The sequence below is a fragment of the Cibotium barometz genome, chromosome 9 (assembly GCF_041138505.1).
Source record: "Cibotium barometz isolate CiBa-2024 chromosome 9, ASM4113850v1, whole genome shotgun sequence".
Taxonomy (NCBI): domain Eukaryota; kingdom Viridiplantae; phylum Streptophyta; class Polypodiopsida; order Cyatheales; family Cibotiaceae; genus Cibotium; species Cibotium barometz.
Window position 1 is genome coordinate 6,740,901 of NC_141054.1, and position 61,384 is coordinate 6,802,284.

General features: G+C 42.5%; 1 protein-coding gene across 4 annotated transcripts; it reads right to left on the minus strand.

The window, feature by feature from the left end:
* Positions 1-20,490: 20,490 nt before the first annotated feature.
* Positions 20,491-59,147, minus strand: LOC147635202 (glutaminyl-peptide cyclotransferase-like). 4 transcript variants are annotated; one of them, XR_015266613.1, is made up of 13 exons: positions 58,728-59,141; positions 58,570-58,650; positions 58,416-58,472; positions 56,675-56,710; positions 55,279-55,343; positions 55,065-55,128; positions 45,194-45,311; positions 44,931-45,028; positions 44,772-44,842; positions 44,659-44,686; positions 21,981-22,096; positions 20,856-20,907; positions 20,660-20,745 (listed from the first exon to the last, which is right to left on the minus strand). XR_015266613.1 is itself a non-coding variant. In XM_086802414.1 (12 exons), the coding sequence occupies exons 1-12, from the start codon at positions 58,968-58,970 to the stop codon at positions 20,642-20,644; spliced, it is 1,017 nt and encodes a 338-aa protein (XP_086658540.1). In that variant the 5' UTR covers positions 58,971-59,139; the 3' UTR covers positions 20,491-20,641. The 4 variants fall into 4 exon arrangements, 2 of the variants coding, with proteins under 2 accessions (XP_086658540.1, XP_086658539.1); XM_086802414.1 differs by lacking the exon at positions 21,981-22,096 and having other exon boundaries at positions 20,491-20,745; positions 58,728-59,139; XR_015266614.1 differs by lacking the exon at positions 20,660-20,745 and having other exon boundaries at positions 20,892-20,907; positions 21,981-22,106; positions 58,728-59,137.
* Between the last annotated feature and the right edge of the window lie 2,237 nt (positions 59,148-61,384).

Genomic DNA, 61,384 nt, shown 5'->3' on the forward strand with positions numbered 1-61,384 from the left:
ATTAATATTATCCATGGGCATAGCCCATTGGCCTTGGGCCCATTATTTATAAGCTACCACACTTTGTTACATGTTTGGGCCTCAAACGAGATAGAACTTTAAGGTACAAAAAGTTGGGCGAGAACCATGAAGTTAGACTAGTCGGTGGAAATCTTAAAAAATACTCATTATTCATGTAACATCTCAAAATTTATCGCCCAAATATTTTAATAAGTTCTCGCTAAAGCTTGTTTCAGTTCTCATTACCCATGAGTGATTAAATCACACTCTTTTGTGAGATAGAAGCTTCGACAAAGTGGGTTTTGTTTGTTGTTCAATGGGATTCACTTGTTTTCTAATTGATTATTAACTAGAGTGCTTTACATATACCATTTATGAGAAGATAGCATGATTAATATCCATTTCTTTTTTTTTCATGAGAAGCATATAAAGTATCTTGTGCTCTTGTGCATTTTATCTGGCTTGAATCCTCCCTTCTATGAAACTCTATGAAAAGAAACTTCAACAAAGATGAGCCTTGCCTCATAAAGATGGGTTCTTCAAGAGCTACATTGGTGTGTTTACATGGCTTTCCTATTGATTACTAATTTGTTGATAGAGTGAATGTTTTACATTGAACGTGCTTAAGAAGTTAGCATGATTAAATCTCTTTCTTTCAAAAGAAGCTTGTACATTAGGTTCCATATATGAAAGTATTCCTTGAGATTGGATCAATCCCTGTTGTTGTGAAGCTTGCTAACCTTGTGTGAATGGAAGATTAGGGAGGGTTAAATCCTTTCATCCTTGAAAGCTCGTTTTATCCCCATAAAGCAATGATTAGTCTAATAAATGGTGTGATCTAAGTGGGTTTTATGGTTGATTGCTTCCCTCATTTAATAGAAGCATACATTTCTTAAAGCTTCATGGTTTAAAAAGGGTTGTTGAGTTAAGTGATATTAATCCAATTATAGGATTAGCTACCGCCATTATCTTACATCAAGGAGTCACGATAGATACACCAAAGGGTCATAGATATCAAGCAATAGTGTCCAAAGCTACAACTTGGACGAGCGCCCGTAATGGTGTGATGGAGTATTTATGGCGATTCCCGCTTCAAGAGCATGTGGAAGCAAGTTAGGATGAAGTCCTAAGTGATGTACTTCATGGATATATTATGAGAGTAGTCATTGTAATAGCATTAGGCCTCTTATGTGCCTAAAGTGCCCGGCGGACCACAGTTTAAGTGAGTGTGAACACTTATGGCCATGTATACAAGTGAATTTCTCTCATAATACAATATACTCTCCCATTGTGCAATTGAGTCTTGCTCTTGCTAATCTCTCTCCCTAATGCATGCTATTGAGTGTGTGTGAGTGAAGTGAGGTGAGAGGAGGGACGAGGACCCGTAGTGCAACGTGGCGGTTTGATAACGCTCGCGGAAGATGCGATGGAATTGCTTCTCAAGGAAGGTGTAGAGCTTGGAGACCTTGAGGGTTACGAGCTCGGCCATTGGAAAGATCCTCACGAGACAGTTGCGGTTCACAAGGTAATCTCTTTTTGGATGTGTTTCAAGGAGGGTTAGGGTGAGCCATAACATTTTTGGCGCTGCTGCCCGGCGCGGCCGAGGAGCCATCCCTTGGCTTTTTCCATCGTTTTATCTCTAATGTACGCATAACCCATTGCCCATTATCTTTATTAATGGTTTTCCATGAAAAAGATGTGGATTTGATGGTGATTTGTGTGAGATTTGGTGTAGAATAACTCTCTTTTTTATTTTTGAAAAGAATATTTTTTAACTTAATTTTTAGATTAATTTATTTTTTAATTATTATTTTTATGGTTTTTCATGTTCTTAGGGCTTGCAAATAGTTTGTACTAGGTTTAGTATGCATCCATTGCATTAAACAATGCAAGAGAATGCATTTCTTAGTGAATGTTAGCCCTCTTTAGTCTAAACATAGATCTAAGATCATTAATTCTAGTTTAATTGTGAGTTTTTTGTTGAAATTGTTTGGATTAGAGTGTTAGCAAGCATTAGGAGTAGCTTAATCTTTCAAAAAATTTCTTAAAACCATAAAAAAACCCTTGAATTTGACTAATTTCTCTTAATGGACTGGTTTTTGTCATTAAGAGTGATTAATCTTATTCAATGAGGCTAAAAATTTAGAAAATGTGTTAATTGGGGTCTAAATTGATCATATGAGTAGTCGAAATTGGAGTTTTTCAGTGTTTTGAGAGCATCTAGATGCATGAAAACACCTAATCACATCAAATTTTTGAACAATTGGAGAAATTTGACTTTCTTTGCTTAATTTTACCTTAAAAATAAAACTATAATTAAGAGTCTAATTAATCTCCTAATTTAGATTAATTTATACAATTGCTGATGCACATAGATTAGTTTTTCCTTGCTCTATCCAATGGTGTGCTCAATTGTGTGAATTAATTAGGGATTAGTGGTTAATTAGAGCTCTTGATTAGAGCCCTTGATTAGTGTGTAAAAGAGAAAAAGATTAGTGATATGATTAATCTTGGATTAATCCTTAATCACCTTTTTATACAACTCATTAAGGCTAATGAGCATTCAATGAGAAGATGCTCATGAGTTGTCAATTTGTCCATTTTGGGGGTCATTTATGAAGGGTGTAAGGTGTGTCATTAAGGGTTGACTTTTTTGACTCCACTTACCTTTTTTGGGAAAATGCCCATATCCCTTTCATTCTAAATTCAAAAAATGTTCCCCCCAAAAAGGGAAATTCGTATTTCCTAGACTCCACACAAAAAAAAAGGAAATCCCACGTGAATGGAAATCTCATGTGAACGGAAAAATCACGAATGGAAATCTCACGTGAACAGAAAAATCACGTGAACGGAAAAATCACGTGAACGGAAAAATGACATGAAAGGAAATCCGACGCAACAGAAAAAAAAAGAAGTCTGGAAACCACCCCTGTGAGGCCCATATCTCCTAAACCATATATCCGAGATGAAGGCGCTCTAGGGCTCATCGGAAAGCTGACATCGAGCTCTTCGACTTTGGACATGGTCGTCCAAAGTAAAAATCGATCAGTTTGGCCTTCGACCAACAGCCTCAACATTTGACCCAAAAATCAAGGCCAGAAACAGCCCAAAAACCACGAAAAATCATAAAAAACAGTGCGAAAATGACGAGGAGCCATATTCGGGCTACTTTTTGAGGGTCTAGACGACAAAATCATGGACGACCTAAGGAAACAAAGTTGCAACTCCCTCATACAGAGTTTTTCAAAATTCCTTTTGGAACACCCTCTAATAACCATTTTCAATCCGGCTATGAACTTCCGCTTTTGTTCCTTTGATTGCACTCTCTCGATGGCCTAAAGTTAGATAAGTGTTTGCCAAAATTTATCCACATACATCTGCATAGTTTCTTTATCAAGTTGGCATAACATATCCCATTGTTGACGTGCCCTGGCTTTGTATTGAGGTGGAAGAAAATTTTGTTTGATGAGCTTTCGAAATCCCTTCCACGTCCTTTGTTTATTTTGTCCTTGCTTGACGGCGTTTCACCATAGAGATGCACTTTCAACCAAATGGGGCAGCACATTTGACTTTGTCTTTCTCCGAAAATTGCTCACTAGAAAAATAGTTGTCAAGTTGACTAAGCCATGACAATACAATCTTTGGTTCCTTCTTACTATCAAAATTCTAAAACGTGAAAGCTTTGCGACTAATCTTACTTTCCTCCTTCCTTGCCTGTGCTTGAAGAGTAGCATGTATTACCTTGCATATGCCATGCCCCTTAGAATCTAAAGAATCGGATCTGAAAGACGACCTTCTTCTTTTCTTGCGTGAAATTATTCTCTCAAGTTCTTCTCTTTGGCTATGCTCACTAACAAGTTAAGCTTGAAGTGCATTTAATTGATCTTGGATAGTTGGCTATGCTCAATAACAAGTTAAGCTTGAAGTGCATTTAATTGATCTTGGATAGTTGGCGGTAGAGGATAGGTTGCCATTGTAGAAGAAGTAAGCAAAATAATATCGTAGTGCAAAAATAAAATAGGAAAATAACAAGCTTATTCGATTCCCATGTATTTGAAAGAAGGCTTGTTGAAGCGCTCGAAGTCGATGGTGAATAATAATGCAATGTTACCTTGATGTCGACAATTCAAAAAGAAGTTCTCGAACACTTGCTAGATTTTCCACCTCAAACAATTTGCAAAAATTATGTTATGAGGATTTTTTTCTTCCAAAATCTGAAATTTTTGTTGCTGAGATTTGGAGCCCACAAAGTGCACTTGTAATCCCTCTTGATGATATGTATAAGCTTTATTTTAAAGCTTTTATAGCATTTGTGTTAAGGCTTAAAGAGATAAAAGCCTTAACTTTTAAAGCTTTAAAACTAAGCTTTAGTCAAAGCTTAGTAAATCGCTTATTCAAAATTGTAAAAAACTTCTCAAAATGAACGGCCAATGGCCATGCAGAATTATAGATGTGAATGTGGATGTGGATGTGGATGTATGAATGTAGATATGGATGTGGATGTATGAATGTAGATATGGATGTGTATGTATGCAGACTGTGCAAAGACAAAAACTTGCCTCGGCATGCGTAGCGCGAATTGGAGAAAAATAAGAAGCTTAAAAGGGCTTCTGCGTGCCACATCACTATGAACTAGAGGGAGAGGTGAGAAGGAATAATAAGAAATAAAGTAAAATTTTGGCTTTAATTCTCCCAGGCCGTGCTTCAGCCGAACGATTAGTAATTGAAGAAGAGAAAATAGAAAATTAGGAGCCCTCCACACCATCCATTATACATCTCTGATGTGCTCACTGGTTTGGCAAACCTGCTATGGAGCGCAATCACCATTCCCTTGCAGATTCCATCCATATAGACATACGGATTCACAAGAAGCCAAAGAAATCATAAAATCGTTTTTTCATGAAGAGGGGTGGATTTACAGAGTGGTTTTCCACCCTTCTTTGTCCTTTGGTCATTAACCACATGTAATTTTCTTGTCCTTTGGATTAAAAAATGTAATTTTTCATACCTTAGTGCCTCTTCTTCAATTTTAGAGCTTTTGGTAGATTCTCCACTTCCCATGCAAGTATTCTAAATTTGTAGAAAAGCCTTTAAATTTGCTCAAAGCCAATAACCTTTGAGAAAAAATCAATTTCTTAATTTTTCTTCTTCAAGTCTCCATGACCTAAATTTAACATTTGAATTTGTCGTGCTCTGATACCACTGTTACATGAACTTTGGTACATGGAGATTTGAATATCCATAAATTGAATAATAAAGAAAATAAACCATAGACAATACCATAGCACAACTCAAGAGCATGAAGATCAAAGAACACAAGATTGGGTGCAATCCTTCCCCCCGACGTGTGTGGCCCCACTTCCACACACGGTATTTAAATCATATTTCATAAATTTAGCCCTTGGAGCCATAAACAGCATAGCTTTTCCAAATTTAGGCTTTTACAAAATTGAACCATAGTCCAATGCTTTTAAATGATCTCATAAAAAATAAACCTTGCCCAACATATGTATAATGGGCCAAACCATATAAAATTAATTATTTTGCACACATGTGCACGGCTAGATAATTCTATCTAATGTCCACCTTCGTTGTCCCAAACTTATGATCTATACTCAATGACAGTCCACAATGTTAGATCACAATTGGCTCACTCAAAAAAAATAATATGACAAGTGGAAATCATTATCTAAATTCACTACCATGCTTCACACATAAACCATGCATCACACATAATTAATTGGATTCACTCCCGCACTGGATTCACTCACAATGTCTTCACATAATTAATTGGATCCACTTACAATGTCACATGTATTCACAGAGTTGATTCACTCACAATCAAACTCACACCACACGTCTCACACGTCTTCACACGCATCACACGTATTCATAGAGGTTGATCAGATTCACTCACAATCAACTTAGCCCAAGATATTCTTTTTACTTGTTGGGTCACCCAACAATCAATAAATTAATTATCATAAACAATAACCTCTTGCCCATCCTATACTTATATTATGTGTGTTCTCATATGATTATGCTTCTCATTTAGCCTAATCTAAGTGTCTTATGCTTTCTCCATTAGCTCTAATCTTGCTTAGTTCACATAGATTGAGTGTGTTTTATCCTATATGAACATGACCCATCACTTGAGTGATCTAAGCTCATCATTATTGCTTAGTGAGCTTCATTTTTTAATAATTTACACATGCGCATACACACACATGTATGTGTGTGTGTGTGTGTATAGTATATATATACATATATATATATATATATGTGTGTGTGTGTGTGTATTATACACACACATAGATGTGTGTGTGTTCATACATACATACATACATATGTACACACACACACACACACACACACACACATATGTGTGTGTGTGTGTGTGTGTGTGTGTGTGTATATATATATATATATATATATATATATATATATACATATGTATGTATGTATGTACATACACATGTATGTGTGTGTGTGCATATACTATACACACACACACATAACATGTGTGTGTGTATATATATATATAATAAATACATACATATATATATGTATGTATATATATATGTATGTATGTATGTATGTATGTATATATACACATACATATGTATATATACATATATATGTGTATATATTCATACGTATATATATGTATGAATATATACACATATATATGTATATATACATATGTATGTGTATATATACATACATACATACATACATATGAATATATACATAGACATATATATGTATATATTCCAAATCTTCCAAGGTTTGATGTAGGATTTAAGGCCTTTGGAAGAATCAACTCAATTTAAGACCAACTTTATCCATGGCGTGAACATGATCTCATCACTCTTGGACTATGGGAGTTAGTAGGTCAACTTGTAATAAAACCTTATCCTCAGTGGATTACTTTCATTCAAAACATGAAAATGCTATGTATGGGTACTTTGAACATACAATGTACTACAAACCTCCTTAAGTGTAAGATCTTTGTGGTTGAGTTTGTGTTGGAAGCAGACTTAGTTCTCAGATGGGAATGGATTATTTTACAACTAGTGCAAAACCATGCTTTAGGATTAAACAAACACCTTTAAGGTTCACAACATAGAGATGGTGATACCATTTTATGATGGAGAGAATTTGACGTTGAGGGATTTGTATGATGCTGCACATAGGCTAACCCCGTAAGTGTAAGAACTTTGTGGTTGAGTTTGTGTTGGAAGCAAAGTTAGTTCTGAGATGAGAATGGATTATTACACTAGTGTAATAATTACACTAGTGTAAGACCATACTTCAAGAGAAATACAAACACCTTTTAAGGTTCACAACATGGAGGTGGTGATACCATTTTGTGATGGAGAGAATTGAAGGATTTTTATGATGCTACATGTAGAAGGCTACAAGGTTTTTCCCAAAAAGTTCCTCAACATGAAATCCTATCTTCTCCATCAGAGTCCCTTCCCAACAAAACCTCTATTCTTTCAACTCTAACCTCACCACCATCAAAGGAAACAAGAATTTCACCCTTAACTTCACAACCTCATAGTCGACAGCCACTCTAGAACATGTCCCTTCTTATGCCTTTTGGCACCAACATCATAGCTTGAACCTTACTCTAGCAAGGATAACTCTCCATAACCTTTGACATCAATAGCTCCTATGCTCGAGCAAGTAACCTCTCCATTGATAATAAAGACCTACCCTCTATATATATGTTACAGGACCAAGGTACATGGAGAATTGATTAATCCATAGATTTATAAATAACAAAAATAAACCATAGATACCATAACATAACTCAAGAGCATAAAATCAAAGAACACAAGATTGAGTGCAAACTCCCCCCTCATGCATGTAGCTCCACTTCCATGACATGAGTATTTTGAGATTTGTATTTAATAAATAGCCCAAGGAGCTATTAATAGTTATGCATACAAAATTGGGCTTTGCTTTTCCACTTTTTACAAAAATTGCTCAAGCACTAGAGCTTGTTCACACACTAAGTATAAATAATCAAAACTCTTCTAGCATAGGTGCTAGGAATATAGCAACGCCATACACAAGCATGCATAAATAATTGGTAGAAACATTTGGCACACATGGCCAAAAAAAATAATTCATAAAATAACCTTGTGCTCATTCACACATTCCATTAAGCTGATTTTTGCACACATTAAATCAAGCATATTTTTTTACGATCATTATGCATCAAAAATATGATAAAATATATACATGTAAGAATCCTCCCATTTGAGGAAGTAACTGTCCTCAGTTGTGTAGAAAAAAATGCTACAACAACAACATCATGTTCGTAGCTATCGATGCCATAACCTGCAATGTAAACTTAGAGATCCGAACATGGCTCTCAGAGGCTGATGATTGTTATGGCTCACCCTAACCCTCCTTGAAACACATCCAAAAGAAGATTACCTGGTGAACTGCAACTATCGTGAGGATCTTTCCAATGGCTGAGCTCGTAACCCTTGAGGTCTCCAAGCTCTACAACTCCTTGAGAAGTAATTCCACTGCGTCTCCCATGAGTGTTGTCACACCGTCGTGTTGCACTACGGGTCCTCGTCCCTCCTCTCACCTCACTTCACTCACACACACTCACTAGCATGCATTAGGGGGAGAGAGATTAGCAAGATCAAGACTCAATTGCACAATGGGAGAGTATGTTGTATTATGAGAGAAATTCACTTATATACATGACCATAAGTGTTCACACTCACTTAAATTGTGGCCAGCCGAGCACTTTAGGATCATAAGAGGCCTAATGATATTATAATGACTACTCTCATAATATATCCATGAAGTACATCACTTTTAGGACTTCATCCTACCTTGCTACCATATGCTCTTGAAGCAGGAATCACCAAATAAATACTCCGTCACACCATTACGGGCACCCGTCCAAGTTGTAGCTTTGGACACTATTGCTTCATATCATGAATGTATGACCTTTTGGTGTATCTACCTTGACTTCTTGATGTAAGATAATGGTAGTATCTCTTGTTAACCCTAGGAATGGGTTAACATTCCCCCTTTCTTGATGGCGATTGCATCCTCACGATCGCATTGAAGACTTTTGTGTGGGGAGAATTGACAAGCTTGTAGATGGCTATAATGTTGAGTGAGGGAATGATTGCATTTTTATATTTGTGTGAGCCTTTTTTTGGGGGGGGGCTCAATTTGTTTTTGGCAATCATCGGCAAGGTTACATGTGATTTTTGTTAGTGGGGACACTAAGAGATGTTAATAATGGGAGAGAAGAGAGAGAAGGATCCGGAGGAACCTAGACTTAATCATCAGAACTAGATGGTGATTCTTAGTTCCTCATTTGATTCATTGAAGTGACATTCATCATTTGAAGTAATTGGCTTGTGATGATGTCCCTTTGTGTGGTAGGATTCTTGTCAAATGTTGCTGAGTAGGACTTGATCCTGTCTTCTTCTGTCCATGTGCTTTTTATGTTTTTATGCATATTTAAGTACTCTTAGAAGAAGCAGATTTTCACGATGTACAAGAATTGAGTCATATAGACTCTTATTGAACTGCTCTGTGTGTTGAAGTAGCCACTTGTTGGTGAGGATTGAAAGAATTACGTCGACTTGCGAGGCTAATATAGAGATCTTCACTAGGGATTGAAAATCATTGAGTTGTGAAGATTGTGGCGTCGTTTGGAGAGGTTTGTAATTTGAAAGAAAATTCTAGGCGATGGGTTATACCATTGACCAGGCTTTCGCCCACCATGCCCCCCCCATCTAGAGATGTACCTGGAAGTTGTCGATGATGGTGAGGCCTTGGTGCAAATGTTCTCCAGCGCATGAGTATGGATATGCACTCATGGAGTAGCTGCTACATTAATTTAGCCAAAAGAATAGTAAGCAATAAGAAATAAATATAGTGGCTATTGCGTGATATGGCTTAATCCGTGAGATGGGGCTTAAATCATGAAAGTGCAGGTTCTTAAGCCGTGGAACTCCTTGATTTTGCAGATTTTGACCCTTTTTTTTAAGGTCATGATTTGCAAACAACAGCTTCTTGTGCGCTCATTTCTCATTCCCAAAGGAGTGACAAGAGCATTGTTATTTTGTTCTTGATGTGCTATGGAGTCTCTGTATTTGATCTTGAATTTGTTGCTGAAATGATGTCGAGGCAGTAGAGAAAACTGTTGATTGTTTGCTTGAACAGACAAGATCTTGTGTTGGTGTTGAATGCACGAGAGTGGTTGAGTGATTTTCTTGCTGTTGCTTGGGCCTCCATCTGTTGGGGTTGAGGTCGGTGGTGAGGTTTTCTTCACATTGTTTAATTTTGGCAACCATATGATGGAATTACCATCATAGTATCCTTGTTGTTGAAGTACATGCACATGCACCCATCTTTGATGAATACTGTAGTTTGGTTTGCCGATGTGCTTGGTGTTGAGGCTTACTTCTTTGTGCAAGCTTAGGGGACTTTGTGATGCGCTTGGGGACCCAAGCTTTGGTATTTCTTTGGTAGTATCCTTGTGCTTGCAGCAATGTTTTTGGTACCCACACTTGTTGCATTGGTGGAGTTCTTTGAGGAACTTGCATAGGCTCTTGGGACGGTGTTGTGTGGAGTACTCTTCTTCTTCCTTGGCTTTCAAGTGCTTTGTTTGAGGAAGAGTTTTTGACTGTCGAGGCACCCAAATTTGATTGGCACCTTCATAGTAGCCTTGAGCTACAAGTAGCTGCTTCTCCACCCATATTTTGATACTATTAAGATATCGTGATTGTGGGAATCTTGGTGGAGTTTTCTTTTGGGTTGGTGTGGAAGGCTTAGGGCCCTCCTAGACTTGGGTTAACGCTGAGGTTGCAGGTTTGAGACTCATTGGCATTGTTGATGATGAGGTTAGAGTCTCTTGTGGAGTGGTTGTCGATGAACGAGGCCTTTGAGCATGTGGTTGTCTCCTTTGGTGAGGTTTGTTGATGAAGATGCATAGGAGCCGGGGCCTTTCCTTTGAGTTCTCCGTTAGAGTTAGATGGTTGGGGTCTGGGAACTTCTTCAGGAATAGCTATGCTGATTGTGAGGTTTTGGCATAACTTCGTAGGTGAGGATGGGGTTGGTTGTTGACGCAGATTGTAGGTCATTGTTGACGCAGATTGTAGGTCATTGTATAGAGGGGCTTTTGTGGAAGAGGCTTGTATCCTTTTGCATTCAGCATCATAGATATCCATTGTGTAGAGGGGCTTTTGTGGAAGAGGCTTGTATCCTTTTGCATTCAGCATTATAGATATCCATTAAAGTTGGATCCTCTTCCTGGCAGTATGGTATTGTCAACTTTTTGTCGTTGATCGACATGATGACTCTATCGCTAGCAAAGCACAATGGTGCTTGGGCATCAACATTCCATTTATGCCCCAAGATCAAATCTGCTTCAACTACAAAAAACTTGCAAGTGAGGGGGTTAGTCTCAATATACATTGTATGTTCAAAGTACCCCAGACATGGCATACTTAAGTCTTGTGTAAAGGTAATCCTTTCAGGATGATGTGCCGTGAGTGTTGGTTGACCTAACAAATCCCATAGCTCGAGGGTCATGAGATTGTGTTCTCATGTTGGATAAAGCTGTGCTTGAGATGTGGTGATTTTATTTGCAATCTCCAATCCAACCAAAATCCTAGGGATCTTTTCAGCAATAAGATATGTTGGAAGTTCTAGCTCCTGCATGGTTTCTTTCTCCCATAATAACAATTGTACATTACATGCAGGAGTGTTCAAGGTGACTGTTTGCATGGATTCATCTAGTGAATACAACGATTCACTTATCCAAGGTCCCCCCAATGATGGCATCATATTCAAGGGAATCTAGGGTGACATGAAATGTAAATTCCATATCGCCATCGATTGTTCGAGTAGTGTATCTAAAGTAACCTGGAACTTCAATGTTTTTGGTTCCTTTTGCAAGACTATTGCTTGTTAGGGTGATCTTAGGTTATCCCAATGACACCCGTGTCTATTGTCATGATGTTATGACTAATCAATGCGCATTTGCGTTGAACACCATTGCTAGTAGGGAAATCCAACCATACCATGATAGAATCTTCCAAAGGAACCATGGGTGTTTCGGTTAGTGTTTTTGCTTCATATCCCGTGTCTGCTTCATATTCCCATTCACTTTCATCCTCTATTTGGGTCTCAGCTTTTTCAAGAGTACCCAATGCGTACAATGGCACACTTGGCCCTCTGACAATTCTTAATGAGGGTTGTTTGGAAACTTGCGAATCCTGACATTCTTGTTTTATGTACTTCGTTATGTCCTTGTATAACTCAGGTTGTGAGCCATTAAAGCTGCAAGTGTTGATGTGATGATGGCTTTATCTCATGAGAGAAGAGCATTCCTTCGAATGAGATTTTGAGAGACCGTTTTAATCTTGTAAGGGAATGATCGAATTCCTCACGTGCTTTCTCAAGCCTATAGTTCATACAGTCTGTTTCAAGTGACTCTTCTGTAGTAGAGAGTATGTCTTCCTCTTGAAAGGAAAAGCGGTACTCCTCTAGGCTTTGTATCTTGGTTGCTATTTTAGGTTTGGCATTATGAAGTTCAATCAAAACCGGTGACCCTGTAAGACATTCAACCAAGCTAAGCATGCTCTCCTGAGCTTGTTTTTGCATTCCACGTATGTCATGTGATCATTGTTATTCATTTGGGGTGGTTGGGTGGGTTCTAGTTTCTTGCTTGGTCTATGTAATGCATTGAGCGAAGAGTAAGAACTTGTTTCATCCTCACTTAGTTGATGTACTAGAACTTGTTTCATTCTCTGACTTTCTTTGGTTTGTCAGTTTTTCATTATGTTTACCCATGCGACGAGATCGAATTTTCTTTTGGGTTTTTGTATCTTGTGTTATACATATGGGTGTTGAGGTTTGTGCGAAAACCTATTTTCCATCACTGTCTAAAGACGAAAATTTTTCATGTTTTGCAGCACATTTTTGAGGGTGCTCCAAAAGGAATTTTGAAAAACTATGTACGAGAGAGTTGTAGTATTTTTGGAGTACTATAACTTTGTTCCCCTGAGTTGTCCTTGGTTTTGTCGTTTAGACCCTCAAAAAGTAGCCTGAATATGGATCGTTGTTGTTTTTGCGCGGATTTTTACGATTTTTCGTGGTTTTTGGTTGTTTTTCGCCTCGATTTCCAGGTAGAATTTTGAGGCTGCTGGTCGGAGGCCAAAATGATCGATTTTGACTTCGGACGACCATGTCCAAACTCGAAGAGCTCGATGTCAGCTTTTCGATGAGCCCTAGAGCGCCTTCATTAGATATACGGTTTAGGAGATACGGGCCTCCAAACATGGGTGTTTTCCAGAGTCTTTTTTTTTCCTGCGTGAACTGCTGTTTCACGCCGTGAAACGATTTTCACGCGTGAGCCGCGGACTTCACTTGATTTTTGCATAAACTGCACTTTCACGCTGTGAAACAGTTTTCACGTGTGAACTGAACTTCACGTGGAAATTAAATTTAAATTTTTTTTTTCGCGTTAACTGTTGTTTTACGCCGTGAAACGATTTTCACGCATTATTTTTAGTTTTACCGCGTGAACTGCTGTTTCATGCCATGAAACGGTTTTCACGCGTGAATCGGACTTCACGTGGAAATTATATATATATATATATATATATATATATATATATATATATTTGGAGTCTAGTGAAAAATACGATTTTTTTTGTGGGAGGAATATTTTTTGAATTTAAAATGAAAGGGATATGGGCATTTTTCCAAAAAAGGTAAGTGGAATAAAAAAAGTCAACCTTTTAATGACACCCCTTACACCCTTCATAAATGACCCCCAAAATGGACAAATTGACAACTCATGAGCATCTTCTCATTGAATGGTAATTAGTCTTAAATAATGAGTTATCTAAAAAATTAATTAAGAATTGATCTAAGATGAATTCTTTCACTAATCTTTTTGTTTTTTATACTAATTAAGGACTCTAATTAACCATTAATCTCTAATTAATTCACACAATTAATTAACCATTAATCCCTAATTAATTCACACAATTGAGCACATCATTGGATAGAGCAAGGGAATGCTAATCTTCATGCATCAACAATTGTGTAAATTAATCTAGTTTAGGAGATTAATTAAATTCTTAATTATAGTCTCCTCTTTAAGGTAAAATTAAGAAAAGAGAGTCAAATTTCTCCAATTGATCAAAAAATTGATGTGATTAGATGTTTTGATGCATCTAGATGCTCTCAAAACACTCAAACACTCCAATTTTGACTACTCATATGATCAATTTAGACCCCAACTAGCACATTTTCTAAATTTTTAGCTTCTTGAACAAGATTAATCACCCTTAATGACAAAAACCAGTCCATTAAGAGAAATTAGTCAAATTCATGGTTTTAAGATTTTTTTTGAAAGATTAAGCTACTCCTAATGCTTACTAACACTGTAATCCAAACAATTTCAACAAAAAAAAACACACAATTAAACTCAAATTAATGATCTTAGATCTATGCTTAAACTAAAGAGAGCTAACATTCACTAAGAATTGCATTCTCTTGCATTGTTTGATGCAATGGATGCAAACTAAGCCTAATACAAACTATGTGCAAGCCCTAAGAACATGAAAAACCACAAAACCAACAACAAAAACAACAAATTAATCTGAAAATTAAGCAAAAAATATTCTTTTCAAAAACAAAAAAGAGAACTATTCTACACCAAATCTCACACAAATCCACATCTTTTTCATGAAAAACCATTAATCAAGATGATTGGGCAATGGGTTATGGATAGATTCGAGGCAAAACGATGGAAAAAGCCAAGGGATGGCTCCCCGACAGCGGTGCCAAAAATGTTATGGCTCACCCTAACCCTCTTTGAAACACATCCAAAAAGAGATTACCTGGTGAACCGCAACTGTCGTGAGGATCTTTCCAATGGCCGAGCTCATAACCCTTGAGGTCTCCAAGCTCTACAACTCCTTGAGAAGCAATTCCACCGCGTCTCCCATGAGCGTTGTCACACCGCCATGTTGCACTACGGGTCCTCGTCCCTCCTCTCACCTCACTTCACTCACACACACTCACTAGCATGCATTAGGGAGAGAGATTAGCAAGATCAAGACTCAATTGCACAATGGGAGAGTATGTTGTATTATGAGAGAAATTCACTTATATACATGGCCATAAGTGTTCACACTCACTTAAACTGTGGCCGGCTGGGCACTTTAGGCTTGTTCACACTCACTTAAACTGTGGGGCCGGTAACTGTAGCCGGGGCTTTAGGCTCATAAGAGGCCTAATGCTATTACAATGACTACTTTCATAATATATCCATGAATTACATCACTTAGGACTTAATCCTATCTTGCTACCATACACTCTTGAAGTGGGAATCGTCATAAATACTCCGTCACACCATTATGGGCGCCCGTCCAAGTTGTAGCTTTGGACACTATTGCTTCATATCATGAATGCATGACCCTTTGGTGTATCTACCGTGACTCCTTGATGTAAGATAATGGTGGTAGCTCTTGTTAATCCTAGAATTGGATTAACAATGATGCATGGCTCAGAGGTTCTTATGGACATGGAATACCACAAATAGACTTAGAGGAGGTTCATTGACCGAATATGGCTCAGAGGCACAAAGGCATGGCTCAGAGGCTTGGGTGAACATGGACTGCAACAACAAAACTCGTGCGACACCTAAATTGGTGACTCTCACACTCATCATCAAATCACAAATAATATGATATAGACAAGAGATATAGACAAGATCCCTTGTGTGCGACACACGCACTGCTCATCACCTATTTCTATAAACATATCCCAATTAATTAACCTTCTCTACAATTAATCCCAATATGAAACGTTAATAGACACAAACACAACATATATTCACCACTTGTTTCACTATGATGAGAGTGTCATTATACACATCATTTAGCATGGTGTGAGTTACCACTTGTTACACTCCAATGAGCATGGCACATTAGTTGCATAAACCACTTGTTTCACTTTGACCGTGTGGAGCTGTTTAGCATAGTCCACTTGTTTCACTTTGACCACAATACAGTTGTCAAGCATGGCAGTACTTGATACACCTCAACAACATACACCCGTCAAGCATGGTCTTAAGCTATGACAATACCACTAGATAACCAATATTTAATGTGGAGTCACCCACGATACCAATTCACTAGGATGGCACACTAGCGTCCGGGTGTCCCCGTACAACTAAAGGGTGGACACTATGTAATGTCCCTCTTGCTTGGATAAGCAACTGACCTCGGATGCCTGTTTGCTTATTGCGAGCAAAGGAGATCAATTGTCGTATACTATATAAATTCAAGTATCTTTTCTAATTATAACAAAAAGACATTGTATCAAGGACTTTTATGTGTAATAAATTCTAGTGTCCCACACCACTAGAAGTTATCCCACACAGATCTAGAGATAAGTATGTATTGGAATCCTTCACACAAGATTAATCTTGTGTCCCGTACCACAAGACTAATACATAGTGAAAAATTCATTAAGTATAGTTCATGAATTTCCCTTGAGTTGTATCCCTGGTTTGCAATGCTTGAATCCCTTTGAAGTGAAGCTTTTATAGGCTTGTGAAGCTTTTTAATATTAAGCCTTTTAGCTTTAAATTTTTAAAGATTTTAAATAGAAGCTTCAATTAAAGCTTTGCTAAGCTTTGAACCAAAACTATAAGCTTTGTAAGCTTCACAAGGAAACGTCACTTTTCTCTTCTTCTCAGCAAAGTAGTCGGCCGCACACAAAAGAAGAAGAAGAAGAATAATAAACTTATGGCGGCTGCTTGAATTGAAGAGAAAGGGAGAGAAGAAGATTCGTGCTGCTGCCGCGTCGAGTGGAAGGAAGAGAGAAGCACTGATGATTTGCCACCCATCTCGCCGAATTGAGGAGGGAGAGGGAAATTTTAATTGGAAAACATATATATATATATATAAGATTTTCTTTACTCTTAAAAAAAAGAAACCACCAATGTAGCGTAGATTATTGGAGAAGGAAGAAGTAAATTTGAGAGCCCTCCATTATGCAAATTGACCACAAAGCAAGCTTAGCAATTTTGAGATGAGACTCATGACCATAAGGATGGATTATGGAGGATTAAAATTGAGGAAGGTGGTTTTGGGGGAAGAAGGGTGGTTTTTGGAAATCCATGGATGGTTTTCTTCAAAAGGTAGCTTTCTTTGTAGCTTGATCTTTAATCACATCCAATGGTGCACAAAATTCTCATAACCATGCCTCCTTTTGCCCAAAGGTCTTCCATACCTTCTCTTCCTTTATATGTTGGATTTTTGAATGAACTCTGTCTTTGTCCAAAGTCTTTGTATCCTTGCTGCAGGCTTTTTGTAGATTTCCTCTTCCTGTACAAGTATTTTGAATTTGTCAAAAATTTTCTCCAAGCCAATAACCTTTGGTAAAAAATCAATTTCTTGATTTTTCTTCTTCAAGTCTCCATGACCCAAATTCAATACATGAATTTGCCGTGCTCTGATACCACTGTTTTACAAGACCAAGGTACATGGAGAATTGATTAATCCACAAATTTATGAATAAAAAAAATAAACCATAGATACCATAACATAACTCAAGAGCATAAAATCAAAGAACATAAGATTGGGTGTAATCTCCCCCCTCATGCGTATAGCTCCACTTCCACTACATGAGTATTTTGAGATTTCTATTCAATAAATAGCCCAAGGAGCTATTAATAGTTGTGCATACAAAATTGGGCTTCTCTTTTCCACTTTTTACAAATAGCTCAAGCACTAGAGCTTATTCACACACTAAGTGTAGATAATCAAAACTCTTATAACAAATTTTCTTCTACTTCTTTTAGATTAGTTGGATTCTCTTTCCCAACCATCTAGAATTGTGTTGTTGTGCTAGCACTATTCAAGTTAGAATCTATGCACCCTTTTGCTAAAAAGTTAGAAGATTACATATATTTCATTTGCAACCATAGTGTAAAGTTGTGTAACAAAGTGAAAGGGACTTAAGTCAATTTGGGCGCCCAAGGCCAAGGGATGAAGGAGATGTGAAAGGGGCCAAGGGTTAAGGACTAGGGTTGGACATGCCCATGGACACTTTTAAGTGTAGTGTGAAAGGGTGGCCTAGTATATAAGTGAATATGGGTCCTAATCTCTTATGAACTTTATAATCACTTGAATATAAGAAATGAATTGGAGATTATAGTAGCTATCTTTTTAATCCTGGTGGCTACTTGTGCTTGAGGAGGTTTGACCGTTGGTCTCTCAGGTTACCTTTTGATCCAGGAGGTTAAAGCTTTCGATAGGTTATCCTTCAACTACCTTTGAGGATTCAATGGGTGCATAAAAACAGTGATTATGGGTTGCTGTAATTTTTGAAAATCACTGCTTGGACAACCCTATACCTTTAGTTTTGGCTCCAAAATACATGGCTCATGGATGAGCATGCTATTTGACATGAGTCCTTGATGGTATTTTCCATCCATGCGAGTTTGTACCACTTGTCATGATGCTTGGTAGTATTTAGTGTTTTGACACGATCGATAAAGCTTACGCTTGGTTGTGAGAGATTAGCCGTTTGGTTGTTACTAAAGGATTGCAAAGGATAAAGTCTTTGATATATCTTTGAGTTTTGATGTTTGCGAGTTACATTGTGTACCTTCGACATACTTGAGTGGAATTTTGTACCTTGATATTATTAGACGCAAAATAAATATCATGGTAATCATTCATTGCTTACCTATGTGAAGTAAAGACCTTGTAGAGGCCACTTGTGTGATTGCGGGTGAGTAATTATGTCCTAATAGCTCTTGTATTGACTGTGGGAATATTTTTAAGAAGAACCTCAAACTCTAGAGCACCACTGTATTTGAGGGTAAATGCAACTACAATGGAGGAATTTAAACCTCTTATCTTGAGCCGTCTCCATAGCTTCAATTCTAACTAAATACATAGATAGCAAACCACCACATATGGTGCAATGGAGAGACCCATGACAAAATTTTGTGGTTTGCAATGACCATTGACAAACCTTAGGTCTCATAGGTTTATTTAAGGACGGAGAGTCTTCGTTCTAATAATATGGTTAAGTCTATTTACTTCTTTAAAGACTTATGGACTCCATTTTGTTACTTTCTTACTTGTGAGCTTTCTAGTTATTCCAATGATGTGGTTAAGTCTATTTTCTTGGTTAAAGCCTTATGGACCACATTTTATTGCACTACTACTCTTTTGGATTGATCATTCTTGTATAGATTATAATTTACCATTCCCACTTGGAGCTAGTAAACTTCCAAAGGCAAGAGCTTATATTGTTGGTTTACATTAGATTGAATTCATTGTGATGAGTATAATTTACATGTGTATTATTTATACTCAATTTTAAGGCTTATTGCATGCTTGGCTTTATGTTTTAGATAAGTGAACATAGGCAAGCAATGAAACCTTTGGATGCAAAACAACATGGAGAAAATGTATATGTTATTGAAATTGACATACACAATCATGAGCTAATAAGACTATCGAGCAAAGCTCAAAAGCAGAGAAGATCTGGTAGTTTGGTTTCCTACAAGAAGGAATAATGATCATTTCATTAAACCTACAAGCCATTCTTTACCTTTGAATGATGTCTACTTAGATGATGACTATACTCATGGAACACATCATTTTTTAAACTGTTGATATGCGTTTGACATGTTCAAATAATAATATCTATTAATCTATACATGTCTAAAATTTTGAACTAGAATATATATTACATTTAGAGTAACAAGTTTGCATTCAATTATGAATGTGAAGAAAAGTTTGGTATTTAAACTATGATCTAATGATAATGATGATAAAGCTATTAACCTTTACTTAATGGGCATAAATCTTCTTTTCTCTCTCCCCCCCTCCCTCCCCACACACACACACACACACACAAGCAAGCATGTGTGCGTGTTCAGTTTATCTAGTAAACAATTCATTAAATGTTCAGATTTATCATCAAGCTAATCGGCAAGGATGTGCAGCCATGGCACATGCAGCTTGGCAAATCAACTGCAAGCAGTCGCATGTCATTCAGTAAAATTGTCGCGAGTGCAGAGCTGCGTCAGATCTCTTTGCACTGCTCATGGCAACTCTCTCTGATTAGCAGAGCAATAATAGCACGTCATCTCTTCGATCATTTAAGAATAAACCAGAAGTAACCTTATTATTTAAGATCAATAACCTTATCGTATGCTTTTGCCAAACAGCGAGATGAATTCCTGTCGCTTCATTTTTTCTATTCAATGAATCAATTTTCATTAGCTCTACTCAAAGGTGAATAAGAAAGGACTATTTGGGCTCAAGAAGGGAGATGGCGATAATTTATATGTGCACTTTGAGAAACTAAGATCTCCTAAGAGTGAACAAGCTTGAACTTGCAGGATTATGCAGACATAGGAGTAGAAGAAAAGGGTTCAATGTCCTGCAGATGAAATAATGGATTATTTTCAATTTCATCAGTAACTTACATAGAAGCAATGGATGCAGCTTTTGGATTACTTATCATGCCAAAGGTCAAACTAAGAAGAGTTTTTTGATGTTTGAATTTTCCAAATATAAATAAATACATATAAAACAATCTACATGACACGGCACCTCCTCCAAACATCTTTGCGATCCTTGAGGTTTTTTGAATGTGGGTGAACCTTGATCTCATATAATTTTGGCCAATACTTACCTGTGACTGCACAGAGCACACATTCAAATGGATGGGCTTAGCGTAAGCGCACGCCCCTCTTGCTCCTACCCTCACCAAAAAAAAGTATCACTAAATAAAGCCAAGCAAAAACTCACCATATATCCTGTTTTTATCCTGATCCCAAGCTATGCCATTTAAGACATTGGGCTACACAAAAATTGTATTCTTAGAAAATTATTTGGCAAAAATTTCTTGCTACATCTCTCCAAAAGCTGTGTATGAATGCGTCCCTATGTAGGTGAACAATACCTATGTATCATGCATGTTTGTGTATGCATTTGTATGTATGCATGTATGTGTACCACACACACACACACACACACACACACACACACACACACACACACACACACACACATTGGACTTTAAATGCTTGTTTAGATGTCTAGATTTGTCTACTAATATTGCAAAATTGACCATCATAAGGCTAGGTTGAGTTTTTGTGATTTAAGGTGTATTTCTATCATATGTGGGCTTTTTCTCCTGATTGAAATCAATCAAAGGGGGGCAGTAAAGACACCAAGAAGGGGTGTAAGATATGGGCTGTAGCCAAGCATTCAAGTATTGAAATGCAATTTGTTGATGGTTTATTATATTCTCAATCATATGCACCTTTGCAGTTTCCTGCTGAATTCATTGTGAAGAGTAAGAAGGTAAAGTTCTTATTATGAAGAGGATGTGGCAAGATTGGGCGATGATCGTGAATGGTTTAAGGTCCCAAAAGCTACAAGTTAAAAGGTTCAGTCTTACGCACCGCTGAGCCCTACCCAGATTAAAGAAGCTTTTACTTGCTATAACCACTCAATCAACTCTAAAGCACCAGCAATGGTAGGTTCAATGTCTGATGCTGCATCGCCTTTGATGTCCTTTTTCTTGGTCTCCAATGTTACCACAGCCCCTATCCCTTCTCATAGTCGAAGAGATAATACAGCATTCTCTAAACACTCTTACACGAAAACAGAAACTACTGATGTCTATGGAACCGAAGCGGCCTAAAACTAGGAGATGGCAGGTCTTTATTTGTAAAATTGAATAGAGCTGAGGTGAAAAGTCCAGAGAAATGTGGAGTGGATCATAATTTGGAGGAAATGGCAAGGAAATTTCTGAAAAATCAAAACTTGGAAGGAAAATTTGCAAGGGTAGTCTTGTGAGGAGATTAGGAAACAAAAACAACCGTGCATTCATGTTTGGTAAGGAAAGCTACATGGGTCCCACGTTACCTTGGTCTCTGTTTGGACCGATCTTCTACATCTCAACAGAGCGCCACAGCAGCAGCATGGCATAAGTGGAGAGGGCACCTATTGCTCTTTCTTGTGAAAAGAATCATCTTAGATCTCTGAATCACACTACATCCATTAAAAAATAGAAGTTAAAGTACTACAATGAAATTACAGCTAGTAACAAACATGCCCGAACTTCATTTGCTTTGATGGTCAGAATCTGGGTTCTTTTTTGCTTTGTAATATCCATATAGAGGCTTCTTCCATGATTCGTGTTACGACCCTGTGTTTTTCCCTCTGGACAACAAGCAGGTGGGCACGGGCACGGAAACGGGATGGACAGTGTGAACAGGCATCAGTTTGGATATGAAAAGGAAACCCATATGTGTGGCCAGCCCAAGTGTGAAAGGGGACAAAAGGGAGTTTTGAGTTTATAAGGTTTTTAAACCTTTGAAGGCTTAAAATAATAATATTATTTTTATTGGCATGCGTTTTTGATATCTACTTTTGTTTTTTTGGAGAAAGCGAATCGCATGGTTATAAAGGGAGAAGGGTGGCGGATTCTGGAGCAGGTCGCTGGGTGGTCATCGTGTGATAGCGTGTGGTACAGGCGGGCGCTGCTGCGCGCAGGGGCTACAGCCAGGCGGCTGCGCATATGGGCTGCAGCTGGCAATGAGCACCAGGCAGGCTGCGTAGGGCTGCGAGCGCCAGGCGGCTGCACTTATGGAAACAGCCAGCAACCGGCTGCGCATATGGAAACAGCCAGGCGGGCTGCGTAGGGCTGAGGGCGCCAGATGGGCTGTGTAGGGCTGCGAGCGCCAGGAGGGCTGCGTATGTGGAAGCAGTAAAGCGGGCGACCTTCGGCAGAGTGGAGCAGTCCACATGCACGTGGTGGCTGCCTGTGGGAAAGTAGCCAGGCAAAGCGAGGGTCTGTGGTGGTGGTGCAGGTGGAGCAACGGTCTCAGGTGGTGGCGGAGGTGGGGCGCAGGTGGATAAGGATGGCATGGCCTATGAAACAAGTCTGGGCGAGAAGATGTACAGCAGCTCCGACGCGATGGGTGTCCGGGATGAGCTCCTGCAGGGCATCTACGCCTACGGCTTAGAGAGGCCCTCGGCCATTCAGTAGCGCGCTAACCGTTCCATCATCTAGAACCATGACGTTATTGTCCAGGCCCAGTTCGGCACCAACAAGACCTCCATGATTGCTCTCGCCGTCTACCAGATCATCGACACCTCCGTCAAAGAGTTCTTTATTCGTGGATTGCAGGCCTTTTTTTACGAGATTGGGATACAGAGGATTTAGTTAAGATGCACAGGATGATGTTCTTGGAAGAGATGTGTTGTTGCTCTTCGTCTTGGACTTATGTATTCAGGGATTCCTTGACACATCCTCTATCTTTCTCTCTCTAGGTTTTGGCAACCGTGATTTGATGGTATATCTGTCATGGAAATAGGACATTGGTTTTTTTCGAGAGGAAACAGGACTTTGGTATCGAGAAAACAGGTCTTTGGTTTATCAGATACAGGTCTTTGGTTTCATGTGGAAAACATGTCTCTGGATTCATGTGAACAGGTGGTAGTTTTCGCGAGGTTACATGCAAGCTGTGACTATAGGGAAGGACATATGGTTTGCTACAGCCCTACTGCTGTTTGGGAAAGGGTTTGAGAGATCCATGGTAAAAATGGAGAAGACCTTTTCAAGCAGGGAGGTGTTGTGCAGGTGTGCCTTCTCTATGGAATGCTTTGCTGTAATAGCGAGAGTTCTTATTTGGAAGTCCTGGGTGAAACTTCGAGGGATCCTATTGGTAGAGGATTCTACAGTCGTACCTTGTACTCAAATTTTTGATCAAGTAAAGAAATACCGCAAGGGGCGCCACTACGTTTTGGGACCAATCGGTGTCCTTGTACTATTTGTAGGAGCACTCTAGCTCCCCCTGTTTGTTTCCTTTTTCAGGTCCCCATGGGAGATAAAGTGTTTTGTGTGCGAGTGTTTGTTTCACCGCCCGTTAGATTTCTGAAGGCTCGTTTCATGGTTCCATCACCGGGATATCGTCGACTTTCTCAAGGAGGCGAGCCCGTGGTTGTCACATCAAAAGCTTCAACATGTGGAAAGTGAAAAGGAAGTACAGGAGACAGTGCAGGACTATGTGTCTTTGCCTATATGAGGTGAAGAGCAAAAGTTGAGGATGAAGCTCAGGAGAAAAGACACCAAGGATAGGAAGTAGTCAGCCAGGAACAAGAAGCAGTTGAAGTGTTATGGTGCAAGACATGGGTTAAAGGCTATGGCTTTTGACATTTTGTCACCAGTGGTATCGTCACGGAGGCTTCATGGGGTTTGGAAGGCAACTTCTTTCTATGTTTAGCAGTGGTGATCTACTATGCTTCATTGGGATTTGTGCTTACCACTTGGGTGGAGTGCAAGCAGGTTTTGGGTGCCTGTGGATGTATCAAATGAGGCTCAGATGGAAGTGGAGGAACTTGATGAGGTTCTTATTCCCGAGCAGATACTGGCACATAAGGAAAGAAAGGTACAAGGTAAAGTTTCCAGTCGCTATCTTGTGAAGTTTAAAGAACTATTCACCGATGGATGCAAAGAGGATGGAGGAGGGTGACTTAGTAGATTCACTCAAGGTATTGCAGCTTTATCTTGATGCCTTTGAGTTGGAGCCGTGTAACTTGGTTGAACACAATGCTAATCAATACACTTAAATACACTAAGATTTGATGGACACTTGCTCAAATACAAGAAGTAAATTGCTGAATTGACAAGAGACACACAATGAGCCGGAACGGCCGACCCCTCCCTCAAATAAAGTATATTGATCTTGGGAGAATCAAGTACATAGTGTCATGGGCATTTCTGACCAGATTTCCATACCAATGCATATGAATACAGTATTGCAAACAAGTGGTTGTCGATGTAGACTTGCAACCCACACTACCCTCTCAAGTGCCCATGTTCCCTACCATCTGCTCTCTATTGTTCCACCAACACATGGTAGCAACAATCTGCAAGAGAGCACGTAGGACAAGAGAACACTACACAGGGTATGTGATCTTGTAATCCGGTTTCTCCCTCCTGCTACTTGCTCCCATATTTAAGCATAAAAGCTTACCAATAGCAAGTAGAGTCGATGATAGCGAAAGTCTTCACGATGGAAGTCCTTGGAGTGTTGAGATCTTTGATTTGTCGCCTTTCTTCGCGACAAAAGTCTTCAAGAGGATGAAGGGAACCTTGGGAAAGCTTCCCCTATGGTTCAACTTGAGAAAGGAAGGCTGAAATTAGGGTTTTCAGCAAAAAGACCAAAAATTACAGCAAAAATGAGAGCTGTTTTGCTGAATTTCAGTCATTGGGAGTGAGTAGGAGAGTGATTAGCACTTGGAAACACTCTTGGAAGCTTGGAAAACACCCTAGCAAGTTGGGTATGGTTATGGAGAGCTTGGAAATGGAGAGAAATGGTGGAAAAACAGAGTTTTCAGCCTCCAAAAATCTTCATGAAGAGAAAACACGAATTTTCTCTTAATAAGTAAGTGAATTGGGGTCCAATCAGGTGAAGGGATATGGGGAGATGCCCATTTATGAGTAAAAGGGGAGGATCAGGTCGTCCTGGACATTGATTCTTGTCCGCCTCGGGACTTCAGTGAGTGTGAACTTGGAAGCGGTCATAATTTATAAGTGACTTTTGGGCGCCCAAACTTTAATGAAGTGGGAACGCACTCACTTATAAATATTGGCCAAGTCCTAAGGACTATTTGAGCCTAGATTGGGTAATACTTACCACCTGTTCACATGCCACACAACCATGTCAGCAGACAGTTTCACACGCACGGTTCACGGGCGGGCGTCCCCTTACCCAGAACTACACATTGGTCAAGCAAGCATGAAAACAGCATGCAATTTCAATTGCAAGCAAGCATAAAAGATGCTATGCAATGCAGCATTGGTATGGACAATCCCCGTTCATGAGACTACCAAAATAGACATGCTCCAGGCAAGTACACGAGGTACCAGACCCAATGGAACACCAATCCATCAAGCATTTCCGGGCATGTACACGGAGGCAGAAGTCCCAACGCAAAGCCAAGTCTACAGTATCACATGAGTGGCATCAATCCCCTGCATAAACAACTGCCATGGACACCAGTCCAATGTACATACATAATAAGAAAGCACGGGTGGACCAATTGGGTGGCCAAATGGTGACATCCCCCCCGGCTTCTAAACAGTTGTCCGCAACTGAAAAGCATCCACATATGTCTGAAGCACATGCGGGCAATCTCTGAAGAACTCTTCATCTACCCATTTAGTATCAATGGAAAGATAGTTCCTAAACTTCACAAGGTAACACCTCACAACTTTGCCTGCAGCAAGCTTGCGTTCCTTGTGATACACAATCTACTTTGGCTGCAAGATCTCCTCAAGCTCATCCACTTCTGGTGGATCCTCAATGACCATTTCACTGGGCTCCGGCCCTACATACTTGCGAAGGAGACTCACATGAAAAGCATTGTGTATGTGCCAATGACTACGTAATGCCAATCTGAAAGCCACTTCATTGATCTTCTCGATCACTCGAAAAGGCCCATAGTACCTGGTTGCAAGCTTCGGATATGCACCCTCTTTGCCAGGCCTCTTTGCAAGTCTTGCTTTCTCAAATTTCAGCAATACCCAATCATTCTCTTTAACATCCAATTGCCTTCTATGCTTGTCGGCAGCCTTTTTATGCTTGTCTTGTGACCTTGCAATGGCTGTCTGCACCTGAGCAAAAGCAATATCCAAGTCTCTTACATACTCATCAGCTGCAAATATCTCATCCTTTGTGCAAAGGATGGGTGGCAAAACCACCTTACCATAAACAATCTCAAACGGGACCTTTCCCGTAGATGCATGCACCGTGTTGTTATATGCCAATTCCACAAGCGGTAAGTACTTCTCCCAGGAAGACTTCTGATCCGCCACATAACATTTCAAGAGATCCAACACAGCTGAATTTGCAGCCTCACTTTGCCCATCCGTTTGAGGGCGATAAGCTGATGAGAAGTCCAATTTGGTGTCCATATTATCAAATAAGGCCCGCCAAAAGAGACTTGTAGTCCTGGGATCTCTATCCCCCACAATGGACTTCGGCATTCCATGATGTTTGAACACTTGTGCAAGATATATTTTAACCATATGCTCAGCTTTGATGGTCTTTTTGACCAGCAAGAAATGAGCTTGCTTGCTAAACCTATCCACAATTGTCCAAATTGCATCATTACCCTGTTGGGTACGTGGCAAGTCCATAATGAAATCCATTGTAATACTTTCCCATGGCTGCATGGGAATAGACAATGGCTGAAGTAAACCTGGTGCCTTTTGCCTATCAAATTTGACTTTTTGACAGGTGATACATGCACGTACATGTGCCTCAAAGTCCTTCCGCATACCTGGCCAAAAGAAATACCACTCAATCATGTGCATAGTAGGCATTATGCCTCTATGACCAGCATATGGAGGAGCATGGCACTCATCCAAAACCTTTTGCCTCATATCAGACACCACACATAGGCAATTATCTTTCATGAGATAACCCTCTTTGATCACATATAAGGCATGTGCATGACCAACCATCAAATGAGCCCAAATAGTGGCAAAATCAGCATCCGTATGATACAAATCATGCATGGTAGACAAGTCCCCATGAGAGGCAACCGAGATAGCTGCTACATATGGCTTTCATGACAATGCATCGGCCACTACATTCTTCTTTCCCGGGGTGTGCAAGATCTGAAAATGAAACATAGAGAGGAAATTGGCCATCCTCATATGCTTCTCTGACAACTTAGTTTGAGTAAGAAAATACCTCAAACCCTGGTGATCTGTCTTCACACTGAAATCAGCCCCAAGAAGGTAATGTTCCCATATAGTAAGTGCATGAATTACAGCCAAGAGCTCTTTCTCATAAATGCCAAGAGATAGCTCTGCATCATGCAATCTACGACTCTCATAAGCCACGGCATGTCCCTCTTGATTAAGGACAGCTTCTATGCAATTTCCAGATGCATCACATTCCACACAAAAAGGCTTTTGCAAATCCGGAATGATCAACACTGGACCATGAGTAGTTGCATCTTTCAATTTGAGGAATGCATCTCTCTCTACATTAGTCCATTTGAACACGGCCTTCTTCTTTGTCAAATCATGTAAAGGAGAAGCAATCCATACAAAGTGCCGAATGAACCTGCGGTAGTAAGAGCATAATCCAAGAAAACTACGGATCTCATGTACCGAACTCAATTCGGGCCAATTCCGAATTGCATCAATCTTTGCAGGATCCATCCGCACTCCATCTTTGGATACAATATGCCCAAGATAATGTATCTCTGACAAGAAGAACTCACTCTTCTTTGCATTTATGAAGAGTTTATGCTTATGGAGCTCTTCAAGAACAATAGCCAAATGAGCTTTATGCTCTTCTTCGGTCTTCGAGGAGACTAGGATGTCATCAAAGAAGACACCTGTAAATTTCCTGTACCAACGGAATATGCGATCCATCATTCTGTTGAATGTAGCCGGGGCATTTGTAAGACCAAAAGACATAACAAGATACTCATAAAGCCCAAATGCTGTCCTGAAAGCAGTTTTGTGTACATCCTTAGGCACTACACGCACTTAATGATATCCACTCTTGAGATCAATTCGGCTAAAGCATGCCGATCCATCCAACTTGTCAAGGATGTCGTCTATGCGTGGAATCGGAAACCGATTCTTGATGGTAAGCTTATTCAAAGCTCTATAATCCACACACATACGAAAGGATCTATCCTTATTTTGAACCAAGAGGACGGGTGAACAATATGGGGAAGAGCTTGGCTGAACCAAACCCTTCTCAAGAAGCTCATTCACTTACTTCATGATCTCCTCTTTTTGGGATGCACTTACACGATAGGCTGGCCTATTAGGTGGTGAGCTACCCGGCACAAGATCAATGCGATGATCTTCCGGTCGTACGGGTGGTAACTCATTTGGTAACTCATCAGCAAAACAATCATTGTGCTCTTGCAAAAATTTCAGCCTATCATTACTAAGAGTGTTTACATGTACATTATTTTCCTCAACATGATCTCGTACAAAAATCAAGTACGCAAAAACACTCTTTTTCATTACTTTCTTAATTTATACATGAGATACAAGGGAAATGGTATCACCCTCTTCACCAGCATCAATTACATGTTCTCGGCCTTTATGCATGAAGGTGATCCTGTTAGTCTTGTAAGCCTTGCACGGATCAGTACGTGTATGCCAAGGCTTTCCAAGCAATACATCACAGCCATTCAAAGGCGCCACAAGAAAATCCTCATGATCCACATAGCCTTGAATGTGTATGCGCAACTTGCTAAAAATAGGCATGACCTGCACTTCTCTACCAACAAAGGTAGCCCCTGCTTCAATTTGAGGACCCATGTCCTTCACTTCAATACCCAAAGCAGCTGCCATCTGAGTGGATATGAAATTTTCAGATGCACAATCATCAAACATGAACAAAGCGGGCTGATCTTTGAGCTGTCCCCAAGCTTTACATACAACCCTATCTTTGCTATCATGTGAAGTGTTGCCTTGTACATCCGGAACCATATGCACATTAGGCTTTGATGCATTTGCATTATCACGCTTTTTCTTGTTTGAGCATGCCTTTGCAATATGCTCGGTGCTACCACAAGTAAAGCATTTCCCCTAACTCATATATTGCTTTTTCTGCTCCGAAGTGAGACCATAAGGGTTTAGCCTTATTGGATCGACTCAATTTGAGTTCCAATTGTTCGGTGGCGGTGGTGGCTGCGATTAATTGGTGTAAGGTATGACCAGGATACATTTGTAGTCCCGCTTTGTACACGGTTGCAATCCTGATTGAAACCTTCTCTTCCTTTCCGCCTCGGTGACATGCATAAATGTAGACACCTCCAAGAACACTTTCCAAAACTTTTGTACATATGCATTTACCGATTCCCCCTCATTTTGCTTTACCCAATCCCACTTCATTGTTATCTCATTCAATGCATTGGGAGGCAAGAATTGAGCATAGAACCTCTCCTTGAACTCTTCCCATGATCTAACAGGATTCGGTGAGAGCTTCTCCGTGAGCCACCAATGGGCAGCAGTGCCTTTCATGAACATGCTTACATCCCGGATCATGGATTTCTGAGTGAAATCTTCATCACTGAAAGCAATATCAAACTGGGCAATAAAAGCAAGTGCCTTGGATGCATCATATTTCCCATGATATGTGTCAAACTTCACAGATTTGTCTCCGGCTTTGAAGTCACGAGACTTTGATGCATGTGTGTGCATCTCAACATGTTTTCCCCCATTTTTGTCCTTTGGGATAGCCCCTGTGACTCGCATCATTTTTGGACCAAAAGGTGATGCATAAGGCATAGATACATGTGCCCTGTCGTTGAAGCTTCCGCTCCCTCCCTGCTCGCGCTACAGCCTGCACGCTCACCCCCCTCTCCACCCTCGCGTATGCTCCCCCCGCCTGCCCCGTCCTCTCCACCCTCGCATCTGCTCCCCCCCCTCCCGCCTGGCCCCCACCCCTTCTCTTTCGCGCCCGCCCCCCCTCCCCCCTCTCCGTCTCCTTCGCGCCCCTGCTCTCTCCCCTTCCTCCGTGACCCGCACCCTCTGCCTGCCTCTGCCTCCTTCCCCCACCTCTTCGCGTTTCCTCCGCCCCCCCCCCCCCCCCCCCCCCCCCCCCCGCCCTTTCGCCGCCTCTGCCTTAAGCCTCTCCCCCTCTTTTTTCCTCCTTCCTTTTTTCTGCCCCCCTCTGGTTTTCCCCCCCCCCCCCTCTGTCTTCCGCCTTTCCCCCTCTGCCCCCTCCCCGCTCCGCCTTTTGTGCAGCTCGGTTCTTGCAGGACACTCCGTTTTCGCTTCGCCTTCGACTAGGCTTTAGACACTGATGGAGTTTCCTCCCGCCCCGCCTCAGAGGGACTCTTCCGCAGCCCCCTCGCCCGCCCCTGAGGATATCCCCATCAGGCTTTCTCTTTCGCCAGAAGAGGAAGCGAGCCTCGCCGCAGAGAGGGAACGCCTCCAGGCACATTCCACCATCTGCCGTATAGTCGGCACTCGCCCCAGCAGAGGGGAGATCCGGGATCTTCTCCAGGCCCGCCTTCTTGCAGATGTGGGCAATATCGACGTTCAATTACTGGGCCGCGGACACTACCAGATTGAGTTCGAGTCAGCCCAGAGCGTGGCCCAGGTCCTAGCCATGAGCCCCCTAGACATCAGGGGCGCTCGGGCCTTCTTCAGACCTTGGCAGCATGGCTTCGACCCAGCAGCGGCCGAGCAGGGAGAGCGCCTCTTCCATGTCACAGTTTGCTTCCCTGGACTCTGCCGCGAGTACCTTCCGCTCCTTTCTAGGTTAGGAGCATTGGTGGGCTCGGTGCTTGAGACTGGCCCCACAGCAGCTTCAGTGGTGGCTAGAGCAGCGCTTGCCTTCGGTCAGGGTTTTGGTTCCTGACATCTCCTCCCTTCCGAAGGTCATTCAGCTACCTAGGATAGGGGAGGGATGGATCGATCAGAGAGTGGAGTTTTCGGGGCTCCCGAATCAGTGTTTTATATGCAGGCAGGTCGGCCACCTGGCCAAGGCCTGCCCTCGCAGGAGACCCCGACCTTCACCGCAGCAGCAGGCCCCCGATGGCCCGCCCACATATGCGGCTCGGCAAGTAGCCTCTGGGACACCTGCTCAGCCCACAGAGACCTCAGATTGGCAGCCTGGACAGGGGCGCCGTAGAGGGAGACAGCCACAGCAGCATGCCCAGAGACTGATGCAGCAGCAGTCACAGTCTCAGCATTACTGGGTTCCAGTGAGGAACAACTTTGCTCCCCTCTAGGAGGAGACCCCAGCGCAGACGGAGGATCAGGAGATGCCAGCACCCCCTCCTTCACCCCAGTCCCCCCCTCCCGCCTCGCTTTCACCTTCACCTCCTCCCGTTCCCGCTCCTGTTTTGGCAGCGGCTCCTTCCCAACCCCCTTCTCCCCCCCCCTCCTCCCCCTCCGCTCGCCTCAGCTCCTCGGGAGGCCTTGGCAGTACCCTGGCGCTCACCTACAGTCCGGCGGGCACTAAGCACCGACCTTGCTCGAGCTCCGCCGAGGAGACCTACTATGCCGATTCGGGCTTCACGGATATCCTCTATCCGCAGTCGGCTGAGTAGTCTTGACACTCGACAGCGCTTGGAGCCTTTTGACTACTCCTTCACACGGCTTTTTGGAGCGGAGGGCCCCCATGAGCCAGCACCCATCAGAGTTCATGTGGTGAAACCTCCGGCCCGAGGGGAGGAGGCACTTGATTCAGCGGTGGCCTTCTCCTTATCTCTCTGTGGCACTAGCGACCGGGAGTGGACTCTGGATCTTGCTCTTAGCATTTTGAAGACTTAGGCAGTTGAGTTTTCTCACCATGTGAGCGATCTAGAGATGACAGACGTGATAGGCCGACTCTGGGAGCTGGCTCATTTCTTTGATACTGGGAGTGCGGATGCCTCCGGGATTCGACATTTGGTGGTTCGCATAGTGGCAGACCTAGCACGCGACCGTGGTTATGTATGCATACACGAGGTTGCTCTCTCTGAGCGAGAGGCAGTCGCCATGGGACACAGCCACTGGCGCCTGATCCGAGATTCTTGCAGCACACCGGGTGGGCAGATTCGTAGCCGCTTGGATGGGGACTATTCTCCATCCAAGCTGCTTGCGAAGACACGCCGTATGGCTGAGACAGCCTCCACCTCAGCAGGTCATCCATGAGGATCACCTCATGGAATGTACAGGGCCTTGGCGGCGCACACTATGTACGTTACCGAGGTTGCTTGAGGCAGCAGCTTCAGAGATGCCTGGTTGGGGGCAGTATTGATATTCTGATGATGCAGGAACACCATTTGAGTGAGAGCAGGATTCGGAGATATGGTTCGGTGATGCCTGGTAGATGGGACACATTTTGGTTTGCAGGATTTGGCCCCTTGGGTGGGTAGGGAGGAGTATGTATGGTCATTGCGGATGTATGGCGGCATGCCATTGTGGATCGCGGGGTCATTGTGCCTGGTAGAGCACATTATGTTATTCTGAGGATGCACAATGAGCGCTTTGGCGTGCTCAATGTCTATGCGCCCAACCATGCTAGTGCCAGAGCAGAGTTCTGGACCCTTGTTACAGATGCATTGCCCGAGGCCGCACATTGGTGTGTAGGGGGAGACTTCAACATGCTTGAGGACCCGGCCGATAGGGTGGGAGGCAGTCATGTTACAGTGCATGGCACGGAGCTTGCAGCTTGGGAGCGATTTTGCATGACACTGCGGATCACTGATGCATGGCAGCATGAGGCTTTCTCCCGCTCTCAGGACAGTCTTAGTTTCTCTCGGTCGGATCGCCGGCAGGGAGGGACGAATCTATCACGGATTGATCGCTTCTATGTGGGCGACAGGTTCGGGGAGCGAGGGGGCTCCGTTGGCATTCTCGCTGGCACCTCTTTTTCAGACCATGCGCTAGTTATTTTGACACTTGAGGAGAGGACACGGAAGACCAGCTTGCAGTTGAGGATCCCAGAGAGGATACTTACAGATCCCAGTCTTTCTGAGGACATTGAGAGGATATGGCATGATAGCCAGAGCTCTGACCTGGATGCAGCAAGCCAGTGTGCCCAGGGACTCATCGAGCTCAGCTCTTTTTTACACATTGTAGCCTTGACACGGCTGGGAGAGACACGAGAGCGGGAGCGTCGCTTGAGACGTAGCCTTGCTTCGCTCCAGCGCCTTCAGGAGCAGCAACCTACATGTGAGTGGGTCAGTGGACGCAGCTTGGTGATAGAGTGACTGGGGAGTTCTTTGAGATTACCGGACCCCGCCATGCTCGAGCAGGAGTACGCCAGCTCAGGAGGCAGGACGGATCTTTAGCCACTGAGCCCGGGGAGATTAGAGCCATTGCCACTGAGTTCTATAGAGACCTGCTTTCAGCGGAGCCAGCCACGGAGGCACGTGATGCTTGCAAACAGACTGTGTGGGCCCATGTGCAGAGGAGGGTCACAGATCGTATGCGCACAGTTCTGGGTGAGCCTCTTTTAGAGGATGAGCTTGTTGAGGCTTTGAGGGTCCTTCCGCGCCATAGCTGCCCTCGGGAGGATGGATTGACGCCTGCCTTTTTATGCGCTATTGGGACCTTCTGGGGCCAAGCCTCCGTAGGGGCTTTCAATATGTTTTGGACACTGGGGTGATGCCACAGAGCTTTTCCGAGGGCTTGATCTTTCTTATCCCCAAGGGGGAGGGAGTGTCAGATGATATTCGGCATTGGAGACCTATTATCCAACCCTTCCTTGGGGAACTGATTCATGCTACCCAGACAGGATTCGTCAAGAAGCGCAGTATCCTTGACAACATTTTCACCTTCTGGGAGGCGATGGCCCGAGCTAGATTTCTCGGTGAGGACCTAGTCGTGATGCTTCTCGATTTTGAGAAGGCATATGATAGAGTCGATTGGGGTTTCTTAGAGGGCACTATGCTTCGCCTGGGTTTTGAGCCAGTTTGGATTCGAGGAGTGGCGGCTCTATATTCCACAGCTCGTAGCCAGGTGCTGATGGCAGGAGGACGGGGGCCGAGTTTTGAGTTGACCAGATCAGTCCGTCAGGGGTGCCCTCTCGCCCCGTTTCTTTTTCTCTTCTTTGCTGAGGCTATGAGCATGTATCTGATAGCAGAGGAGGTTGGTTTGAGAGGACTCCAGCTCCCAGTCCGGGGTGAGGACCTGCTCGATTCTGAGTTTGCTGATGACACGGGATTGTTTTTGCATGGCCAGGAGGCCAATCTTCAGAGGGCAGAGCAGTCGCTACAGGTTTTTGTGCAGCTTCGGGAGCATTGATCAATTGGCGCAAGACAGTGGCCTTTTGGATCAGTAGCGCTCCCGCTCCGGCATGGAGCCCAGACCCGCGTTTTAGATGGATTCCTCCTGGCACAGCAGTGCGGTATTTGGGATGCCAGATTGGACTTGATTTGTCACCTGAGCAGCAGATTGCCCCGCTTCTTCTGAGCATTCGAAAGAAGCTTTTGTATTGGAGTACAGCTCGGCTATCCTTGCCTGAGAGGGTGGTGGTGACAAATCAGGTGCTTTTAGCGACCATGCGGTACATCACGTCTTGCTGGATCTTCTCGAGCTCTTGCATCAGCCAGGTACAGAGGCTAATCAGGAACTTTCTTTGGTCTGGGCGGGATGGTCAGCCAGCCCGGGCTAAGGTTGCTTGGGCAGTTATTACTCTACCGCTGGCCCAGGGGGGCTTGGGCATTATAGATCCAGTTGATCAGAGTAGAGCCTTATTGGGGAAGCTTATTGTTCGGGGGCTGCTTCCAGGCGCTGAGCCTTGGAAGGAGCTTCTTTTTCAACAACTGCAGGCTAGGGCTCCCCCAGCAGGGGACACTTGGGCACCAGAGATACGATGGATCTTCATAGAGATGAGGAGGACATGCCTCAGTAGAGGATGGGAGGACAGATTTGCCTTGAGCATCCTGCGAGCTTGGGAGCTGCTGAGACCGGGGCTTTCTCAGAGACCTCCTACTTGTGATGAGGAGCGGGCCAGACAGCCGCTCATCTGGAGCCCCGCGGTACGCACAGAGCAGGGTCATATGCTGGGTTCTCGGCCTTGTCTAGCCTGGGGACCATTGGCGGCAAGCCCAGCACGCAGTTTTGGAGACTGGCAGGCCTTCTGCAGTCTCCCAGAGGAGATCCAGGTGGAGAGGCTGAGCCACTTCAGAGGGGGGCTGATTATGAGGGATGACATTCAGGAGGCACTCACTGAGGAGTGGTTCACGCCTTTCGAGCCAGCGGCCCCACGGTGGATGGGAGCCTTTACACAGTTGGAGATCCTGATTGCTGTCAGAGCTTGCACTGAGGATGGTAGATGCCTTTACTATGAGATCCAAGATGAGGGCAGACTTCAGAGAGTGGAGGCGGAGTCGCCTTTGGTAGCAGAGTGCATCTTTCAGAGGATACGGGTAGTAGCCGCCGCTGCCCGGAAGTGGCATATTGATCCAGACCCTGCAGATGTGGACTCTGATTGGCGCATATGGGCTTATGCTGCACGCCCCTTGGCCCGGCTCCAGTGGGACCCTGGCGAGTACGAGTGGCATGATCCTTATGCGTCCCCCGAGGCCACAGAGATCACCTTTTTCCAGTACACTGTTCGGTTGGGGAGGCATATTTTGACTGCGAGGAGGATGGTCTCTCTAGCTGCATCGGAGCATTGGCGGCTACAGGGACTCTCACAAGAGTTCCTCGAGGATTTTTGGACCAAGCTCTGTGCTAGTCGACAAGCACGCAGGATCTCGACTTTCCAGTGGCTGGTTGCCCGCATCCGGGGCGACTCGGATGCGGCGATCTTGCGGCGCCAGGCCTTTCACACCACTTGCTTGGCGCAGCGGCCCCTTCTATACCCTCTACGCGGGTACCCCCCCGCTGGCATTACAGGCCACCTGTTTGGATTTTCCCCCCTCCTATTGTATGATATAGCCTCTCAGTTATTGGTACTTTTTTGCACCTAGGGAGAGTCTCCCTAGCTGCCTTGATTGGATCTCTGCTCTGCCCTCTTATGAGCAGGAGAGGTTTTGTAGCCCAGCGGGCGTTTTTTAGAACTAATGAAAGGATCTTTTCTCGGAAAAAAAACAGATACATGTGCCCCGTAAGCATGAGGCATGGCTGGCCCCTCAACATGCATTGATACATTTTCAGCCATAACTTCTCCCTCACGAGCACACTCGAAGGCATGAGTGGCATGAGAGATACGCGGAATACCTACACCAACAGAAAATTGCAGCCCATGTTGCATGTGTTGTGCATGCACATTTTCAGCCGGCAATGGCATTTGACATACATTTTGACCACTGCCATAAACATTGTATCCTTCACGGGCTACATAAGGTGTTCCTACATGGCGTGAAGTCACTGATTGTTCCTCTCCCATCGCATGGAGATTCATCCTCTTAGACATAAGTTCTTGTTCGGGCACTTGTGGGGATTCCAAGACATGTGGGATGGTTGCCTTTTCTGCATAGGCATCCTCGGTACAAGCCAAGTATGCACGCGTTGCATCCCTCGGTTGCATGTGCAACTCTTGAGCAATCATTGCCATTGCATGATCCATATAAGATTCAGCTTTCTTGGCCTTCAAACGGTCATGTACCAATGGATCCTCGCGGCGGTAGAGATTCAATTCTTCTTGTTGTGCATGGAGAAGAGCCTGCATACGAGTAAGTTCAGCCCTCAAGACTATGGACTCTTCTTCCTGCATCTTCTCTTTGCCACGGGACGGTGTCCCACATATTCATGTTCCCTATTGTACACCACATGAGTTTGCCTGCTACTTGCTCCCATATTTAAGCATAAAAGCTTACCAATAGCAAGTAGAGTCGATGACAGCGGAAGTCTTCGCGATGGAAGTCCTTGGGGTGTTGAGATCTTTGATTTGTCGCCTTTCTTCGCGACAAAAGTCTTCAAGAGGATGAAGGGAACCTTGGGAAAGCTTCCCCTATGGTTCAACTTGAGAAAGGAAGGCTAAAATTAGGGTTTTCAGCAAAAAGACCAGAAATTACAGAAAAAATGAGAGCTGTTTTACTGAATTTCAGTCATTGGGAGTGAGCAGGAGAGTGATTAGCACTCGAAAACACTCTTGGATTGGAAATGGAGAGAAATGGTGAAAAAACAGAGTTTTCAGCCTCCAAAAATCTTCATGAAGAGAAAACACGAATTTTCTCTTAATAAGTGAATGGGGTTCGATCAGGTGAAGGGATATGGGGAGATGCCCATTTATGAGTAAAAGGGGAGGATCAGGTCCTGGACATTGATTCTTGTCCACCTCGGGACTTCAGTGAGTGTGAACTTGGAAGCGGTCATAATTTATAAGTGACTTTTGGGCGCCCAAACTTTAATGAAGTGGGAACGCACTCACTTATAAATATTGGCTAAGTCCTAAGGGCTATTTGAGCCTGGATTGGGTAATACTTACCACCTGTTCACATGCCACACAACCATGTCAGCAGACAGTTTCACACGCACGGTTCACGGGTGGGCGTCCCCTTACCCGGAACTACACATTGGTCAAGCAAGCATGAAAACAGCATGCAATTTCAATGGTAGGCAAGCACATAAAGATGCTATGCAATACAGCATTGGTATGGACAATCCCCATTCATGAGACTATACCAAAATAGACATGCTCCAGGCAAGTACATGAGGTACCAGACCCAATGGAACACCAATCCACCAAGCATTTCCGGGCATGTACACGGAGGCACAAGTCCCAACGGAAAGCCAAGTCTACAATATCACATGAGTGGCATCAATCCCCGGCATAAACAACTGCCATGGACACCAGTCCAATGTACATACATGATAAGAAGGCACGGGTGGACCAATTGGGTGGCCAAATGCTGACAAGCCAACTCTTGCGACAGCTCATTCAGGTTCAACAGAGCATGGGTCTGGAGCATTGCCTGATGCTCAAGAGGGTGGTAGCACCTTCACTCCCTTGTTATAGACAGGCTCAGTTTTTCATCTAGGAGTCGCTTGGTGACATCTTTGTATTCACACGAAGGTACTGAGGCTGACAGTACATCTGCTTATGGGACTTCTATGATATTGTGTACTAGTCACATGAGATGGTAAAGTTGGGTATGGTTCACAGTCGACCGCACCTTGAACTATAACTGCAACTATGGATGGTTTTTGCCTTTGGAACTAAAAGTATGACTGAGGAAGATTGGGATATTGATCTTTGTCATATGGTTCTGGCTGTTCTTGACCACAGGATTGGTCAATTGGATATTGAGATGATGCTATTTGTGGAGTTGGTCTCCTTTGGAATGGCATGGTTTGGTTGAGCTCAAATGCTGCGGCAACCTGAGCTAACACTTCAAGACTCTATGGAGGGCATAAGTCTTGCGAGCAGTCCTAGAGATGGTTTGGTTCATGGATATATGGATCGAACTCTATTTGTGCATGTATTCATACATGGTTTGGTTCATGGATATATGGATCGAACTCCATTTGTGTATGTATTCATACACTTCCTGAGGTATTATTGTATTCTGGTGCCATTAGATCCTGGTACCCTTGGGAATACATGGGTAATACTCTGGATGTGTCAGGATGAGATGCATGTATGTTGGTATGATACATCAAGTACTTTATTATGTTCATGGATGCATCACTGAGTGTGGCTCCTGCGGGATAGCCATGAAACATATGTGGGAAGTACTTAGTGGATGTACTGTTTGGATGCATTGAGTGCTTTTATATGCTCATGTTGCACCTCCAGTCGTGGGTCCTACAGGGATATCCATGGGTGTAAGGCTTGCGAGCAACCTTGAGACTGTTATTTTGAAGTGGGTAGAGCATCTTGAGGAGCATATTGTTTGCGAATGCATATATGTGTCATGCATATGTTTGTCATATGTTGAATGATGCATGGTTTTGTTTTTGGCTAACACAAGTTACGTGTTTCCACTTGGTTTTAGACTTTTGCTGCAGGTTCTGAAGAAACAAGCAAGAGTTGTTTGTCACTTTGACGTGACAGTGTGGCCTTATTGTCCAGGATGATTGTTTTCATACACTAGAGGGGCATTGCTTTTGTCATATGGGGAATCTTTGCTCATGCGATGCCTTGCTGTGTTATTGAGTGCAATCGAGGACGCTTGCTATTTTTCAAGAGGAGGGTATGTTACGACCTTGTGTTTTTCCCTCTGGACAACAAGCAGGTGGGCAAGGCACGGGATGGACAGTGTGAACAGGCATTAGTTTGGATATGAAAAGGAAACCCATATGTGTGGCCAGCCCAAGTGTGAAAGGGGACAAAAGGGAGTTTTGAGTTTATAAGGTTTTTAAACCTTTGAAGGCTTAAAATAATATTATTATTTTTATGGGCATGCGTTTTTGATATCTGCTTTTGCTTTTTTGGAGAAAGCGAATCGCATGGTTATAAAGGGAGAAGGGTGGTGGATTCTGGAGCAGGTCCCCAGGTAGCCTGTGGGAAAGTAGCCCGGCAAAGCGATGGTCTGAGGTGGTGGTGCAGGCGGAGCAACGGTCTCAGGTGGTGGCAGAGGTGGGGCGCAGGTGGATAAGGATGGCATGGCCTATGAGACAAGTCCGGGCGAGAAGATGTACAGCAGCTCCGACGCAATGGGTGTTCGGGATGAGCTCCTGTAGGGCATCTACGCCTACGGCTTAGAGAGGCCCTCGGCCATTCAGTAGTGCACTAACCATTCCATCATCTAGAACCATGACGTTATCATCCAGACCCAATTCGGCACCAACAAGACCTCCATGATCGCTCTCGCCGTCTACCAGATCATTGACACCTCTGTCAAAGAGTTCTTTATTTGTGGATTGCAAGCCTTGTTTTACGAGATTGGGATACAGAGGATCTAGTTAAGATGCACAGGATGATGTTCTTGGAAGAGATCTGTTGTTGCTCTTCGTCTTGGACTTATTTATTCAAGGATTGCTTGACACATCCTCTTATCTTTCTCTCTCTAGGTTTTGGCAACCGTGATTTGATGGTATATCTGTCATGGAAACAGGACATTGGTTTTTTTCGAGAGGAAACAAGACTTTGGTATCGAGAAAACAGGTCTTTGGTTTATCGGATACAGGTCTTTGGTTTCATGTGGAAAACATGTCTCTGGATTCATGTGAATAGGTTGTAGTTTTCTCGAGGTTACATGCAAGCTGTGACTTAGGGAAGGACATATGGTTTGGTAAAGCCCTACTGCTGTGTTTGGGAAAGGGTTTGAGAGATCCATGGTAAAGATGGAGAAGACCTTTTCAAGCAGGGAGGTGTTGTGCAGGTGTGCCTTCTCTATGGAATGCTTTGCTATAATAACGAGAGTTCTTATTTGGAATTCCTGGGTGAAACTTCGAGGGATCCTATTGGTAGAGGATTCTATGAGTAGTACTTTGTACTCAAATTTTTGATCAAGTAAAGAAATGCCGCAAGGAGCGCCACTGCGTAATTGGTGTCCTTGTACTATTTGTAGGAGCACTCTAGCTCCCCCTGTTTGTTTCCTTTTCCAGGTCCCCATGGGAGATGAAGTGTTTTGTGTGCGAGTGTTTGTTTCACCGCCCGTCAGATTTCTGAAGGCCGGTTTCAATTCGCTTTTGGTCATGCCTTTTAATGGTAGGGATAGGATACTTATTCTTGACAGTGACTTGATTTAGTCCTCGATAATCTATGCAGAGGCGGAGAGTTCCGTCTGTGGAACTATCAAGGGATGAAACTCAAATTCGAAAAATCACAAGTTGAATTTCAAACTAAACTAGTACATACAATATGCGTGTTTAAATGCACCCATGTGCACGCACACCCACAGAGAGAAAGGAAGGAAGATAGATTTTATCAACGTCTACAAAAGACCCAATGGGTCTATGAGACCATGCGTGGGACCAAAGGATCCCGTGAGCGCATAGTCGCAAAAAAACGCGTTTTGTCATTATGAAACCTCTGAAATGTTTCCAAGTGAGAAAACCTCGAAACTTCTTGGCCAGTGACGTTTCAAAAAAAAATTCAAATTTTTTTTTTTCCCTTGAGTATATCCTTATGTAGTAGCAACTTGAGTGCCCATGGACCCGCTCCTCTTTTGTTCTCCTCCTCTTCCTCTCCTTCCTTCCCCTCTTCTTATCCTACTCCCTTCTTCCACTTCATCTCCTTTTCCCCTGTTTCTTTTTCTTAGTCTTCTCCTCCTCCTTTTCTTCTTTTCTTTTCACCTCTTCTTCTCCCATCTCTTTTTCTTCCTAATCTCAATTCCATATCTACTTCATCTCCTTAATCCCAAATTTTACAATGCCTCGCGGCAACAAAAAATGACAATACTTGGAATGTGTGGGATGACATGCATATATATATATATGTGTGTGTGTGTGTGTGTGTGTACAAATATATATATATATATATGTATATATGTATATATACATATATGTATATATATATGTATATATATATGTATATATACATATATGTATATATATATGTATATATACATATATGTATACATATATGTATATATACATATATATATATATTAATATGTATACATATATGTATATATACATATATATATATATTAATATGTATACATATATATATATATATATATATATATATATATATATATATATATATATATATATATATATATATGTATATATATATATGTATATATACATATGTATATATACATATATGTATACATACATGTATATATACATATATATATACATATATGTATATATACATGTATATATATATATATATATACATGTATATATACATATATATATATATATATATATGTATATATACATATATGTATATATATATATATATATATATATGTAATGTATATATACATATATATATAGATATATGTATATATACATACATATATATATAGATATATGTATATATACATATATATATATACATATATGTATATATGTATATATACATATATATATATATGTATATATACATATATATATATATGTATATATACATATATATATATATGTATATATACATATATATATATATGTATATATACATATATATATATATGTGTGTGTGTGTGTGTGTGTGTGTACATACGTATATACATGTATGTACATATACATACATATATATATATATATTTGTACACACACACACACACACACACACACACACATATATGCATATATATATACATACATATATATGTATGTATACATACATACATATGTATATACATACATATGTATATACATACATATATATGTGTATATATATATACATACATACGTATGTATGTATACATACATATATTTGTATATGTATATATAGGTATATATATATATATATATACTATATATATGTGTGTGTGTTGCATGGCCTGCGACCTGCCTGCCATCTTCGCTAGAGCCATGTCTGCTGTCTTCGCCATCATCTTGCCTGCCTTGTGCTTGTGTGTGTGTGTGTGCGCACACGCACACTCAAGTGCTCAACCTGCTATCTTCGTTTCTTACAGCCTTCTGCACTTCCGTTTATGTTTTTCTCCTCCGCTACCTTCTGCCTTCTCTGCTGTTCGTTTCTGTCCTGTTTATAAACTCAATTCAAAGTCTCGGTTCCTTCAGCCTACAAGCTCCAAAGCCTGTACGTATTTGTTTGGTCTGTGTCTATGTTTTTCTTTTCCTTCGTTCATGGTGTAGTCTCTGGCTACTTATCATAGAAGGGATTTGTCTATTGAGCCCAAACGCAGGCAATTGCAATTTGACTTGCAGCCTCTTCATTGTGACAATCCAGAACTCCGGCAGTTTTGCGACACTCTTGAGGAAGGATTTGCGGACATTCGACAAGCATGGGATGCGCCTATGCCTGATTTTTGTTTGAAAATCCCAGGCCTGTTCTCTTTGATCCTGTAACCCAACTGCCACACAAAGCAGTCGGGGTTTACTCTGCAGCGCGAGGTTTTATGAGGTAATTCTCAATGAATCAAAGTACAAACAAATGCTATCGGAAAAGTTGCCTTTGTTCTTTGGACAGCAAATGGTGCATGTTTACCCTTGGTCTCCCACCAAAGATTATCAGAATTTTATCACGCACAGGTGCCCCTCTGTGGGTGGAAGTGGTGGATCTCTCCAGTTTATATATGCCCTGCATTGCCTTTTTGGGCTGAATGACTGGGTAAGGTTGTATGCCCTCCCGAATCTTCTTGTCGCAGTGTTAACAGATTCTATATCCTATGGGATACAGATAAACAAACCCCTGGCAGGGTAGCAATGGATGTTGAAATTCAAGGAATCCCAACACAAGAAGTTTTCTTTAGGCTCAAATGGGAAAATTTTGCAGGATCTTGTTTAACTTGTAAAAAGTTTGGACTGCAATCGGAATGTCTGTCGCTTTTACTGCGCCCGCCTGTTGCGGCCACACCCCCTGCTCAAGCTGCTCCTGCCCCTAATGTGCAGACTCAAAAGGGGAAGAATGTAACTCCCTCACAGAATGCAGGCCTGTATAAAGTTCCAAGCAAAAGTTCCCAGCTTTCATGCAGTAAATGCAAAAGACAAAGATAGACTTAGATGCATGGCAGACTCCCAAAAAGACTCCTCCTAGACAAAGGCCTGTGGTCTCTCACAATTGGACAGAGGGAGCTTCTACATTTGGATCGAGTAGGTCTCACCAGCTCTCCAGAGTTTCTCGATCTCACGTACAGTGATCCAGCTGCATGCATGTTCCCGTCAAAGGTGAAGCCGTGTGTTCTCCGCTCCTACCACCCATTTTGTGGCGCTGAGCCCACAGGAGGCTTGGCAATGAAGCAAGTGGTGTTGGGGAAACCGGCAGGTGTGGATTCGTGAATGATGGGGGATAGTTGTGAAGTGAGGGTGGAGATGGGCAAGGTGTGATCAAGGTCAGAAATGAGGGGGGAGAGATGATCCTCATACACGAAGTCACGGTCATGGTGGAAATGAGTGTGAGTGAAGGTGGATATGAGAGAGAGAGAGAGGTATTTATAAATATATGTGCATGAGTGCATTCACACAGGTGGGTGGGTGTGTGATTTATCTCATTCACAAGGCATGAATTGAAGCTACAAACACTCCAAACCAACAAACAGATTAAAAGAAGGAAGAATCTGAAACATAAAAGCACACCTTGTTTCCTCGGGCAAGTAGGTCCCCTCTGGAGAAAAATAAATAACCACACTTCAGTCACTCAAAGACTTCGATATAGAAGCGAAACGTGAGAAACTCTGCAACACATTTACCGCAAGTTGTGTAGAAGAATCCAGCCAAGTACTTGGCCATCTTTCGGTGAGATCCTGACAATGCAATCTTTCTGCAAATTTTTTGTTATTAAACTATGAAGTTGAGAGAGTTTTGCATTAAAGTGAGAGATGTAATATGGTTGGAATAACAGGCATTACCATCCAAACATTGGCCCACAATTCACCATCAATATACTCCAGCTCATTGAGAGAGGTGATCTCTTTCTCCCCATCCTTCACCATAAATCTCCGTTCTTCTGTAAAATAAGCCCAGCACGCAGGTGATATGGGGGATTCCTTAGAAGTGAGCCCTGTGGGTCTAGATTGTGATTGAATCAAAAGGACAACCGGAAACGCAGACGCAGAAATGCAGTCTAGAATGTGACTGAGTCTATTGGAGCTGAAAGGTGCTTGGAGATGACCTGCAAAAGTGGAAGGCTGCATGACGTAAACTGTTGATGTACCATCGCTTCCATATAACACCTTTCCATCTGTGGCCAATCCCCATCCATCTTGCATCGGATGTTTGAAACTGTCCAACTAATCCAAAGCCCACAAAGCCTTAATTCTCCTACCCAGAACGCCTGAATCGATCAGCAATGATACCATGTTCAATTTTTCAAAAAGAATTATCCATATGAGGAATATGAAAAGCACCAGAGGATTTTGTATAACCAAGAAGCAAGCTATTGTTGAAAGCACACAAATGCCTGAATGTATTCAACACAAAAAAATGTTCATATATGTTTGTTTTGCCTGCATGCATGCATGCAACATTAGGCAGGCCAGTGGCAGGCGAGCAGGTGTGTGTGCACACACACCCGCAGCAGTGGGCAGATGGGTGGACGTGTGCATGCATGTGGCAGCCTGTGGGTAGACCCGTGTGTGCGTGTGTTGCAGCAAAAAGTGCATACATGAAACACAGTTAATCTACCTACTCCCATACATGCTGCCTACACTGAAAAGAGACTTGACAGGGCAGGTATGCTGGGGGTGTGTGTATAAGCATGCATGCATGCAATAGTATGAGGGTGGGCGTGTGCATATGTATTTACCTGCATGCCTCCCTGCCACTGTATGCGTATGTATGTTAGGATTACACATACCTAGAACCCTCCAAGTTAAGACAACCCACTTGCGATCTTGCAACGATGATCACAATAGATTCCAGCTAGTGGCTCACCTCCCACCCGTAGCTTCCAATTTGGAACCACCCTTGAGCCTAAGGTCTAGATTGCCCTAAGTCAGCCTTTGCCTTGGCAGCAAGCTTTGGCGTCCCCCCTGCTCGAAGCTCCTCTGGCCCTTGCCCTGGCCCTGAGGTCCCATGCTCTTGGCAAAACGTGCTACCTAAGGATTCCTTCATGATTAATAAACAAGCCCTAGGTTCACACTTTTATAGAACAGCCTTGGTTATCATAGACAATCATTAGCACTCAGCCCTATACTTGATCTTTTTTCCCTTTTCAGCCACTAGTTTGCTTTCAATGTGACTCAAGTCAATCCAAATCTCATCCTTGCTGGCCCTAGCCTCACCTCAAAGGTCCAACCTAGTTGGCTTTTGTAATGAAGGGGTACACATTAATTGGGCAATTAGCCATGGGCGCTCGGACATGTAAATAAATAATGGACCGTAAGGCCATGTGAACACACCATGGGCCTATATAAGTGAATTAGGGAAGATGGACAATTACTCTTTTTACAAACTTAATACAAATCTTAAGCCCAAGCTCTTGGCTATGGTGGTACTCCCATTGAGTGCATATGTGTGGTACTCCACTTGAGTGCATTTTCTTTCCTTACCTTAATCTCTTTCTTGCATTGGTATTAGAGCCTAGCCTTTGATCCATCTTCTTCTTCTTGCCAAACAAATTTCAAAAAATATGTATGGTTCTTGGTTTTCTTGATCTTCCCCAACATTTTCTTGACAAACTTGGTGCAAGCATGGGAAATGTTTTTAGTGGATGCTAGGAACCATGGCTATGGAGATCTAGAAAGCAAACTGGACATCAAATAGGTGAGATTGGAGACAAGTTTGAATGGTTTTGGTCAAATTTTCATCAAATGGGAGCCCTAGACTTGAAGAAAAATGTGTGGGGAGTCGTTTGACCAAGTGATGTAAAAAAGGATTAAAAAAAAAGTGGGTGAAGAACGTAGATATAGCTGCCGCTTGCCTGCGCTTGCGTTTTTTCTAGGGTTTTGTTTGCAAGAAAGAGATTAGGGTATGGAAGGAAGATGTACTCAAGTGGAGTACCACACATATGCACTCAATGGGAGTACCACCATAGCCCGGAGCTTGGGCTCAAGTTTTTGTGAAAAGGTAATTGTCCATCTTCCCTAATTCACTTATATAGGCCCATAGTGTGTTTACATGGCTTTATGGTCCATTATTTATTTACATGTCCGAGCGTCAAAAATTGGTCCTATTTGCTTCAAAATGAGACCAAATCATGTCCTAATGGCATGGCCACCACTCAAGATCACTATTGCCATGGTTCTAGTATCAAACTTGAAGTATTTTCCATGCTTGCACCAAAATTCCCAAGAAAATGTTGTGAAAGATCAAGAAAATCGAGAACTATACATGCCAATTCACATGTGTACGTTGCCCATAACTATCATCAATCCATGCATCACAAAGCCAAGTGTGAAGAGTCTTCAAGAAAGGTGAAAGAGGCTCGTCCAGACAACCCTTAATGAGCTGTGAATTTCCAACCATCATGAAGCTCATCATTGGCTCACAATAGACCACCACATCAACACATGTGAAAGTTTCCATCATAGGAAAAATATCTATGTACGTCAAAATATCATCAACACACGAGACAATGTCCAAAACCTTATGCACTTGAGTGTATGGCTTCCGATTCACTGGCTTTCTAGAAATTTCAGCAAGTGTATTGCTCCCGTGGATATCCACAATGAACTCACAAAGGCCCGCATAATCATAATCAATGCAATGACCATAAGATTGAGTAAGTAGGTCACCTCTTTTGTCCATTTTGACACCCAAATCTCTCATCATGGACTGAAGCATTCCATCATGCACGCATATGCCCGGGTGCTCAAGCATCATAACCATACCCTTTTGGACACTATTCTCAATCAATCCATAGCATGAATAACCTTTATCATCCAAGTATAACACCTCCTTGGGCTGATTGCTTTGTAGCCAAAGTATTAATGCCAAAGGCATCTTCAAAGAAATCCTTTTTGCCCTTACATGCATGTACCAAGTAGCCTTCCCTTGTTGTTGACAACCACCATAAGCATAAGGATCAAATGGTAGACTCTTCTTTACATTGCAATCCACAATCCATGCAAACATCATAACCTCTTATAGGTAACATCCTTCCACTTCATTCAATATACATTGCATCCCACTTCGAAGTTCATGATGTAGGCCATCAACAAACTTTTTCACTACTTCGTTTGTCATAGTCATGAATGAAGAAGGAGAGATACCAAAACTTCTCGGCATAGTCTTGTAATCTACCATTCACGATTCATACAATGATTGCCAACCAACTTCATATCATGTAAATGCACAAAGTGTTGACCAAGAAGTATACAAAATCTTTCCAATCCATCTTACCTTGCTCCACAAAGAAGGATATCTCGGAATGGTGGTAGTGGTTGGAGAAGCTTCTTTAGATGACTTCCAGAGTGGCAGAGAGGATACATCAGCCTTATAAGTACTCTTGTGAAAACTTTGGCTAGCATACTTTTCTTCATAAGTCTCAATTAAGATCATTGCTAGGCTTTTAAGTCTTCACATTAACCCTAATATTTGGCGTCAATCCCTTGATTTACTTGATAATCTTGAAGTGCTTACCAAAGTCATCCACATGCAACATGAGCTTGACAAACTTATGAGTGTATCCCCTTCCACTTCCCGTTTGTTCTAAATCATACGAGCTTGTCCTTTTAAAGTGTAAAGTGAAGATCTCTCTCATCTCTTTCTTGAAGGCCTCCAAAGAACTGACCACATAACCATCACTTGGCAATTCTCGCTACCAAGCATGAGCATAGTCTTCCAAATGTAGAGTGGTGAAGTAGACTTTCCTCTTCTCACTTCTTGGACTAATCTCGAAGTACATGCCCAATTTGTTGACCTATTCTTCGAAATGCTCATTGGACATGCTCTCACCATCAAACTTTGTGAAGTTAACATTGTCTTTCACTCCTTTGAATTCATCATTTATCCCTTTGGTTATTGTTCCTTAGTTATCCGAATTCACACGAGCATTAGTGGTCTCCTATCCCAAGTACCATTGATAAATCGGTTCTTCAATCACCACTCCTTTGCCTTCGCCATGCACAATTGGAGGAGATACTTTGACCTTGTGGAATTCTTTGCCAAGATAAGCAAATCCACCCTTGATTTCTTATACAATATACTCGTCTCCTATCAAACATTTATTCAATCATGTTTTGCATGACTTGCACGATAGTTTGCAAGTCATTTGAAACATGTGTATAATCAAAAGTGGAATTTAGCAAAGTTAGCTTCTCATGTAACGCCTCACCTTGCACTTGACCATCCTCATTAATCACTTGAGCGGTTCCGAATTCATTGGCACTTGTATCAGCATGATCCTCAATTTGTTTTTGATCTTTAGATGCTTTGCTCGGCTTTTTTCTATTCACCATATTCATTTGTAGCTTTAGGAAGGTTGAAAAACACACATTTGGATGTAAACGACTCAAACGGAGTCAAAATTCAACGTGTTATACCTTGCCACATCCTTAATAACGAGACAAATACTTGTACTATCTTGGATCTCAGTTTTCAGAAGTGCTATATCTCTCTGTTTTGTATTCTGTGCCACATGACCACTTTCCGGTAAACTATTCAAACGAGCTCCGATTTGTGCATTATTTACATTGCCGCATAGGTCTTGATGAGTAGATTAAAGATCCTCAAAAACAGTTTTGGAAAAGTAAAACCCCTGTTGACCAAAGTTGACTTATCAAAAAAGTCAACCACTAGGGTTTGACCAAGTTCTCGACCTCCGATTTGAATACTTAATAGCTTGACGGGTAGCCCTAAGTGTGAGGAACAAGATTCTAAGCTTGGTTTCAAATAAAAAATTAGGGCTTTTGACTAAATTAGGGTTTTTTCAAAAAATAGTCAAAGAGAGATTTGGTCAAAAGTTGCTATGACCATTACATCCAAACTACCAAATCTCATTTCCCAAAGCATTTGCATAACCAAAGCACCACTTTCGTCTAATTGCAACTCACAATTTGACCTCAATTTGTAAAAATTTTGCCATGATTTGTAACAAAATGTGTGGTACTCCACAAAATTGAGGTCAAATTTTGACTTGTGATTGGATGCAAATGCTTTGGGATATGAGATTTACTGGTTCACATGCAAAGGTCATAAAATTTTTTAACCAAATCTCTTTTTGACTGTTTTTAGGCAAACCCTAATTCATTCAAAAATCCTAATTGGTGATTTGAAACCAAGCGTAGAATCTTGTTCCTCACACTTGAGACTACTCATTAAATCATCAAGCATTCAAATCGGAGGTTAGGGACTTAGTCAAACCCTAACAATTGACTTTTTTGACAAGTCAACTCTTGTCAACTCTTGTCAACAGAGGGTTGACATTTCTAAACTTGTTTTTGAAGATCCCTAACCTACTCATCAAGACCTACGCAGCGATGTAAAGAATGCACAAATCGGAGGCCGTTTGAATAGTGTACCAGAAAGTGGACGTGTGGTACGGAATCCAAAACAGAGAGACAGCACTTCTTAAGACTCATATTGAGGGTAGAACAAGTATTCGTCTCGTCATTACGGACATGTCAAGCTGTAGCATGTCGAATTCCAACTTCGTTTGAGCCATTTACACCTAAATTAGTGTTTCTCAATCTTTCCAAAGCTACAAATGAACATGGGGAATAGAGAAAGATTGGGCAAACCATCTCAAGATCCAAAACAAATGGAGGATCATGTTAATACAAGTGTTAATGAAGTCGGGGCCACTAAGTGATTAATGAGAATCGTCAAGTGCAAGATAAGGCATCACATGAGTCGTCGACTTTGCCAAATTTTGCTTTTGATCATACACGTCTCAAATGACTTGCAAGCTATCATGCAAGTCATGCAAAATATGATTAAAGGCATGTTTGATCGATTTGATAGGAGACAAGAGTACATTGCATAAGAAATCAAGGATGGATTTGCTTATCTTGGCGAAGAATTTCACAAGGTCAAAGTACCTCCTCCAATTGTGCATGGCAAAGGCAAAGAAGTGGTGATTGAAGAACCAATTGTCAATGGTACTTGGAATAGAAGACCAACCAATGCCCGTGTGAATTTGGGTGAGGACAATAAGCATTTCGAAGAATAGACCAACAAATTGGACATGTACTTCAAGAAGTCACGCTCTGGGCTGTCTCGAACTCGATCTGGTAGTGACCACGGCCCAATAGCTGAACGTCCAGGATCTTGCCCACATCTGCAAGAAGGCAGGCCTGGAGAAGATCCCGGATCTCCCCTCTGCTGGGGCGAGTGTCAACTATACGGCAGATGGTGGAATGTGCCTGGAGGCGTTTCACCTCTGCGGTGAGGCTCGCTTCCTCTTCTGGCGAAAGAGAAAGCCTGATGGGGGTATCCTCAGGGGTGGGCGAGGGGGCTGCGGAAGAGTCCCTCTGAGGTGGGGCGGGAGGAGCCTCCATCAGAGTCTGAAGCTATGTCGAAGGCAGAGCGAATGCGGAGAGACCTGCAAGAGCCGAGCTGCACACAAAGGGCGGAGAGGGAAGGCGGAAGGTTAAAATTTTTTTTTAAAAAAACCCAGGGGCAGAAAAAAACAAGAAAGAAGGGGGGGGGGGGGGGGGTAAGGCGGCGAAGAAAGAACCCTGGGGGGGGGGGGGGGGGGGGGGGGGGGGGGGAGCAGCGCGAAAGGGGGGGTGGGGGGAAAGAGAGGGTTGGCAGAGGGGGGGCCGGGACGCTGAAGAGGGGAGGGGGGCGCGAAGGCGATGAGCAGGGGGCGGCGGGCACTTCAGCGCAAGAAAAACAGGCGGAGGGGGGGCGCAAACGCGAGGGCAGGCCGCGGGGGGGGGGGGGGGGGAGGGGGGCGCGTGGGCGGGAAGGGGGAAGGCGTGCAGGCAGTAGCGCGAGCAGGGGGGAGAGCGGGAGCTTCAGCGAGCACCGAAATCGGAATAATGGTCTTATATACTACAAGGACAAGGTCTACTTGGTGCCTTACTCATCATATAAGCAAAAGGTTATGAAAGAAATGCATGCAACTCCTATGAAAGGCCACTTGGGAATTTTCAAAACCTATGACAAGATTAGAAAGAGCTTCTTTTAGAAGGAATGTGGAAGGACATACATGCATTTGTGTCAAAGTGTATGCCTTGCCAACTTAACAAATATTTTACTCATAAGCCGAATGGTTTATTACAACCTTTGCCTATCCCCAAAGGCAAATGGAATCACATTTCTATGGACTTTTGTAAGCCCAACGGGGCGTGCCGTGACAGACTCAACCACATGTCCAAGAGATAAAGATATATATAGAGAGAGAGAGGAGCCAGAGAAGGGAATAGGGATCTTGCACAATACACCACATTGAGTGGGAAACAGGCCCCGCCCCCTTTCAAGAATTTATTCAGCAACAATCCACGGGCACGCTGGCCAGGATCAATACAATCAATGAATACAAAACAAACAGATATGCCGATGTAGGATATCCAAGTCGATGTTGATGTCAAGACACAAGATCTCTGATACTGAGCACACCACGGAGATGACCCACAAGTATCTCTCACTAGGCTAGTACCAAATCTAAATCCAATGCATCCAAGTCCAATGAGTCCAAATCCGAATCCAAGTCCAAATCCAAGTCCATACAGGAGCTGGCCGACTTGCTCTAAAAGGCTCACGACTAGCTAATAATAAACAAGTGAAAAATGGGTGGCCAACCCTACAACCAAGGGCCCTGAACAGAGGGGAAAAAATATGGTGCTACCCGGGATAAATCTAGGCACCCCTGATACACAACTTGGGCACAATACCAGGAGATGAATAATGCTAACACATACACCACGTGCAACGTTCACATGCACTTTCAGGGAGCAAGTGTATCCATACATATGGCACACACATACTGCCAAATGGCAAGACTGAGTTCCAAGCATGTTTGGCAGAGTTTCCTACGGATATAGATGTCTTTGTAGTGGATTCTGTAGAGAACTACACGTTTGCACCACACCACGAGATTCAATCAGAGTACTACTTCCCTGAGCAATTAATGATTTTTTATTTAATTTTTGGGATTTATGCAATGTAAATTTAATGTCATCTTCTTTGTAAGTATTGATTAATTTGCAACCCTCCCCCCTGCCCACCCCCCCCTCAGATTGCGATCATGGTGCACATTAGTTACTGCCATGTGGAGATGGATGTGGATGGAGTGGCAGTACCCAGATTCGCGCATCATCATTAGGGAGAATCACTTCTACGTCAGCAATTATCGCTTGCATGATGCACACTTGGTATATCATTGCTTCTCTCTCCACCACGATTCTTTCTTGAGAGAGCGTCGTATCACTTGTGGTGCGCAGTTTAAGAGCGCACCACATTTCTATTGGCTTTACAAAAGGCATTGTCAAACGGGCATTGAGATCGTTTTGAAAATTTATCCGGACTCGCACGGGAAGGGGGAGCATGATAGAGCGGGCGCATGCGTCAAACACGCTCTTCGGCATTACCATCTTTGGCATGATGCAGGCAGATTTGGAGGTGCAGTCCATAGGGTGGGTTGGTATTCTCGGCATAGCATCTTCATATCCCTACTGTGAGGTTGGAGTTGTGAGGAGGCATTGTTGGTGTGTGGATGGTAGCATGATCGATCTCACATCGCATGATTATGAAACAGTTTTGCAGGCACTCTTGGACTCCATTCCATTAGGAGCACGATAGCGAAAAACCCCAGGATCTTCACTCCACATTTTTCATGCTTTTATGGGGCATGTATGGATGGCAACTACACAAATTGTACTATGTTAGCATGGGTTGATCATTGGTTTGAGCAGGTGTTGACCACCGTGCGTCATCCACATCCTGTGCTGCCCCTAGTACCTGCAGGCCCAGTTCATTCGGCAGACTATGACACGTTGATAGTACAAAAGGGTGATTATTTTTCAGTCATTGCTGATGAGGATAAGGAGGGGGGTGATTATTATTTCATGAGATGCACTAGGTCAAAGTGAATCCTCAACAATGACACAGTGGATGAGCACGGGTTTCACTTTGGTGGACATAGCATGATTGTGACAGGGTGTTCCTGCCAGCAGGTCGGCCAAGTAGGGAGATTCATTCACTTTCAGCAGTGGAAGTGGGATTTAGAGGCCTTTCAGTTTTCCCATGTAGAGGTTGCGGTCAAGCTTGAGTACGCAGCACCAAACGTGGATCTCAGCCACGTTGGTCCCTTTCACCTAAATCTACCACACACTGATTCAGCTCCTAGGGAAGCTCCTGAAGGAGATCCTATAGTATTAGTAGAAAAGCACATGACAAAAAGCAGCATTTCCCACTGTAGCAACCGTGCTTCAAAGCACTTAGCCAAAGAGGTCCAGCTCTGAGCCATCACTAGGATCACACATACCTAGAACCACCCTAAATAACCTACTTGAGATCTGGCGATGATAACCGCAATAATTCTGGCTAGCTGCTTACCTACCAGACATAGGTTCCCATTTGAAACCACCTTCGAGCCTAAAGTCTAAATTGCTGTGAGCCAGCCCTGCCTTGGTGTCCCAGACAACCAAGACGTACCCCCAAATTGTGGCCCTGAGGTCCCACACTCCGGCAAACATCTCTCCCGATGGGTTTAATAAGTAAGCCTAGCATTCTTTTATAGACCAGCCCTCTCGCAAATATTAGCACTTAGCCTTGTCCTTAGGCTTTTTGCCTTTTTTAGGCGCTAGTCTGCTTTGAATGTGACTCGCGCCAATACTTGCTAGGGTCCAGCAGCACCTAAGCCGGCTAAGTCATAACCCTGATCATGGGTTAGCTTTTAACCCTAAACCTAAGCCTAGTTGAGGTCATCTAACCAGCACTTAACACTGGTCTCAACCCAGTTTTGGATGTAACAGTGTGTCAGTATGTGTGTGTGTGTGTGCATGTACTTGTGGATAGGTGTGCCTGCATGCAATAATGCATGGGCAGGTGCGCATGCATGTATGTGTTTACCGGCATGAGACAAAGAGTTACTCAACCTACTTCCATATGTGCTGCCTAGCCTGGAGAGAATATTTACTAGATGCTATCATTACCAGACTCAAAGTACTCTCATCATAAATAAAACCGAACGTGACCCTCCAAGCAACCTGAAACAACCTGCAAGCCAGTAAGAAAAAGAGGGCTTAGAACCCTTTTCAAGTCACAATAACTGCTTAGATGGTTGGATTTGACAAGTTTATTGTCATCTTTATCTACAAGCTTGAGACCAAAAGTTGCAAACACATGCTGTTGCATGGGGAAAAAAACCTGTGATTTAAAAGAGTGAGACCTTCACCAAAGTACTTATCCTCCATTTGATGGAGCTGCAAAACCTGACCATTCCAAAAGTGTATTAGATCAACAATCTTGACCTGATTCAGAAAATCAATGTTTGATTAGCAAAAGGTGAGTTGTAAATTATCTAGTTATAGTAGCATGATCAGACTTCACCACAAAACCCTTTTAAGGTCCATGTGCAGCTGTAAATCATGTAGTGTAGTAGCATGATCAGACTCCATCACAAGACCCTTCTAAGGCTCCCATATGCAGCTGTTGTGGTGCATCCATTATGGTCACCTTAAACTATATGAATAATTTCTTTACGTTCCTTTGTTATTATTTATGTCTACAAATGACCCATAGGGTCTATGAGACCAAAAGTAGTACATGTGATCTGTAAGTAACTGTATGCCAGACCACCTGTGTGGTTATTCCACCACCCTACTCCTCCCCCATCCCCCCCCCCCCCCCCCCCCCCCCGCCTTATGAGATAGCCTTCTCCTCATAGAGCGGCCAGCCGGAGGGGAAGTGCATCTTTCTCCATCTTCTCCCTATACATGAGGCGAGTTTGTATCTAGCCCTTCGGGTTTCGGGGTTGTATTTAGCCCATTGTAGCTGTTTTTCATTAACTAATAATAGAAGGATCTTTTTCCCGAAAAAAAAAGTAACTGTATGCCAACAAAACATGATAGGAAAAACTAGCTACCCAAAAAACAGAACCCATAAACTATGTCTCTCCTGCATGTACAATGGAATAAACCCAACCAATCATGTGGCATCCTTATCAAGAGCCTAATAGGTGGCGTCAATGTCAACCTCTTCAGAGCCGCTCTATGGGGCTGGAGTATGCCCCTCCCATAATCTAGAACTGGAGAGAAGAGGGTCCAGATCTCAAGGCTCAGGGACATCTAGCTCTTTGAAGAATCTGTGCTCTCTCTCTCTCTCATGACACCACGTGTGCAGGTCATAGTATCAATGAAACACGTTTCCTAAGTTTTGCAGGAAAAGAAACGTTTCCTACATTTTAAAACTTATTTTAATCAGCTTTTTTTAACATTGAATTTTGGGAGTCTATTCATTGAGTTTTTCAAAAATTTCACGCACCACTTGGCCTTCTAGAGAATGCAATCACCTTTGACGTCAGAAAAGGTGATTGCATCCTTTTCTAGAGTTGGGGTCATCACCTTTTCTGTTGATGATTCCAAATCTTATACTAACTTTTTTTCTCAAAAAAGAAAAAAGAGCACAAAAAATGTTGGTGCTATTCCATCTGTATCTCCCATATCCTCCACACGCCTTTGACATAACATCTGAAATAAGTTTTTACAGTCTTTAAAGAGCTTATAACGCTAAAAAAACAAGGAGTCCAGGTGTAAGTCCGCACCTCTCCACTTCTTACATGCACTCTTCGCACAGATGACTGCAATGTACAGTACCAAATAGAGAGCTTTTAGTAAAAATATTAAAGCACAGCATGACTATCAATGATTTTACGAAAATAATGACTACATCAACCATATCAGACAAGACACAACTTTTGGGAAAAGAACCCAAAAATAAAACTCATAGCCACTATGTGACCCACATCCAAGCTGTCATCATCAGCAGCAGGATTGCAAGCATGTTTTGGAGGCTCCTGGGCAGCCTAAGCTGAGGATAGGTGGCCCACAGACGCAGCCACAAGAATCAGCCATGTGTGAGCAAGTTTGGGTAGCTGAACAATGATTGGGGAGCTTAACCATGGAGTTAAGTACCCCGGTGTGGACGCCAATAGGTTGAGTGTTACGTACCTAGTACTAACCCTTGGGATTAAGGACTAATCCAACTAAGGTAGGGGAACCCTGGGACTAGGAAACACAGGTGGAATCAAGAGGCTAAGGTTCAAATTTAATAAATCCAAGGTTACTGGCTATTTATGACCGGACTGTTATTTATAGCAGCAATACACACTATATAAATGAGTCTTTGGTTATAATTGATTCAAGAGACTAACTCTTGCCATGGACATGGCGGAATCAAGAGGCTAAGGTTCAAATTTAATAAATCCAAGGTTACTGGCTATTTATGAACGGATTGTTATTTATAGCAACAATAAGCACTATATAAATGAGTCTTTGGTTATTATTGATTCAGTGTGGTGTGGACCTAGACCAAGAGGCTCACTCTTGCCATGGACATGGTGGATCATCACGGGTAGTCTTGCCGAGGGCCATTGTGGGCAGGCACTGATGATATGGGACGCCAAGGCTGACTGCCATGGACCAGTGGGAGTGGAACCTTAGCCCCCGGCTCAGGAGTGGTTTATGGACGTGATCCTAAGGTTGGGTGGTGAGCTTGCATGCACCCTTCTTTGTTTCTTCTAACCTTGTTTTGGCCTCTGTACTAGCGATGATCTTGGAAGGATCTTACATTTGGTATTAGAGCCATCCTAATCACGGAGGCAGAAGCAAAGCAAGGTTTGTGTGTCTGGCATTCTAGGAATTGTGTTGCGAGGCCCAGGTATTTTTCTTGGTGTTGCTTTTATGGTTCAAGCATTGGTGCTTTTATGTTTCTGTGTCATGGAAGGGTGTATGGTCCTGAGGGTAGGTGTCACATGCACTCTGCATTGTAGTGCATGGTGACAAGATGGCTCATCATCAGTGCAACATTGTATAGCAGTAGAACCCTTTAGGATTGGATATTTGTCGTACACTGTGACCCCATTGTAATCCTCAGTCCACGATATGTCAAGCACGAGCTACGTAGGTCATTCTTCAGTCTTAGAGAGTCAGTCGGTCAGTCAAAGTCCCTTAACCCACTTAAGAGGGAATCATTCATGCATATAGAAGTCATAGAAGCCTGGACCTCCAGGACCTCCTCATCCACAGACAAACACCTTTACCACTTGAGCTATGGCCTCATTGGCAATCAACTTGTTAGCTTCGTGTACATTAAGGCACCAACAAACCATTTATATAACATGTATGACTAAATAACCCAAGAAAATTGATATTGGAGCAGCAAGGACAGCATGGCATTGCTATCCCTAGAATGTATCATGTATGACTCAATAAACCATGTATTGTTGCCATATGTAGCAAGAAGATCAAGAGATTGAAGAATTTGTCTGTGTTTTTTTCACATACCGATCCATATATGCCTGTGGACTCGTACAATGTGTCGTTTCCGGCATACACAAGGCCCTAGGGAAAGGGAAACTCAGGGACCAAAACAAAATTACTAGAAAATATCTAAAACAGATCAAAAAATAATGTTCGTTTTTTTCTGGATCCAGCTTACTTGAGTGAAAGCTGTTGGATCATGATTGAACTCATTCACGATCTCGTACGAATACACTCCGTACGTAATTTCCTTAACCTCCTGAACATGCGAAGAAATTAGGCAGTAATTTCCTTGATTAATCCAGATTATTGCAGGGCGAAACCAGTTGCTAATACCTGCGGTGCTGTGATCTGATTCGCAACAGACTGAGCTCCGATTGGGAAGAAAGGGAACCCTCGGTATGCAGTGTAGCCTACCAATACTACGAGAATTGAGAGAGGAATCAAAATTATAAGCAATTGTCTCCTTGAATGATAAAAATGGACAGTCAAGGCGCCCTGGCCTGCGTCCACTGCCTTAGAGGATGAGGATGATGCATTCATCACCCTACCACGATGATGAGATCTGCGCGAAGGCATACCACCACTACCACCATATGTATGTATGTAGGTTAACTACTACATACTTACTAGGGGAAGTTCATATCGTAGCAACAAAACGAAACATTGAAGATGCTGGCCCCCTTGCAAGTAAGGCTTCCTTTTTTCTTTACATCGAGAAAAGCCAAGTGGCTAACCTGTGCAAGCATCTTAGGCTACGCTGCGTCTGTTTTTATAACGATTGGGTAGCACCCTTTGAAAGCAAGCATCGAGAGAAGACCAAGTGGCTACCCAAGCTTCTTTTTTTTTTAAAGCATGTTACCCAAGCATGATTAAAACAGACACTGGTAAAAAAACGTAAGTATAAAAAAACAAAAGCATAAGTATAGAGCATTGCGTAAATACTCATACACTTACATCCTCTCAGGACCTTCCACACAACTTCCCAACAGCTTTATTAGATTCTTGTGTTGTACACTGATTATGAGATTGACTTCAATCATAAACTCACGCCTCCCTTGCTGGCTTCGTAAAGACAACAACATGCTGCCCATTTGGTAAAGTTCCCTAAAGACATGCAGTACACGACAAAACATTAGGTAGAGGAGCTACTGCAACCAAAGCTTGCGCGGCCTATAAGAAATCACCAAAATTTGTTTTGAAGACATGCATTACACGAGACAAAACATTAGGTAGAGGAGCTGCTGCAACCAAAGCTTGCGCGGCCTGTAAGAAATCACCAAGAAATTGTTTGCATTTTCTGTTGCATAGGAGAGGACGTTGGTCGGTCAAAAAGCATGTGGCACAAATCAGTTGGGCACCATATATTAAAGGGAAGAACGGTTCCATGAATTCCCTAGTTGGAAGAGGGCTTTATAGGTCGAGCCCTGTGGTAAGACACTCCTCCTCATCGTCCCTAAAGACTCAGAAAAGTTGGATTTACTGCGTGAGTTCGTGAGGAGGCCTCTGAAAACCAAGCCCTAGTGGATTGGGTCGTAGGGGGGATGGATGCACTTGGCATGCCCGTGGATTTCTTGCTAAGAAGCATATGCGACAACTTTACTTGTGCCGCCCAAGAGATGAGCTCATCCACTGAGCTCGGCATGTTCTCTTCAGAAGCAATCGCTCGGGTGCACTTCAGGTTGTCCTCATCCATCTTTAGCGCCAAGATTGACACACAACAAAGCAACCATATTATGGAATCCTCCAATGAAACCATACATCTTTTATGCCCCACTGCACAAGTGACCTAGTACCAAAGTGGCATGTGATCTTCCATGTACCAAAGTGGGATGTGATTTTCCATGTAGCAAATTGAAATGTAGAGATTCTCATCCATCTCCAAATCAAGTTGGTGACAATCCACCTATAACAAAGTGGGATGTGACTGTCCACCTAGAACAAAGTGGGATGTGACTATCTATGTGAGAAGAGAGCCGTGCAAGTAGAGGAGTGTTTCAATATCGTGAAGACTGCCCACCACCTCTTGCATCCTTTTGCAGACGTCTCCTTAAGGTCGAGATAATTGTCTTGCTCACCCAAGTCGCCTTCTTACTTTATCTAAAACATGGCCACCAATCTTTTGGGGGAAAATGATACTCCACGTTGCAAAGTTATTACCCTATCATTATTTTCTTGTTTTGTTTGCGATCTGGCGGTATAAAGTAGGTCCAAAGTCTCACACACCACTCCAATGTGCACACACATGAACCATTGACTCTCTCTCTCTCTCTCTCTCTCTCTCTCTCTCTCTCTCTCTCTCTCTCTCTCTCTCAAGTATGCACACGCACATCATCTCTTTAGAGACTCAAAGATGCTCATCCTCTCTTTAAAGGGGCATGTTAGGATGCGCTAAATCGTTTTAAACACATGTAGCATGAGGGCCACTCTCTGGATGCAATGACCTTTGCTTCCATCAAGAAAGCTTGTGGCAGCATAAGGGCAGCTGACAAAATGAAACAAATTCATGATAAGATTGCTAGATAAGGGTTGTTTGGAAATGATATGCTGCTTGGCAAGACTGTGCTTGATATGTATGCCAAGTGTGGTGCTCTCGCGTTGTACATATCTTGCAATCAGTGCACTCCAAGAGACAACATCCCAAGAAAGAAGCTCCTCAAGCATGCCCTCTTTAGGCTTAGCTATTTTAGCCACTTGCAGGAAAAGCTTTGGCTGCATCTTAATTTTGTTCCTAATTTGAATGTTTTTTTGCAGATTGCGGCCTTGGTTACGAGGTCGAAGATAACTCGTGCGCACCGATAGTAGTTTTAGCTCAACATTAATCAGCAAATCATGAAACAATATCACATGAGACTTGTTGCATCATCACTTCAATATCGCAAAGGCTGACAAAGGTATTCCTATTTTTCTCTCTTTTATATTCGAACAAACTAATGGCCACTTTCAACATTGAAGGTGTATCTTTGGTCCAATTTTGATACCAAGAGTGTTAT

Coding starts and splice junctions, on each gene's coding strand:
- LOC147635202 (XM_086802414.1), bottom strand. CDS start 58,970: ATGCCTTCGCGCAGATCTCATCATCGTGGTAGGGTGATGAATGCATCA. Junction 55,344..56,674: donor TGCATGTAAGAAGTGGAGAG/GTGCGGACTTAC, acceptor TGGAATGGTCAG/GTTTTGCAGCTCCATCAAAT. Junction 44,843..44,930: donor TGTGGGCCAATGTTTGGATG/GTAATGCCTGTT, acceptor AAAAATTTGCAG/AAAGATTGCATTGTCAGGAT.